The sequence below is a fragment of the Atractosteus spatula genome, chromosome 25 (assembly GCF_055471065.1).
Source record: "Atractosteus spatula isolate fAtrSpa1 chromosome 25, fAtrSpa1.hap1, whole genome shotgun sequence".
NCBI classification, from domain to species: Eukaryota; Metazoa; Chordata; class Actinopteri; order Semionotiformes; family Lepisosteidae; genus Atractosteus; species Atractosteus spatula.
In genome coordinates this window covers 6955679-7025278 of record NC_142730.1, presented here as the reverse complement: position 1 = coordinate 7025278, position 69600 = coordinate 6955679, and the positions used below count along the sequence as shown (strand labels likewise).

The 69600-nt window shown below is 51.0% G+C and overlaps 3 protein-coding genes across 3 annotated transcripts; all 3 read left to right on the top strand.

Annotated features, from left to right (window-relative positions):
- Positions 1 to 9547: 9547 nt before the first annotated feature.
- Positions 9548 to 23865, top strand: shc1 (SHC (Src homology 2 domain containing) transforming protein 1). The gene is made up of 12 exons (XM_088905294.1): positions 9548 to 10231; positions 10529 to 10599; positions 12890 to 12953; positions 13241 to 13360; positions 13572 to 13625; positions 13846 to 13897; positions 14581 to 14707; positions 14840 to 14996; positions 18207 to 18264; positions 18354 to 18491; positions 18621 to 18850; positions 19651 to 23865. Exons 1-12 carry the CDS (start codon positions 9698 to 9700, stop codon positions 19777 to 19779), a joined length of 1734 nt encoding a protein of 577 aa, XP_088761420.1. The 5' UTR covers positions 9548 to 9697; the 3' UTR covers positions 19780 to 23865.
- Positions 23866 to 24887: 1022 nt separating this feature from the next.
- On the top strand, positions 24888 to 25102 carry lenep (lens epithelial protein). Its single transcript, XM_088905891.1, has one exon. It carries the CDS (start codon positions 24911 to 24913, stop codon positions 25100 to 25102), a length of 192 nt encoding a protein of 63 aa, XP_088762017.1. The 5' UTR covers positions 24888 to 24910.
- A 2624-nt stretch (positions 25103 to 27726) lies between these two features.
- LOC148815257 (cingulin-like) lies at positions 27727 to 51050 on the top strand. The gene is made up of 21 exons (XM_088905844.1): positions 27727 to 27918; positions 36054 to 37213; positions 37355 to 37458; positions 37595 to 37664; positions 37786 to 37887; positions 38085 to 38209; positions 39058 to 39190; positions 39282 to 39494; positions 39599 to 39747; positions 41327 to 41468; positions 41562 to 41774; positions 42805 to 42978; positions 43328 to 43585; positions 44545 to 44715; positions 45559 to 45720; positions 46117 to 46206; positions 46527 to 46610; positions 46771 to 46889; positions 47468 to 47576; positions 47845 to 48008; positions 48388 to 51050. Exons 2-21 carry the CDS (start codon positions 36059 to 36061, stop codon positions 48518 to 48520), a joined length of 3870 nt encoding a protein of 1289 aa, XP_088761970.1. The 5' UTR covers positions 27727 to 27918; positions 36054 to 36058; the 3' UTR covers positions 48521 to 51050.
- The last annotated feature ends 18550 nt before the right edge of the window (positions 51051 to 69600 follow it).

Here is a 69600-nt window from a genome sequence, read left to right as displayed (position 1 = left end):
ATAGACTCTCTTAGCAAACAGGCTGTCTGTTCTTGTCTGTCATGCCCTGTACAGATAGAGGCATGTCTGTCTCACCTATCCGGCGGGGGCTGGACTGTTCTGCCTGTGAGCCTGCAGTGCAGTGTGTGGTCAGTGCAGACAGAGGCCTGTCTGTCTCGATGATTAAGCTGTGGCAGTCATGCACTGTCTCCGTTATGCTCAGTGCGGACAGAGGCCTGTCCCAGCCTGCTTGCTGAGATAGACCGACATGTTCTGCCTGTGAGCCTGCTATGCGTTATGTGTTCAGAGCAGGCAGAAGCCTGTGTCTCTCAGAGACCGGGCTGGTGTAGGTCAGGCCTGTCTCCCTTAGAGACCAGGCTGGTATAGGGCTGGCCCGTCTCTCAGTGAGCACAGGCTGGTGTAGGGCTGGCCCGTCTCTCTCGGTGAGCACAGGCTGGTGTAGGGCTGGCCCGTCTCTCTCGGTGAGCACGGGCTGGTGTAGGGCTGGCCCGTCTCTCTCGGTGAGCACGGGCTGGTGTAGGGCTGGCCCATCTCTCTCGGTGAGCACAGCCTGGTATAGGGCTGGCCCATCTCTCTCAGTGAGCACAGGCTGGTGTAGGGCTGGCCCGTCTCTCTCAGTGAGCACAGGCTGGTGTAGGGCTGGCCCGTCTCTCTCGGTGAGCACAGGCTGGTGTAGGGCTGGCCCGTCTCTCTCGGTGAGCACAGGCTGGTGTAGGGCTGGCCCATCTCTCTCGGTGAGCACAGGCTGGTGTAGGGCTGGCCCATCTCTCTCGGTGAGCACAGGCTGGTGTAGGGCTGGCCCATCTCTCTCGGTGAGCACAGGCTGGTGTAGGGCTGGCCCGTCTCTCTCGGTGAGCACAGGCTGGTGTAGGGCTGGCCCGTCTCTCTCGGTGAGCACAGGCTGGTGTAGGGCTGGCCCGTCTCTCTCGGTGAGCACAGGCTGGTGTAGGGCTGGCCCGTCTCTCTCGGTGAGCACAGGCTGGTGTAGGGCTGGCCTGTCTCTCTCGGTGAGCACAGTCTCTTTCTGCAGGGCAATTCCACACATACCTCCCCCTTGCCTGGACAGGCCTGATGACAGGCACTGCTCAAGCACATGTGACTTTCTCTTTAGTTTTCCTTGTGTTCTTCTGTGTACCTGTCAGTCTACGTGAGTCAACAGAGTAGAGTCTGATCTGCCCATTTTCAGTGCTGGAAGTTTTCAGCAGCCCCTGAACACACCTGCAGGCTCTGTTTGTCCCTCAGTCTCTCGCCTGTCCCAGGGAGAGATCTGTTTGTCCCTCAGCCTCTCGCCTGTACCAGGGAGAGATCTGTTCGTCCCTCAGCTTGTTCCTTTTTTTCTATTTTGAAGAAATCTGATCACGGCTACAGGGATTGTGATGGCCCAGAGGTCACCTGTCCATAGCAGTTACAGTAGACAGCAGTGTCCAGTCCTGGTTCTTGGATGGGGCTGGTGCGTCTGTGGGCTCTTCTCGGTCCCTCTAACGCAGTATCGTCTGAGGCTGTTGAACTGGTCTCAGGCCAGCAAGGGGCTGATGGGGCTGGTTAAGAGCGGGGCTGGGAGAAGACCCTCCAGCACCGCGATGGGACGCGCCGGGTCTGCAGCGCTCGGCTTCTCCGTCTTGCTGGTTTCGCGTTGCCGTCTCTCCCCCAACGGACCCAGCCAGCCCCCGTTCAACCGGGACGGGGCGCGGCGCGGTGTCCCGGTCTGACGGCGCTGTGGTTGTTTTTGGTGGCCGCAGGTCTCGGCTGCCAGGGCCTGGGGACGGCGCGGCCGGATGGACTATGTGGTAAGAGCTCTGGTGCACCTGGTGGAGGTCGGGCACGGGCTGAAGGTGGAGGGGCGCTGTCCGCTGTGGGGGTGGTGGAGCCCGTCGTCTCTCTGAGCTCTTCTGTCCCTCTGTTCACTTACGCCAGGGGTCTCGGGCTCGGCTCCTGGAGGGCTGGATCTCTGCTCCCACCCGGGGGGGGGGCAGATAGAGATCTTATCGCATACATGTCTGGGGTCGCAGCTGATCTCTCAAAACGTTCGCTTCCTTAAGGGCACAGTCACCTGTGGAGCGTCTCGGTACTAACAGTTATTCAACTAATAGCTGGAACAGCAGCCAGGAGACCCTGGACCTCCGGGATTTGGGTTTGAGACCCGGTGATTACCCAGAGCCGTGCCGTGTTGAGACGGATGGCACAACCCAAAGCACAACGAGGAGCAGGCACCAACACGGCATTGTATAGCTGTAGCCCAGGGCTCCTTCAAGTCCACTCCGGCTGGGTTTGTGGTCCTCTTAGGTCATCCACAGCTGCTGAGTTCTTTAAGTTGGTGGGAGGGGGGAGCAGTTAAATTGATGAATGAGGCCTTAAGAAGGCTCATTTAGACCATTTGGTCAGTTGCTGTTGTCTTGTGGCCGACAGCCTGGCGCAGTGGTCTGAGGCTCTGGACACCTGGCCGTAGGGTCGAGTCGGCTGCCGTGCCCTCAAGCAAAGGTCCAGCACCCGGAAGTGGCTCTCGATTTATATCTCTACAGACGTCATTGCCATTCTGTGTGAAAGCATCTGAAGAATGAGCCACCTTATTTTGAGGATTTAGGAGGCTTTTTGGACTGTTGCCCTTAAGGAGTGGATTGGGGATTCCCTGGAGAGCTCTCTGTCGTCATGGGGTTACCTGCTCCAGAGACCTTGGAATCACAGCCGTTACTTCAATGAAATGTGGCTGTAAGGGTATATTATATGTTGAGAGGAGACGGGTTCCTCTTTCAAATACAGGCCCGTGGATGGGAATGAGCTTCATTCATTCGGTAGTCCAGAACTATTCAACCTGCGGCCCCTCCAGTCCGCTCCATCTCCATTTCACAGCTTAGCTGCTGCCAGCCCCTCGGCTCTGCAGCATCGATATAAGAACGAAAGAGCCGGTTATATCGAAGTCGTGGAGCGGAGCGAATTGGAGGGTTTGGTGGCCCTGGCCCAGTCGTTGTCGTTAAATAATTGTTATTGAGCTACTCGGGTGGAAGCAAAGAGACCAGGCCCTCCAGGAACTGAGCCCTATTGTAAATGCTAGTTTGCAGAACTAGTGAGAAGATTAATTCTCTTTTCCCTTGAACTAAACTTCTCCTGCACTACTTCATCTGCCTCAGGTGAGGGATCTTGTGAATCGGCAGTACTACGCACTCCTGTACTATATTAGTATAGTCATTCCCTGCTCCTCGGTTTTTAGTTTGATTCCTTTGCGCACATTTGTGCTTTACGTCCCTGGCTTCTCCACAGAACATGCCAAAGCAGTGTGTGCTTGTCTGCTCCTAACATTGCGTACTAACACTCCTGCTGCTGCTCCTACTACACCTTGTACTAATCAGAACGGCAGTCAGGGTGCGGAAAATGTGATTTGGAATATGTTCACCCCTTGAGAAATGCCTGATTGCAGTTGGTTTCCAAGCACTTCAGCAGCCGATTGTGTTGCTAAAATGATTCGGAACCGAATCCAGCTTCTCAGAAGCTCCCTATCCCGTGTGCGTCGCTGCGCAGGGCCTGACGTGGGCGAGCACGGACGCCGACTGTTCCTGAAAGTGTCGTGACCCCCATTAACAAGCCAGGAAGTTCCTCCTCCCCACCCTGGCCCCCATAAATTGAGGGGTCTCCAAACCCCAGCAGGGCACCTTGAATCTTCTGGTTTTTTTTTTTACAGCTTCTCAAGCTATAAAAACAGCTTTTTATTTAGACTTCCCACGTTATTCTTCAATTAAGCAAGTAATGTGTTCAGCTAAGGGAGCTCCTGCCCCTGAGGGTGTAAGGTCTTCAAATTTGAGCTACAAAGGGTCCCTAGATCACTTAGCCCAGCACCTGCTGAACTGATCGCGATTGAAACTGCTCCGGGGCTGCAGAAGTGGGTGGCGTAGTTATTTATAAACCCTACTGGACGGGAGCTGTCTGTGGCCAGGGCTGGAGACCCCTGCTGCAGACGATCAGGACTCTGACCGGACAGACTCCCGACAGGAGAGCAAGCCGAGTTTCCAAGGATCCTGTCCGTGGAGCAGCGAGGAGCAGAAACCCGTCAGGAAGGAGGACTTTGGACTCGGGAGAGAAGGAGGGGCGCTTGATCTGTGTCTCGCTGGCACTCCCTGTCTAGGGCCAGCCCGTCGTCTGCCTGATTTCCTTTGCTCTCTGCCCCGCACTTCGCCCATTGCTGTATATACGATGCCCCCCTCTCTCTCTCGGTGCAGTGTTAATGTACTGGAGTGTCCAGTCAGTCAGTGTGTCTGTATTAACCCCTCTCTCTCTCAGTGCAGTGTTAATGTACTGGAGTGTCCAGTCAGTGTGTCTGTATGAACCCCTCTCTCACTCTCTGTCAGGCAGGAGTGGGCAGTCATTTTATGTGCATTAGACCCTCTCAGGTCTCTCTAACGGCTCGCTGTTAATGTAGGAAGTGTTGTGTGCAGCTGGTCAGCCAGTCAATGTCTGTTTATTACCCCTCCCATCTGGGACAGAGTGGAAGTGTAGTCAGGTTACAGGGGAGGAGTGGATGGCGATGGGGGTGGGGCGAGCTCGCTGTGTTTCCCTGTCTCTTTTCAAACACGTGCTCCCTCCCACCCTCCTTCCTGTGTGTGTCTGTGCACGCCTGTGCTTTCAAGACGGGCAGCGGGGAGAGAGAGAGAGGGAGCGTCCGTGTCCCTGTGTGTGTGCGTGCCTCTCCGAGAGGACACGCCTCCAGGACGGCGAGGAGGAGACGGAGGGGGAGAGACCCGCTCCTCACCGGAGACAGAAGGACTCGTTTCTATAAGGAGCAGTTTCCATCTCCGTGCCCGGCTCGCGTTTGCTGTTTGCTCGTCTCTTTTTTCCCCCTCTCCGTTGACGGCTTTGTGTTCTGTCAGCATCGATCTGGCCGGCTGAGCCTGGCTGTGCTGAAGAGAAGAGGGGGTGGGGGTGCCTTGGGGGGAGGAGGCCCCAAAAACCAGGGAGCAGGGGGGAAAAACCGCATATAGACGCCCGGGAAAATCGAGGGCCCGGTGATGTAGCATCAAGAGCTGGAGCCGGTTGGGAAAGAGGAGGTGGAAGGTTTGTCCGGCTGCCCTGTTATCCGGTCTGACTTCAGGAAGAGGATAAAAGGAATAAAGGGGGAAGGATTTCGGAAGTGCGGGAAGAGGAATAGTTCACTGTCCGGGGAATCTTGCCTTGTGTCTCCTCCGCCTGTTTTTCCACACGGCCGGCTTCCAGGAGGAAGCCCGCTTTGGAAGCAACTCCAGGAGTTTTCACGGGAGCTCACGTTTTCCTGGACGGAAGGGGAGGATACTGGGATTTGCTCCCTGTCCGCACCTGCCAGCGGACAAGAAGGAGAGAAGACGGAAGAAAGGGGAATAAAAGAAAAACCGTGGATTGCCAGTCGGAATTTGAAAGGAAAATTTAATCTGCAGCTAAGCTGAGAATCTCCCATCTGCTTGAGCAGGCCAGGGGGTGAAAACTGGGAGAGAGCTGCACTCCCATCAGCGTGCTGGGAATTTTGCAGAGTTTTTTTGGTAGCAATGGTGGTAAAGGAGTTGTTGGATGTTCATTGTGATTGAGCGTTATGAATCCTTAATGTTGGGAATCTGTGATTGCTGTTCTACTAGCTGTTATTTCCTGAATAGCATTATTGGGATTTGTAGGAATGGCTTCTCCTCTGCTCCTAGGGGTTTGAATCCCACTGTTTGTTTCGTGTCCGCAGCTGTCCTGTTCTGGAAAATCCGGAGGGAGCTGGTTTTTAATTGCACAGGCCCGGCCGCATATCCTGACAGTAATCAGCCGTGTCATTAATATTAATTAGCTGTAATGTTGCCTGTTGTAAAAAGGCGCAGCGGTGTGGAGCCGATGTCTGCCTGTGGATCTGCCACTGTCAGCCTGGAAGTAGCCAGGTTGTGCTGACCGGCTCTAGGTGTTCCAGCTATAACCTGACCCTCACGGTCAGGTAGAGAGGCTGTAGGCAGGGCGGTAGACAGTGCAGCTGGCCACGAATGCATGGGTAGGTTGTGCCGTTCCTAAAACGGGACCCCTCAAGAGCCGCTCCGGTGTGCTGGCGAGTTGGGCTGCCATCGGGTAGCCCTGTGCGGTGCTGGATTGCATGGCGACGCCCCACTCGGGTCTCTCTGGAGAGTGACAGGGGCGCAGACCCACAAGGGCAAGAGCGTTCGACGGTACCATCCGCCGGCCAAGAAACACTGTCCGCGGTGACGGCGTGGGGTTGTATAGCGCCTTGCAGCGCTAAAGCACTTCCCTAACAAGCCAGCTCCCCTGTGAGCTGTCGAAATTTCTGTTTTATGTAGTGTCCCTGCCCTGTGTTGGTCCTGCCCTCCTGATAACATAGAATTGCGGCTTGTTCCCCTCACGTCTTGTCTCAGATCTTGCAGTTCTCTGACTGGCATTTGCTGGAAGGACCTTTTTTTTCGCTCCAGGGGAGGTGAAAACATTTCTTGTGAACTCCAGTCTGTCGAAATGGCCATTGCTGACTCACAGTGAAGCCCACCTTCTTAGGCATTTGCGCTGAGTCATGGCAGGCTGTCGCTCATAACGGTATTGCTAGTGTCTGTGATCATATTCCCAGATTAGTCAATACCTCTCCTATTACTTCAGGTGGTTTGTTTTGTTTCTCCACACTCACTACTGCAAGTCACACCAAAAATTTTCTGACAAAAGGCAAATTTCCAAACTGGGAACGTTCTCAACAGAGGGGTATGTGAGTTTCAGTACAGGGGAAGTTCATAAAAACTCCCTTCTTGAGCTCCACCTGATAAAGAAAAAAATGCTGTGATAATAGTCATAACAAAGAAAGTTCACTTACTCAGTGAAAGTTATTTTCTACAACTATTCTCTCTGTGTGCTCCTGAAACGTAAAACATTAAATTTTCTGTGCATAGGTGTCTGATACATGACGGAGGTTCAGAATATTGTAGATATTGGGGTCACCTTTGCTCAAGAGTAAAGGCAGCAAGGTGTCTCTGGAGAAGAGACAGCAGCAGGGTCATTCTGCACAGTATAGGGGCACATGCATCAGCACTGGAGTTCAGCGAAGGGAACAGAAAATAATTTGCATGCGTTTAGACTTTCGTCATCTGTCTTTCTGATCAATTTTAACTGTCACATGAATTGTGATGGAACACTTATTAGTTAACAAGGTGGAATAGCCCAATTGGGGGTACTGTTATCGGGGTTCAGATCAGGAATTAACCTGATCTTGGGGCCTTCTTTATTAGTCAGGTTCATCTGGAAGCTGTTGAGTTGCCGGTTCTGGACTTCAGGTTAGAGCTGGGATCAAGGTATAATCCAGACCTTGGGGGTTTGTCATCTGGAACAGTTTCTAGTGGAGCGTTCTTTATTGCGGTTGAGCAGGGAACAGTACTGGGGTTCGGTACAGGGAGAGCTAGTGTCAGATTCCGTTTCCTGGATAACATTTCGCAGTGGAGAACTTGTTTTTGGTGCTGGAGGCTGTTCGTGAAGCCTGTTCACGTCGGGGTGCACTGGGCTCCAAAGGCGCTATAAGTGGGGGGGGGTCCCGGCTCCCGGCTCCCGGCTCCCGGACGGCGGGGGAGGTGACGACCGGAGCTGCTGGAGTTAAGGTTGGAGTGGCGGAGCTGCAGGCAGGGTTTTTGGGGTACGGTCCTTGAAATTGGGATCTGCGTTTTAAGGGCTTCTTGCATAGGACTCTTGTCAGGGCTGCAAAGCAGAGTAAGGGTGGAGCCGGCAGGAAACAGCAGCAGCTACTGTCTGCCCCTCTGTCCACCTTCTCTGTTAGTTCATCCATCCTACTTTCCAGGAGTGGGACCCCGCGGGAGAAGAGAGGCCATAAAAATAGGGAGAGAGAGGAGACAGGAAAGGGGGGTGAGGAGGGTGAACATAAAGGATGCAGACCAGAAGGATTGACAGGGAAGAGAAAGAGAGTCAGGCTTGGATTTAGATTTAACTCTCGGACAGTTCCGTCTTAAATTGGCTTTTGGACACCCCGCGAGTTCTCATGTCCAACCAAGATCAGCTTCATATTTTTTGCTGTTGCCATCACACCAGTGCCTCAGTTTTGCAAGGGCAAAGGCCTTGGCATGCCAGAGTAGCAGGAGCACGTACAGTATTAGGCCACGAGGATAAGATCTGTAGCTCTGGAGAGCACAAGACAGACGCTCTCAGCTGGGTCTGGGATTCGAGCGCAGGGCCAGTTCGGAGCTCCCAGCCATCGCGGTGTTGAGAATGGCTCTGATGTCATGCAGCGGAAGCTCGTCACGGCACCGATCCTAGACTCTGAAATCCCAGCCGGGTTCCAGCGTTCCATTCATTTCCTTCGACGGGAGTCGGAAATCTTTGGAATCCGTGTTGCCATAAGGACTTCGCGCGTACCCACCATGACAGTGCCATTCCAGGCTCGCAGGCGTGCCAGAACGGGCACAGGTTTTCAAACACCGAAGCGTTTGTAGTGACTGTAGGTCGCTGCGTGGGGAGGGTTGGTCTGTCTAGCTGTTGGTCTTGTCAGTCTGTTCCTGAATCAGCTCGCCAGCCACTCTTTCCCCTTTCCCTTTTGATCCATGCGTCTTTCCATCCTGCTGTCTGTCGAACCCTCCCCCGGAGCGCGCATCTGTCCGCCCGCGTGTCCCTCCGTTCGTGCGCTTTACCTGACCCGTCGGCACCTCACCGTCAGCCCTTCGGAATAAAGACATTTCGGATTGAAAACAGCCGCCCGTATCCGGGAAGGCCTTGGGCAGAGGTGTGCTTTTGCATTGAGGGAGGGAAACGGGGACAGAGTCTGGAACCCCCACCCCCCCTCGCCCCAGCCCAGCGCAGATATCGACAGGGCCGCTGCCTCGGCTGGGACTTCATTAAGGCCTCGGGCTGCAGCTCCGCGGCTCCTCTTAAAAACCCCTCATCTGCTGCTAATAGCCTTTTTATTGAAACGCTGTCGGGGAAGAGCACTCTGCTCTTAACTGGGGCTAATTATAATCTCTCTCTCTCTCGCGCGCACAGAGGTACGCACTCAGACCAGTAAAATAAGAGAGAGGCTTGTTGTCCTGTGCATTTCGAGGGTGGGGCAGGGGTCGGGCTGGAATCGCTGCACGGTTTCTGACAGCGCAGACTTGTTTTGAGCTCTCGGCTGAGGGATGTTCGTTGACTTGCTCAGGGTGACCTGTTGTCTAATCTGCGTGCAGGGGAGAAGGGCATAGCCCAGTTTGAGGAGGCCTTGAACCAGGAACCTCCGAGTTTAAAAAGCCCTGTGCCTTGACCACTGGACCAGCTGTCCTCCTGGTGTATCAGCCCTGGGCCTCGACCACCGGACCAGCTGTCCTCCTGGTGTAACAGCCCTGTGCCTTGACCACTGGTCCAGCTGTCCTGGTAGTCTGACTGAACTTCTGAGACCCCTTTTTTTTCCCAGGACATTGTGTTATTTTTCAGAGCTGACACAACACAAGCAAAAACTCCTGTTAGCGCACTGTGGCTATTGGCATTACTTAAGGTGTGCTGACTTATTCCTGCTCTTTGGCTCACGGAAGACTGTGCTATGTTGTAATCTCTGTTTTCACCTCGCTCTGAGTAAGAGGTGGCTATGAAGAAATCGAGCAGATGGTAAAGAGACTAAAACTGGTTAAAAAAAAATGAACTGAAAAGACTAGACTGGCTTCCTTGGAATTAAAAAGAGACTTTTAGCTTTTTTTCGAAATGTCGAAGTGTTTGTGAAAGGAGGCCGGAAAGAAAGGAGAGAGACATGGACATCGTGCCAAAGACGAAGTACAGCCACTTCCGCAACGAGTCTGTCAGTTCTCCGGATGAGTCCAATTCTCCGTCCTCTCTGCCCCCCTCTGAGCCACCCACCCCGCCTGGGATGCCTCCCTCTGTATCTTCCAGCTCCCTGGCGCCCATGCTGCCACCCCCCTCCCCCCTCCCCATGGAGAACAGCCCTACCACCCTCTGCTCCTTCTTCCCGAGAATGGGGGCTCTCCGCCTGGGCGGGTCGGCCACTCCGCTCCCAGGCCTCAAGGCCTCCTCCTCTGCCCCCCCCTTTGGGGGCCTCTCGGAGCCCGCCGCCGACGCCCTGCTCCCCCTAACCGCCCTCTCCTCTCCCCCGCCCCCGCAGGACATGAGCCGGCTCGGGGGGGCGTCCAGGCGCGCGCGCGTGGAGGGCGGGCAGCTGGGGGGGGACGAATGGACCAGGCACGGCTCCTTCGTCAACAAGCCCACCCGGGGGTGGCTGCACTCGGACAGCGTGGTCAGCACCACGGGGGTCTCCTACACCGTCAGGGTAAGTGGCCGCCGGGTCCGTGGGGTCCTAAGCCGAGCCGAGGAACAGCGGGCCGGTTGCGAGCTGGGTACGCGAGTCGATCGTTAATCCCAGGAACTCCTCCTCCAGCTCTTTCTGGAAGGAAACCTGGCTTCAGCCATGTGATTGGGCTGCTTGTTCCAGACCCCCGCCAGCCTTTGTGTATTTATTTTGATATAAATGCAGATTTTCCCACCCTCTCTTCTTGCTCTGTGCTGAGGTGGTGATTTTGAGGTCGGCGTCTAAATGTCTTTCCATTCTCTTCTCTCTCTCTCTCAGTATATGGGCTGTGTGGAGGTCCTCCAGTCAATGAGAGCTCTGGACTTCAATACTCGTACTCAGGTCACACGGTGAGGCTGCCTTTGTGTTTTTCTTTTGCTCTTCGGTTTGTACCACACTCTGTCTTATCTGTGTACCTGTTCCTCACCCCATCCTTGGTGTCTCTGCCCGACTGCCTGTGCTGCTTGCCCGGTCCATCTCTGTCTCGGCGCTCCTCGCCCTGTCCTTGTCCTGTCCAGTCCATCTCTGTCTCTGCGCTCCTCGCCCTGTCCTTGTCCTGTCCAGTCCATCTCTGTCTCTGCGCTCCTCGCCCTGTCCTGTCCAGTCCAGTCCATCTCTGTCTCTGCGCTCCTCGCCCTGTCCTTGTCCTGTCCAGTCCATCTCTGTCTCTGCGCTCCTCGCCCTGTCCTTGTCCTGTCCAGTCCATCTCTGTCTCCGCGCTCCTTGCCCTGTCCAGTCCATCTCTGTCTCCGTGCTCCTCGCCCTGTCTCAGCCTGTGCACCTCATTCTGGAAAGACCAGATGGAGAGAGGGATAGAGAGATAGAGAGAGCAGGGGAAGAGCTCGTGAAAGACGGAGGAGAGAAACAAGCAGCGAGAGATAAAAGAGAAGGGTGAGTGAGAGAGGAAGGGAGATGATAGATCTAGAGAGAAACTAGATGCAGGAAATGACCCAGCCTCCCAGGGGAGAGCTGAGGCTGGGACTGAAGGCATGAAATGGGAACGGCACCCTCTCCTCCCTTTGGGAGCGAGTTGATCTTGTTGACCTCTTACTGCACCACGTGCCTCTTGTGTGCACAGTGCACCTGGGCTCCTGTGCATGTCCTGCCCCTCGCTCTTGTGAAAGAGCTCGCTCATCTCGATTCCCAGCAGCCGAAATGAGAAGTGGGTCAGTAAACCTCAGGGGGCATTGCTGACGCGTGTGCAGCTTCACGGAACGACACTTCCTGAGGTTTTCAATAAATGATGGCTTGAGCTCGTTTCAGACTCTGAGCCAGGCTATCTCTCTCTCTCGCCTCGGCGTGCTGTAGCGGTGATCTGCTAGATCTGTTCTGTGGTTTCTGTGTTACAGTCACTGTGCTGCTTCGCTTCTGAGAATTGACCTGTTACCGCGACACATCCACTCCCTGTTTTGTTCAGCTGTTTCCACGGTCAAGTCTCTCTTCTCTCACTCTCGCTCATCGCTTTCTGTCTCGCTGTCTCTTTGCTGATTTAGCTTTTTTTTCCCTTCTGTCGGACCCTTGGTCACCTCCCTTCCTCTCTGCCATTTTTCTCTCTCCATCTCTCCCTCTTCCGTCACAAATCCCACAGCTTTATTGACAACTTATTATTGTCAGCAAGGCAGTAGCAATTAGCAAAACATTAACACTTATAACAGAAATAATATTTGAGAGTCTCAATCTCTGTTCCTCAGGCTGGGACAGGAGATCACACACTGTATTATTATTATTGAGAGACAGGCTACTGCCTTGCTGACAATTGAGAGACAGGCTCACTGTCTGTTCCTCGGGCTGAGACAGGAGATCACACACTGTATTATTATTATTGAGAGACAGGCTCACTGTCTGTTCCTCAGGCTTGGACAGGAGATCACACACTGTATTTTTATTATTGAGAGACAGGCTCACTGTCTGTTCCTCAGGCTGGGACAGGAGATCACACACTGTATTATTATTATTGAGAGACAGGCTCACTGTCTGTTCCTCAGGCTGGGACAGGAGATCACACACTGTATTATTATTATTGAGAGACAGGCTCACTGTCTGTTCCTCAGGCTGGGACAGGAGATCACATACTGGGCTGCAGCTCTGTTGAGAGCTATATCTTATCAATGTGTCTGTTGGGTTCTCTCACTCCTATCTCTGATCGCTCTCATCTCTTATTTCTTTCACTCTGGCTCTTCTGTTTGTTTCCTGCTCTGTCTGAGGGGTGGATGGGTGAGTGTGTGTGTGTGTGAGGCCACTCTCACCCTGCTCTCCATCGTGCTGTGTGTGTGTGTCTGGTCACCCTGCTCTCCATCGTGCTGTGTGTCTGTCCCCCTCCCTTCCTTCCTGACTCACACTCTCACATGGGATCCTCCCTCTTTCTTCCTTTATTCCTGTTGCCTGATAATGCATTGTGTGTGTGTGTGGGAGGGGTGTTGTGTGATAGTGCATTGTGTGTGGGTGATTTGTTCTTGTGTGGTGTACCGCTACATGGTGTGCATGCATTGTGCAATCCAGCTTTGTTTGTGGGGGAGTGTATTGTGTAACAGATAGTGTGTGTCTAGACACTACAGCAGTACTGGGCGTTCATTGTGTGACTGCGCTATTTCTTAACTGTGGGTGTAAGTCAGTGTAACAGGGTGCATGTGTGTGTTGCAGGGAAGCCATATCCGTGGTATGTGAAGCAGTTCCTGGTGCCAAAGGAGCCCAGCGCAGGAGAAAGGTACCAAATAAATTCTGGACAGTTGACTTTAATGCACACTATGACCTCTGACCCCAGACTCCGTCCACTGTAACTGTAACATGCAGCTGTGACCTATGAGTCCAGTGTCTGCCCTTTGTGTCTGTGACCTCTGACCCTAGCGTGCAACCCCTGTAAACTGCACACTGTCGTGCTGAGTTCCTCTTCTCTTGCCCCCCAGCCAGACACCTTTACCTTCTTGTTTGTGTCAGGATGGAAGAAGGGGACCGTCTTTCGTTTTTGCCAACAAACATAACTCTCTCTTGCAGCCCTCCTCTCGCTGTCTGTCCTCTATCCTGGGGAAGAGCAACCTGCAGTTCGCAGGCATGACCATCAACCTCACCGTCTCCACCAGCAGCCTCAACCTGCTGGCCGCTGACTGCAAACAGGTGAGGGAGGGGGGGAGGAGGTGGAGGGAGGGAAGAAAACAGGGACACTTGAAGGGCCGCAGAAATCCAGATTCGCTTGTTCTTGTTGTGTTGGTCAAGTTATTGTACAAATGTTTTTGATTCGGCAAACACGTCTCGTATTTACCCTCTTCCTTTCTCCCTTCTCCCCCCCGCGCGCCCTCTCCCCCCTCCTCCTCTCCCTGTCTTACAGATTATCGCCAATCATCACATGCAGTCCATCTCATTCGCCTCCGGAGGAGACCCAGTGAGTCACTCCCCTGCCCGCCTCTCTCTCGGTGCATCTCTCATCCCTCGCTCCTCCTCTCCTCCCCTCTCTCTGTTTCTCCCTTGTTCGGGGTGTCGATTTTTAATGTTTTTCTTTTGTCCTGATTTAATGAGAGAGTTATTTTTCTCCGTTTCACTCTCTCTGTCTCTCCCTGTCTTTCTCACTCGTTCTGTTGTTCCTCTCTCTGCCCCCTCGACAGGACACGGCGGAGTACGTCGCGTATGTAGCCAAAGATCCCGTCAATCAGAGAGGTACGTCCCCTACGGGCATCAGGATGTCCCCCACCCACCACCGCCACCACCCTGCCAACTCCTCCCTCCTTTGTAAAAAATCCCTCTCTCTCGTCTCTTACAATGAGCACCCCCCTCTTTGTTGTAAAACACTCCTCTCCCTCCTTTCCTGTTATAATAAACACCCCTCCACCAGTCCCTCTATTCTAAAACACATCTCTCTCCTTTCCTCAGTTACAATGAACGACCCCCCATTCTCAAACACACCTCCTCCTTTTTTCCTGTTATGATAAACACCCCACCTTCAGTCCCTCTATTCTAAAACACAACCCACACCCCTCCCTCCTTTCCTCTCTTATAACAAACTGCCTTCCCTTTATTATGAAACACACCCCTCCATCAGTGCTTTATTAACCCTTCTCTCTGTTGTAATAAACACCACCATTAATCCCTATATTATAAACACCCCTCGTTCCCTGGATTATAATAAAAACCCAGGAGAGGTTTAATGTATAATAAACATATCTGTTCTGTATAAACACCCCTCTCTCATTAATATAATAAATACCTGTGTTACAATAAAAACCCTTCATTCCCTCTATGATGATAAATACCGCTCTTCCTTGATGAAGCCCCTCTGTCCTCCCAGCTTTACGGAACAGGATCTCCTCGATCTGTGAACTCTCTCATCCTTCTGCCCTCAGCCTGCCACATCCTGGAGTGCTCGGAGGGGCTGGCTCAGGACGTGATCAGCACGATCGGACAGGCCTTCGAGCTCCGCTTTAAACAGTACCTGAAGAACCCCCCCAAACTGGTCACGCCACACGACAGGTCTGCGTCTCCCGGGATGCCCCCTGCGGGTCCGTCTGTGTCTGTGCGCCACACTGCGGCGTCCTTGTCCGCATCCTGCGTGATCGTGCGTGGGGGTGGGGGTGGCTAAGCCTGTGCCCGTTCTCCCTGCAGGATGGCCCCCTTCGATGGCTCAGCGTGGGAGGAAGAGGAGGAGGAGGCGGCCCCCCCTGATGTGCCATACTACAACAACTTCCCTGGGAAGCAGCCGCCCCCGGGAGGGCTGGTGGACATGAGGACTCGAGTGGGTCCGAGCACAGGGGCCACACTGGTGAGAGAGGCTGTTAATGTCACTGTCGCCCCCACAGGAGCAGTGCTGCCCCTATTGTAACAGGACTGTTCTGCTGCACTGGGACTTTAGCCCCTATTGTAACAGGACTGTTCTACTGGACTGGGACTGTAGCCCCTAATGTAACAGGACTGTTCTACTGCACTAGGGACTGTAGCTCCTGTTGTAACAGGACTGTTCTACTGTACTGGGACTGTAGCTCCTGTTGTAACAGGACTGTTCTACTGGACTGGGACTGTAGCTCATGTTGTAACAGGACTGTTCTACTGTACTGGGACTGTAGCTCCTGTTGTAACAGGACTGTTCTACTGGACTGGGACTGTAGCTCCTGTTGTAACAGGACTGTTCTACTGCACTGGGACTGTAGCTCCTATTGTAACAGGACTGTTCTACTGGACTGGGACTGTAGCTCCTGTTGTAACAGGACTGTTCTACTGCACTGGGACTGTAGCTCCTATTGTAACAGGACTGTTCTACTGCACTAGGACTGTAGCTCCTGTTGTAACAGGACTGTTCTACTGGACTGGGACTGTAGCTCCTATTGTAACAGGACTGTTCTACTGGACTGGGACTGTAGCTCCTATTGTAACAGGACTGTTCTACTGCACTGGGACTGTAGCTCCTATTGTAACAGGACTGTTCTACTGGACTGGGACTGTAGCTCATGTTGTAAAAGGACTGTTCTACTGGACTGGGACTGTAGCCCCTAATGTAACAGGACTGTTCTACTTGACTGGGACTGTAGCTCATGTTGTAACAGGACTGTTCTACTGGACTGGGACTGTAGCTCATGTTGTAACAGGACTGTTCTACTGGACTGGGACTGTAGCTCCTATTGTAACAGGACTGTTCTACTGGACTGGGACTGTAGCTCCTATTGTAACAGGACTGTTCTACTGCACTGGGACTGTAGCTCCTGTTGTAACAGGACTGTTCTACTGGACTGGGACTGTAGCTCCTGTTGTAACAGGACTGTTCTACTGGACTGGGACTGTAGCTCCTATTGTAACAGGACTGTTCTACTGCACTGGGACTGTACCCCTATTGTAACAGGACTGTTCTACTGCACTGGGACTGTAGCTCCTGTTGTAACAGGACTGTTCTACTGGACTGGGACTGTAGCCCCTAATGTAACAGGACTGTTCTACTGGACTGGGACTGTAGCTCATGTTGTAACAGGACTGTTCTACTGGACTGGGACTGTAGCTCATGTTGTAACAGGACTGTTCTGCTGGACTGGGACTGTAGCTCCTGTTGTAACAGGACTGTTCTACTCTACTGGGACTGTAGCCCCTATTGTAATGGGACTGTTCTACTGCACTGGGACTGTAGCCCCTATTGTAACGGGACTGTTCTACTGGACTGGGACTGTAGCCCCTATTGTAACGGGACTGTTCTACTGGACTGGGACTGTAGCTCCTGTTGTAACAGGACTGTTCTACTGCACTGGGACTGTAGCTCCTATTGTAACGGGACTGTTCTACTGCACTGGGACTGTAGCTCCTATTGTAACAGACTGTTCTACTGGACTGGGACTGTAGCTCCTATTGTAACAGGACTGTTCTACTGGACTGGGACTGTAGCTCCTGTTGTAACAGGACTGTTCTACTGCACTGGGACTGTAGCTCCTGTTGTAACAGGACTGTTCTACTGGACTGGGACTGTAGCTCCTGTTGTAACAGGACTGTTCTACTGGACTGGGACTGTAGCTCCTGTTGTAACAGGACTGTTCTACTGGACTGGGACTGTAGCTCCTATTGTAACAGGACTGTTCTACTGCACTGGGACTGTACCCCTATTGTAACAGGACTGTTCTACTGCACTGGGACTGTAGCTCCTGTTGTAACAGGACTGTTCTACTGGACTGGGACTGTAGCCCCTAATGTAACAGGACTGTTCTACTGGACTGGGACTGTAGCTCATGTTGTAACAGGACTGTTCTACTGGACTGGGACTGTAGCTCATGTTGTAACAGGACTGTTCTGCTGGACTGGGACTGTAGCTCCTGTTGTAACAGGACTGTTCTACTCTACTGGGACTGTAGCCCCTATTGTAATGGGACTGTTCTACTGCACTGGGACTGTAGCCCCTATTGTAACGGGACTGTTCTACTGGACTGGGACTGTAGCCCCTATTGTAACGGGACTGTTCTACTGGACTGGGACTGTAGCTCCTGTTGTAACAGGACTGTTCTACTGCACTGGGACTGTAGCTCCTATTGTAACGGGACTGTTCTACTGCACTGGGACTGTAGCTCCTATTGTAACAGACTGTTCTACTGGACTGGGACTGTAGCTCCTATTGTAACAGGACTGTTCTACTGGACTGGGACTGTAGCTCCTGTTGTAACAGGACTGTTCTACTGCACTGGGACTGTAGCTCCTGTTGTAACAGGACTGTTCTACTGGACTGGGACTGTAGCTCCTATTGTAACAGGACTGTTCTACTGGACTGGGACTGTAGCTCCTGTTGTAACAGGACTGTTCTACTGGACTGGGACTGTAGCTCCTATTGTAACAGGACTGTTCTACTGGACTGGGACTGTAGCTCCTGTTGTAACAGGACTGTTCTACTGCACTGGGACTGTAGCTCCTGTTGTAACAGGACTGTTCTACTGGACTGGGACTGTAGCTCCTATTGTAACAGGACTGTTCTACTGCACTGGGACTGTAGCTCCTATTGTAACAGGACTGTTCTACTGGACTGGGACTGTAGCTCCTATTGTAACAGGACTGTTCTACTGCACTGGGACTGTAGCTCCTATTGTAACAGGACTGTTCTACTGGACTGGGACTGTAGCCCCTATTGTAACAGGACTGTTCTACTGGACTGATACTTTAGCTCCTATTGTAACAGGACTGTTCTACTGGACTGGGACTGTAGCCCCTAATGTAACAGGACTGTTCTACTGGACTGGGACTGTAGCTCCTATTGTAACAGGACTGTTCTACTGGACTGAGACTTTAGCTCCTATTGTAACAGGACTGTTCTACTGGACTGGGACTGTAGCCCCTAATGTAACAGGACTGTTCTACTGGACTGGGACTGTAGCTCCTGTTGTAACAGGACTGTTCTACTGGACTGGGACTGTAGCTCCTATTGTAACAGGACTATTCTACTGTGCTATTGCTGCTTATTTGCAAAGCTATGAAGGAACTGTCAGTCAGGCTCTGTAATACTTTGTCTCTGCAGCCCTTCGGACAGACTGGACAGACAGATGGACACAAACAGCCGTTGCCACCCCTGCCAGGTGCGTCGTTTCCGTTCCGCTCCCCCTCGAGCGCCGCCCGTTCTTCCAGAGCACACATCCACCTCTCCCTCTCTCCCTCTCTCTTTCAGTGGGCGTGAAGGACGGGGGGCGCCCTGACCTCTTTGACGACCCTTCCTACGTCAACGTGGACAAGCCCCGCGCTCCGGCCGCGGTGGCGGCGGCGGCGGCGGCCAACGGGAACGCCCACAGGGACGCCTTCGACATGAGTGAGTCCGCTCGGCCGCGCCGCCGACACTCGGTCCCGCCCCCCTCCTCCTCCGCTCCGCTCTGTGCCCCCTTCTCCCTGGCCCGTGGCCTGTGAAAGCGCGCTCCAGTCCGCCCCCTCTCTCTCGCAGAGCCCTTCGAGGATGCCCTGCGCAACCCGGCGGCGCCCTCCGTGGCCGAGCAGCTGCGCTGCGAGGTGTGGTTCCACGGGAGCCTGAGCCGGCGGGAGGCGGAGCGGCTGCTGCGCGCCGACGGGGACTTCCTGGTGCGGGAGAGCACCACCACCCCCGGGCAGTACGTCCTCACGGGGCTCCAGGCCGGGCACCCCAAGCACCTGCTGCTGGTGGACCCCGAGGGCGTGGTGAGTGAGAGCGCCGGCCTGCGCACTCAGCCGGTACCTCGTGACTGGGCTGGGCAGGCACACACGACAGACGGAGATCCCGGTCCAGGCTCAGCCTAAAAGAATAGGGGTTCTGGCCAAATTCTCCCCCTGGCCTTCACCAGTCATGGCCTCCCCATGACTCCCCCTCTATGAACTGGCCTCATCACTCTGCTCTCCTCCCCACTGAGAGCTGGTGTGTGGGGAGAGGACTGGTGCATCATCCAGGTGGGGCCACACACTGGTGGTGGTGGAGTGTCCAGAAAAGCGCTATATATTTATAAGGAATTATTATTGTTATTTTTATGTGGCTCTGCCAGTAAAACATAACAGGTAGGTCATATTATAACCCTACTACAGGCCAGAGATCGCTGGTCCGGTCTGGGCCGGGTCACACTGTAACCCTACAGTCCAGAGATCGCTGGTCCAGTCTTGGCCGGGTCACACTGTAACCCTACAGTCCAGAGATCGCTGGTCCAGTCTGGGCCGGGTCACGCTATAACCCTACAGTCCAGAGATCGCTGGTCCAGTCTGGGTCACACTGTAACCCTACAGTCCAGAGATCGCTGGTCCAGTCTGGGCCGGGACACACTGTAACCCTACAGTCCAGAGATCGCTGGTCCAGTCTGGGCCGGGTCACGCTATAACCCTACAGTCCAGAGATCGCTGGTCCAGTCTGGGTCACACTGTAACCCTACAGTCCAGAGATCGCTGGTCCAGTCTGGGCCGGGACACACTGTAGCCCTCCAGTCAAAGCCTCAGTTCTGTCTCTCCATCCTCAGGTGCGCACCAAGGACCACCGGTTCGAGAGCGTCAGTCACCTGATCAGCTATCACATGGACAATCGCCTGCCCATTGTGTCGGCGGGGAGCGAGGTGTGCCTTCAGCAGCCCGTGGAGCGTCGGCCTTAAGCGCCCGAGGGAGTCAACGCGGGTCGCAGCACAGAAGCCAAAAATTTGCCCCGTCTCCTCCTGCCTGCCTTGTGCTGGGGGTCCACGTCGCCTTAAAGAAACTCATTATCACGAAATCAGCTCCAAAACACTACTGCTTCCCAGAAAAGAACCTTAAAAGCCAAAGCCATTGACACCCCAAAAATGGGCACTCCTGATCCCCCTTCTCCACACTGATCCCTTGTATTCACACAGCAGGCAGGAGGGGGTTCAAAACACCCCAGAGAACATCCCAGGGGCACCCCACCGTGCATTTCGGCAGTGAATGAACCCCAGTCCCCACTTCCTGCTGGGGTAGGTGTCAGCGCAGTGAGGGAGGGGATGACCGCCCTAAAAACAGTTTGGGGTGCGTTGTAAAAGAAGTGCAGCTGCAACCAGCGCAGGAACTATTCCGTTTCAAAGTGCTCCTCAAAGTGATCACAAAGTGATCAAAGTGATCACAGCATGTCCCACGCCAGCCCGCGTCTCTGGACTTGCCTTAGTCTTTGGACACCCCAACAGAGCCTTACTGAAAGAATCTGGGGTTCATAGACCCCCCTACCTCTGCTCGGTGACTTCCCACGGCGTGTCTCAGCAGGCCTGGCTCCCTGGCGGTGGGGGTGGAATGAGCTCTGCGCTATGTGGACTATATGAATTAAGCAAAGAGGGCACTCCTCCTGCTCTCCCGCTGTGTGTACCCCGTCGTTTTATAGGGGTGCAGTAATGGAGCACGCGTCCAGCAGCGTGAAGGTTTGAGATCTCCATCAGTAATCCTGGGACACCGCAGCTTCTGCAGATCCTTGGAAACGCTGGACGCAAAACCTCCTTGTGCTCCTGGAAAAAGTCATCGACTGAGGGGGGAAATAGAGATGCAGACCATCAGCCGCTGGAGCGACTGGGTTTGTTCCAGTACCGGTGGCTGGAGCCACTGGGTCTCGCCTGTTAACCTGGGAGGAGTGAGGGCGTCGGAATGCAGGCTCGGTTGAAGCAGGAAACGTTCCGGAGTGAATATGTTGGAAATCATCCAGGGGTGTTATCCTGGCATAATAAATACTGGGGGGGTGGAGAGGGTGCTACAGCAGTGTCTGTACCCCTCTCAGTTTGTCTTCAGATTCCAGCTCCGCTGGCAGGCGTATCCCTGATGGGCCAGAGGGTCCGGGTACAGTCCCTCCTGCCAGCAGTCTTCCCACAGACATCGTATCAGAGTCGTGTGTGTTCGAAATCAAATACACAGCTGCACTGGGATTAAAGAGTCAGGGATCATCCCCCCCCCGTCAAGCAGGTCACTGGGCAGCCCCCAGTGAACCCCCAATAATCCATATCGGCAACCCCAAGAGGAGAATTTCTGGGGGGTCCACAGCACCTTAGGGAGTGGTGTCTATACCCAAAGACACGGGTTCTTGCCAAGCCGCCCTGTGCGTGACGAAGCAGAGGGGGCGCTAGAGGATTCTGAGCCCTCAGGACAGCTCCGTAATTCTTCCAACCTGAAACAGAGAGACTCGTTCTGCGCACTGGCCTCCTATACCGCCCGTAGAACTCGCTGCAGCTTCTGAGCACAGCTGGGTAGCAGCCCTCCGCATGAGGACAGTGGAAGGGAGGGGTGGAGGAATTGGAGGGCGTGCTCGGTACTCGAACCTGTCTTTGTTAGGGGTGGGTGGGGAGGTTTATTAGTGAGATTCTTCCTGGGAAGGGCATGGTCTGTCTTTTGAGAGCCTTGTGGGTGACGAGAAGAAATGGGGTTGTCAGGTGGCAGGGTCTTCGGTGAGGTTGACAGCTCAACAAAGGTGCTGCACTGTGCCAGTAGTCTTAGTGCATTCTGGGAATTGCGGTTTAGTGGTTGTTTTTTTTCCTGTCCCTATCCTGATCGGTTTTCCCCTGGCCTCTCCCACTATGGAACCTTACCATGAATCTGGGTGTTCCCTTATGGATTCATCTGCCAGAACATCCTGCAGTGGCTTCAGCTTGGCTCCAGACTGTGGCTGCCTCTTCAGCCCATGATTTGGACTGTTGCCATCTCTCCCTTAATGGACTACGCCACCCATAAGCTTTTGGTTGGGCTGCCCCAATGCACGATGGGAGCTGTAGTCCACTCCAGCTCTGGGAATCAAGTCTTTGAAGTGGTCTAAAACTAACACACCTGAAGGACACCTTCTCATGAGAGATGCAGGTGGTCTGTGGGTCAGACGTGTATGGTTGGGGCCACATGACACTGCCTGGCTTCTGAGCGATCAAAGAAAACCCATCAATCGAGACAATCAGTAATTAAAATAATCATGAACAATCCTTTATAAACCCTTGTGCAAACATATCATAGGGAGATATGCATAGAGTATAATATAAATGATACAGTTTCAGTTTTGTGGTGTACATGCAGTTTCTTAGAAACTGAGAGGAGAGAGGGATGACAGAAACCACAGGACTTGACTCCTCTTCTCAGATTTTGAATTTTTCTTTTCTCTTAATGTGCCTTTTGGGCCAGTAATTTTTTATGGCCCAACCCACCTCATATGCAAATTATTTTAACCTTAACAAAATATATATACACGATCTAGACAAATGTTACAGCATTGCGGGAGCTTCTTTTTAATGGCTATTGAGCTGCTGGGCGAGTGCCAGGAGGAAAAGGGGGAGGAGTCTGGAACACAGCTGGTGGCTCTTGGCCAATCATGCTGCTCTATCCCACAGCTGGAGCCACCTCCCACTTCCTGTGTGGGCGGAACTTGATTGGCGATGCTCAAACCAGCCTTTACAACAAAGAACGGTTTTAGCACCAGACACACTAGGTCCAGTCCTCAGTCTGGTTCGCCAGTTTACTCAAACTTAATTCAGCAGCCCCTGCATCTTTTCCAAATGATCGAGCGCGATACGTTGCATTATGCTCCCACTCTCCCATCCCTCAATAGCAGGTTTCTTGGCAGTCGTGCTTGTGCAGAGTTGAATGTGTGTGTTTTTTTTTAGAATATTGTCAGCTGTGTTATGAAAAAGTGGGGACTGCTTCAGTCGCAACAGAATGGAAGGTGGGCAGCACCCAGCTGCGGGGGGGGTGATGGGATTGAACATAGATACTTTATTGATCCCGTGAGGGAAATTGCAGTGCAACAGCAGCTTAACACAGCAACAGTGTAACGAATGATACAATAATAATAATACAGTACAATCAGTACAGTGAGAAGTGCACTACGGAGAGTTACTCACAGTCCAGAACACACAAAGAACAGAACAGTACACAAAGAAGTCGAAGGAAGGGGGAGGGGCGCTGGCGGGGGGGACCAGAAGTATGTGACCACGAGCTCCTCGGCCACCGTTGTCCCGACTCGCCTCGCGAGTGCTCTCTGCGGCCCTCAGCGGCTCCTGCAGGCTCCCCTTGGGATCCGGGAGCCAAAATGTGTGTTTGGAAAAATCTTTTTTTGATTTTGTTTATTTTTTCCCCCCCCCACTAGTTTATAAATTCCCTAAAGCAGCACAGCCAGCGGGGTCTTTTCGAAGATCAGCACAGATGTTTGGGCGTTATGCATAGTAGTAATACTCCGGCGGTTTGGGCAGCTCCCATGTCTGTCCGATTTTGGACAAAGTGAGACACTGAACTGGTGGCAGAGGGGTTTGTTTGTGTGCTAATGTTATATTTTTAGTCCTATTCTGCACAGGCACAATATCAGGGCATTTAGGGGGGGGTCCTCCAATCAGTATTGGTGCAGCCCCTGAGAGAGTGAGCGAGGATCATTCCACCTTCGAACCCGGCCCCCTCGTTCCCAGTCCTCGAAACTCCCTCATCTCCGGCCATTGTGTTTCAGAGAACCTGCGCACAGAGGCAGACTCCTCTCCCCTGTTCCTCTGCGTCTCTCTTTGCACCTGTACGATTAATCCTGCTTGTTTCAGATTATCTGTATTATTGTTATAAACCAAAGCTCAGTCACTGATGTTTTTTTTTGTACACTTTCTGTTAATGTTGGGGGATAAACGTTTACATCTATATCTATATATATTATATATATATGCATTATACATATGTCTTTTACCTTTATTGGTGGATTTGGTTTTAAATATAATTTCTTGTATTTCCTGCTTTGATCACTGTCTCAAGGTGTGGTATGTTGACTCTGTGCCTGTGTGGTTAAGAACTGACTGCTGGGGCCAGGCCAGGGAGAGAGGTGGGTGAGGGTTAGTAGAGCTGGGTTAAGGGAGACAGGTGAGTGAGGGTTAAGAGAGGTGGGTTAAGGGAGACAGGTGAGTGAGGGTTAAGAGAGGTGGGTTAAGGGAGACAGGTGGGTAAGGATTAAGAGAGGTGGGTTAAGGGAGACAGGTGGGTAAGGATTAAGAGAGGTGGGTTAAGGGAGACAGGTGGGTAAGGGTTAAGAGAGGTGGGTTAAGGGAGACAGGTGGGTAAGGATTAAGAGAGGTGGGTTAAGGGAGACAGGTGGGTAAGGGTTAAGAGAGGTGGGTGGGAGTCCACGGAGGAAGAGGGGTGACTACCTTAAGGGGGGGGGGGGGGCAGGTGGTGAAGAACAGGGGAGTGGGAGAGAAAGCATTGTTGAGAAGGTGTGGTCCACAGAAAACCGGGGAAGTCAGGAGAGCCTGCTGGAGAGAGAGGGACAGGGCTGCTGGTTCAGGGAAGGGAGGGGGGAGTGTGCACTCGGTTGTGCCCAGCCTGCCAGAGAAACGGAGCGAGCAGGATTTGTGTTTGTAAAGAGAGACGGCGGGGCCTGACACGCCACGTGTGCGGGTCAGCAGCGCCGCTTCACACAGCGAGAGCGATGTGGACGAGCCGGGACCCTTCCAGAGGGACGAGCACAAAGAGCTGGAGGCGTAGAAAACGATGAGCTCAGCAGGGGGAAGGGGTGTGCACTGGGGTCCCCGCACAGGGGAGGGCCAGGGAGACATAAACAGGCACTGAGCGCCGGGCACGCCAGCGATTTCCACTTGGTCCTGAGAGAGAGAGAGAGAGGCTGGGAGACAGCAGGAAGAGTACGAAACCGGGCCGGATCAATAAAAACCACGGGAGGTAAGCCGGGTCGAGAAGGAGGAAGAAAAATAAACTTCCCTGCGAGCGAAGGGAGAGAAAGCGCCAGGAGCTACAGAGCCCTCTGCTCCCGCCCGGCCTCCACAGCGCTGCCCCATGCAGCCCCAGCGCCCTGTCCCCCAGGCCGTGCCCTCCTCCGTGGGCCACACCCTCCGCGACATGGCCCTGGGCTTCGGCCGCAACAAGAACCTGCTGGGGGCCAACTTCGCCTACGGGCTGCTCCAGTCGCTCAAGGAGTGCCTGTACTTCCTGCTGTGCTGCTGGTGCATCAAGGAGATCCTGGACTGACGGCGGCGGGCCGGGCCGGGCCGGTTCCGATTCTGGCGCGCCGCCTGCTCTGACACAGGTAGGGCCTCCAGCCTGGGACACCAAGGTGTTTCCTCGACTTCGGGACGTCTGAAAACACTGGCTGTGATGGAAGACTGGAGAAGAACGGCTCAGTGAGAAATTGATGAAGTACAGTAAAAAGCCCAGTAAATTAAGCTAAAGGTACAGTGAGATCAGGGTAAAAGCACAGTACAGTGCAGTAAGGCCCAGTAAGATCAGGGTAAAAGCACAGTACAGTGCAGTACAGCCCAGTGAGATCAGGGTAAAAGCACAGTACAGTGCAGTGCAGCCCAGTGAGATCAGGGTAAAAGCAGTACACTGCAGTGCAGCCCAGTGAGATCAGGGTAAAAGCACAGTACAGTGCAGTACAGCCCAGTGAGATCAAGGTAAAAGCACAGTACAGTGCAGTACAGCCCAGTGAGATCAGGGTAAAAGCACAGTACAGTGCAGTGCAGCCAAGTGAGATCAGGGTAAAAGCGCAGTACAGTGCAGTAAAGCCCAGTGAGATCAGGGTAAAAGCACAGTACAGAGCAGTAAAGCCCAGTGAGATCAGGATAAAAGCACAGTACAGTGCAGTACAGCCCAGTGAGATCAAGGTAAAAGCACAGTACAGTGCAGTAAAGCCCAGTAAAATCCAAGTAAAGCACAAGTGTAAAGAAGGTTTTCGACCAATTCTGAGAATATCATATGTAATTCGTGTTGTTTTGTCATTTCTTTTCGTGCAGCAATCTTTATTTTTAACGCGGGCTGAAATGAAGGAGAATGAAGTAGTCTTCGGCAGCTGAGCTTTGGAAGTGTGCGCGATGCTGGGGAGCGGTGCGGGACTCGACCACCCCCTCTCCCCCTCCCCCTCCCGAGACTGGGGCTTTTTCTTGACAAGTCACGGTCTCGCCCTGGTCCGCAGCCCTTCGTGAAACAGAAGAACTAATTCCTAGAAGCGTATCTTAGTCTCGCTGAGGAAGTGAGCACTTTGCGAGGAGAGAGGGGGGGTTGTGAGCCCGGTGACGTGGAATTCCTGACGGGGGCGCTGCAGGCCGACTCTCCAAACGCGAAAGGAGGGTTTTCTTGGACGAGCCGGCAGTGAGCTGCCGTTCGCTCGTCTGAGAAATTTGCGTTTCTGGAATTTCTCTTCAGTAAAACAGTGGGGAGCAGCATAATTTACTAACAGAGCTACAGATGAACCAGCGAGCACGATCCCAGGAGCAGTGTCCCTCAAAAGCAGAAGAGAAAAGAGAAAAGGCGAGTGCGTAATGAAAGTACACAATTCCCGGTCTCGGACTGACTTCACGTTGTTTTTCCAAGCTAAACAGCGCCACCTCGTGGAATTGCCGAGCTCGGCACCCTCTTTATTCTGTCCGCGGAGTTCTGAACTGACGGCTGATCTCTTTTTACACGCTTTGAAAATGCGCCGTTGCTTTTGCATCTTCGGCCTGCTAGAGCATTTACGTGGTTGCCTCTTTCAATCATGTTTTTGTTCAATAAAAAATACACGAGTTCCTTATGTTTCCCATCTGCTGTTTGTGTGTGTGAGGGCACTATTCCAGCCACAAGCAAGGCACGACATATACACTTCACTCAGCAGGGCAGGTGCCTGCAACCACTGTATTGCACAGGTCCAGTCCAGCGGGTTATCTCTCCATTTTATGATGATTCTTCCTCCACACTACAGGACCGAGAGGGACCCAGAGTCTGTCATGGCAAGGAAAGGGTGCAGGGCAGGTTACACCCTGGACAGGACGCCAGTCCATCACAGGGCAGACACACACACTCACAGCAGGGCCGATTTTCCCAGGAGCCACTATCCCCACACACCAGCTCTCAGTGGGGAAGAGAGCAGAGGGATGAAGCCAGTTCAGAGACGGGGATTATTAGGAGGCCATGATTGGAGGCCATGATGGTAAAGGCCAGGGGGAAATTTGGCCAGAACATCGGGGGTAACACCCCTACTCTTCTGGAGAAACGCCCTGGGATTTTAAACGATCACAGAGAGTCAGGACCTCGGTTATACATCTCATCCAAAGGAAGGCACCTTTTTTTCAGTATAGTGTCCCCGTCACTATACTGGGACCCACACAGACCACAGGGTGAGCGCCCCCTACTGGCCCATCTAACACCTCTTCCAGCAGCAGCAGTCTCCCATCCAGGTACTGGCCAGGCTCACACCTGCTGAGCTTCAGTGTGCTGCCAGTTAGGAGCTGCAAGGTGATGTAGCTACTGACATTACACTACATACAAAATAAATACATACAAAAAGCTCTGACACAGAGTCACACGGTGAATACTGACTTTACGCTGAAAAGAGAAGTTGTGAAACTTTGTTCTGCTGCGTTAACGATAACAAAGCCTTTCGACCAATCACTTTCGGTCGGGGGCGTGGTTAATAGTTAACAGACGGCCCATGAATCCAATTGGACCTCAGATGTTACAGGCAGCAAAGGAGATTGACAGCGCATTCTATCCAATAACATTAATGAAATAACTTAGGATTCCGCCTCTTTGTCCGGCAAACAGCCAATCATTCAGCGCCTACAGAGAAGTGGTGGGTGGGACTCATCCCTAAGAAAAGGTATCAGTCGCGGAGGGTAACAGGTTGAATGACGGAGCTGTGTCGCCGAGGGCTTGTTTTTATTTATTTTTTAATGAAACTTGAAAACAACGACAAGAGAGAAAAGGTACCGCAAGAAAAACGCAAAGGGCGTCGCTTATAGCAAGGGACCCGCCGTAAAAGACATCTCTTCTCTTCGAAGGAGGAGCGGATCGGTGACTTCGATCGGCAGGTGAGTGAACCCCGGGTCGGGCTGCCCGCTGGGTCGGACCCGGGCTCAAGACTCGGTCCGGTCTTCCCCGGAGTCGAGGGAAGACGAGAAAGACGAGCCAATGGGGAATAAGTAAGGCTTTTGGGCGGTTTGGCCACAGTTGCTAGCTCACACGCAGGTGCGTCGTTCCGGGAGCGAGTCTACCTGTGCGCTCCAGGCGGCGGCGGAGGGGTGAACAGGGATCACACACACAATACACACACTCTCTCACACACACAATACACACACACCCCACTGCAGCGAGTCCCTGCCGTTTAACACCACATCGCCGAGCTCTGCTGCGCTCTTAACCCTGTTCAAACACGAATTAGGTTTGTTTCTTCTCATTCCGCCTGCCCGAGACCCCCCCCCAAAGACCCAGGCTCGGCCGCACTTCCACACACACAGGTACCCGTGTGTGTGTGTGTGTGTGGGGGGGGGGGGGTAAATGTCTCCTGTCCAGGTGGGCTGGCGAGAACCGACCGTCCCCCGCGCGTCTCAGCGCGCCCGTCCTGCTCTCCGCTCGGAACTCCGCCGCGGGTGGAGATGTCGCCTGTCCGAAGGCTTTTCCAAGTCCTTTCCCCGGCGCCCCCGCCGCCTGTTCGCCGGGAGGGACGGCTTTTCTGGAGAAACAGTCGGGTTTCGGGTGAAGGCGACCGCCGGTTTCTGTTGCGCAAGCGGGGTGGCCCGGCGAGGCGCGCCCGGGGGGGGGAGGCAGCAGCAGCAGCAGCAGCAGCAGCCGGCCCGCTGGAGGCGCTGCACGGCCGCCGCTCGGGTCTCCGATGTTGGTCGTGGGGCTGCCGGCTCGTCTTAAGGGCACTTTGCCTGTCGTGGCGTGGCAGGCGCGGAGGGCTGTGCCCACGGCTGCCCTGCGCGCTGGGGTCGCGCCGTGGGGCGGTCGGGTAGAGGGATTGTGTTTGTGGGATGCGTGCCTAGGAGAGGGTCGTCTTAGCCTTGGAAACCGGGAAAAAATCATCCGTGTGTGTGTTTTGTGGTGTTGCCAGTCTTGTGGTTTCTGGTCTCCTTTAGGGGTTTTGGTAAAAAGGAAAAAAATAATAATTTAGAGGGCATGGCACTTGGATTCTAATTGCGCAGCAGTCTGATCCACTCCGGGGTTTTCCAGTGCTGACAATAGGATTTCTCAGACCGCAACACGCTGATGTGCTCCAGGTTGCATGGTGTTGTTACTGACTCATAGTGTAGCAGCCTGGTCTGCTCTTCTTATGGTTTAGTGGTGGTGACAGTCAGTGACTCCAGCTGCACAGCAGTCTGATCCAGTCTGGGTTTTTACGGTGTCGCCGGTCTCTGACTCCAGGTGCACAGCAGTCTGATCTGATCTGCCAGTTTTACCGGCAGGAGGGTTTTTGTGTTGAATCCGACGCCAGCGGCTGGGGCTCTTCAGAATGGAAGTTTGCTTTGCTGGGTCTTGCAAGAGCTCTGGCTGTTGAGTGAGCGTCCAGCGACGCCTCCTGTCCTGTGCAGCCGTTGGCCTGTGTCCTGAAAGGCCGCTGGTCAGTGATCACGCGCTGCGTTGGCCTTGAAACCACAGGGCCTGAGGAAAGCTGGATCAGGCGGCTGTGGGCTGGGTTCACCCTCACTGGGGTCCCCAGCCCAGTCCCCTCGGGGCCAGAGATGTCCCTTAACAGGCCAGCGGTCTTCCTGGAAACCAACAGGCTTGTTTGGGGCTCTTCATTTCCAGTGATTCAGGTCTCCTGCTTTCGTCAAGTTGTTTCAGGAATTTGAGAAACTGAGGATTTCGGGGTGACCTGCAAGGTCTGCTAGACTGGGATTCCCCAGGGACCCCTGGGTGACAGACTGGTGATTTCAGCGTGACCCGTGGGACCTGCTGGACTGGATCCGTGGGTGGCCCAGGTGATCCCTGCAGGCAGTCCCTGCAGCTAGCCCAGGGGGGGGAAGTCCCAGCTTCTGCACAGGCTCCCAGCAGGGGTGTGAGGAGCCTGTCCACCTGCTGCTGGTCTCTTCATACCTGCTGCTGTTGTTGGACAAAAACCGGCCCGGGGACAGGGGCTGGAATCGTTCCTCTCTGGTCTTGTTTGGAGAACCTGGGCCCTGGAGTGTGTGCCTTCCTGCTCATGATCATGATGCTGCAGTGCTGTATCTGTGGAAGAGGTGGGTGTAGTACGCCTGTATGCCTGCACGAGGAGAGACTGCCCTGGGGCAAGCACTGTGCATCCCACCCACATGGTTGCGGTGATGACCTGCTGCAGCCCACAGCGATTCCCAGGAGCCCCTCAGCTATAGGGGTTAAAGGGTGGCACCCCCCCTCCCAGGCTGCTCAGATGGGCATTGCAGGCTGATGCCCAGCGGGGTGCAGGGAAAGAGGGGCTCGGGCAGCCGGTGGACAGGCTCCTCGCACCCCTGCTGGGAGCCTGTGCAGAAGCCGGCACTTCCCCTCCCTCGGCTAGCTGCAGGGACTGCCCAGATCACGAATCTCTGTCATCCCACTTCCCTCTTCCCACATCACCCAACAGCTGCCACCAGCTTCCCCCCCCCCCGGGAATCGCTCCCTGACCCTAGAATTGGGGACGCCTGCTAGCTGTGTCTTCCAGTCCCACAGATGAGCTGCCACTTGAAAACGGGCCAGCCCGCCCGGTGAGGTCGTTCAGGAAAGCACACCCTGTGTGTCTCGCTAATTACACGTTCACTAGCGCTTCGCTAGCCGTGGTTCGCTCATACAGCTCCAGAAAATCCCTCCGCTGGGCCCCAGGATGTGTCGCTACCAGTCGCTCAGGGTAATAACAGTTCCCAGCTCGGGATAGAAGTCATCGCGTTGCTAGAGGTAGGGAGTGTTATTTGTGCTCTAAGGCAGTGGTTTCCGAATCTGGTCCTCATGAAGCACGGCCTGCTGGTTTTCAATCCGGCTGAGCTCTGCGTCTCCCAGCGCCGATTGATGACTTTAATCGATCTGTTGTCTCCTTTAGCCTTCCGTTTACTCCTCTCTTGGGTCAGTCCTGAGTGTCAGTCACCCCCCACCTCGAGCAAGCTGTTTCCAGCGGCTGCAGCACACGGAGCCCTGTGCAGCCGCCTCTCTTCTACCTGCTGGCCCTTATTCCTGACTGAACAGCTCTGGCCAGTTGCATGGGGTACAGTGTTCCTCCAGGATCAGGGTTGGGAACTGTGTCCTCTGTAAATGTCCAATGAATATTGATGAAATATACATTAATAAATCTAGAGTCATATAAACAACTCCTGTGCAGTTTGACATGAATGTAAGTGTAGCGCGCATTGGAACTGGAAACTTACCCAGATGACTTGTGAAAAGTGCATTTCTGTGTTAAAGCTGAGACGGTGTTTTGTGCTCGCAATGCATTGTGGTGTCTGATCGCTATTGGCCACCAAAACTGCCTGAAAGAAAAATTTTCCTTCCTCTGCCTGGAGGGTTCGGTCCAGGAGAGTTTTGCTGGGGTGCCGATCTCCCTCTCTCCCCTTGCGCCCTAGTTCTCTGTCTCCTTGCGCCACGACCGGGCGTGATTCAGTCCTCATAATCCCTTTGCGAGTGGCTTTCATCTTCAGCACCACGGCACGACTGTCAGGAGGCACTGAGCTGACAGGTCAGCAAACACTTCGGGGAGCTCTGGGGAGCTGTATCCAGTGTGGCTACTGGAAAACGGAACTCGGCACCGCAGCCCTGAGCTGAGTTGGAATCTTGTTGACGTTTGGAGCCACGTCTCCCTGGGAGGGATGGGGAGTTTGGAATGGGATAGAGAGAAAAGGTGGTTGTAAGGGGAGAGACTGGAAAGATCGGCAAGCCACTGTGGCACGTGTCCACATGATTAGCTCCAGGACAGGAGCGCAGTCTGATAGGGTCATTGATCCGAAAATCAGATCCTCACTCAGGATTGAGGAGGAGACGGGGCTTAGCTCGCTGACTTGACTGTGACCGATCGGGCCCTACTGTCGGCTGAGTTGCGGATCGCTGAGCTTGTAGCGTAGTCTGAGCTGCTTCACTGTCAGCCTGGTTTGTTATTAACTGCGCCGTTAACAAATCACTCTTCCTGAGCTGGGAGAGAGGTCAGCAGTGCAGCGGCTCAGTTAGTCACTGAAATTCCGCATTCTTTCCAAGCGCGGATTGCGTCTGTCCAAAACTCCCGTCTGGATTGTAAGGTCCTAACCTCAACAGGATCGGGCTCCTCTGTTACAGCGAGATCGGTCTGGGCCCCTCTGGGGCGGCCTACCTGCAGTGCTCCTGGAATAAGGGGGTACAGGGTGTCGCCCACTGGTGCTGTTCGGCCAAAAATATGTTCCCTGCTTCTGTTGCACCATGCTTATCTGTTCAAATTCTTTTCCCATGATGTCACTCCAGCACCTTTGCACTGCAGGAACAGCACTAAGCACTCAAATATTTACAGTCTCTCTGGGTCAAGGTGACTTGAGGCCAGGAAGCCTTAGTGCAGTGACTAATGTGAGCGTCTCTCCCTGTCGGTTGTCTGGAATAAGATTAACTCTTCAGTTCCCGAGCTAATCAGTGTTTAAACTGTGTCCCTCTCCTCTCACACTGCCCCTGAATTCACACACTGACACCCCCCTGACTGGACTGGAGACACTGCTGTCCCTCTCCTCTCACACTGCCCCTGAATTCACACACTGACACACCCCTGACTGGACTGGAGACACTGCTGTCCCTCTCCTCTCACACTGCCCCTGAATTCACACACTGACACCCCCCTGACTGGACTGGAGACACTGCTGTCCCTCTCCTCTCACACTGCCCCTGAATTCACACACTGACACCCCCCTGACTGGACTGGAGACACTGCTGTCCCTCTCCTCTCACACTGCCCCTGAATTCACACACTGACACACCCCTGACTGGACTGGAGACACTGCTGTCCCTCTCTTCTCACACTGCCCCTGAATTCACACACTAACACACCCCTGACTGGACTGGAGACACTGCTGTCCCTCTCCTCTCACACTCCCCCTGAATTCACACACTGACACACCCCTGACTGGACTGGAGACACTGCTGTCCCTCTCTTTTCACACTGCTCCTGAATTCACACACTGACACACCCCTGACTGGACTGGAGACACTGCTGTCCCTCTCCTCTCACACTCCCCCTGAATTCACACACTGACACACCCCTGACTGGACTGGAGACACTGCTGTCCCTCTCCTCTTGTAGTATGGGAGTATGTCAGAAGAAACTGATTGTTATTGCTTTGGCAATGCTCTGGTTCACCAGTTATGCCGATAAAGCTACTTACATTTCTCTTCTCCACTCCTTCCCTCTCCCAGTCCAGAGTGTCCTGTCTTATCAGAACTCTGAGTTTCCAGGCAGTGATAACAGAGCTCTGCTGGCATTCCTCCTCCTGCCTGTGAGTCTCCCCTCTCCCCCTCCCTCTGCCCAGCTCTTTCTTCTCCTTCCCTTTACTCCCTACATTCCCAGTGGCGTCTCCTCTTGGATAAAACAGCGTAGGTGGCAACCAGTGGCCTTTCCAAACAGCAGTTTGGTCGGTTTGTGAAACCCTCAGGACGGTGTGCATACGCCCACGTTGCAGCAAGCTGAAATGGAGGGTTTTATGAGGCCAGTCCACAGCTGTGAACAGGGTGATGTGGACCAGTCCGGCCTGGTGCAGGGTGGTACTCTGGGCTCCCGAGGGGTTCAAGTCCCCAGTAGGGAGACGGCTGTACCTTGATGGGGGCTCTTCACAGATGTGGAAGTGGACTCCAGTTAGTAGCCAGTAACATCCAGCCATTCCAACCCCTGTAAGTCCTGTTTACCAGCCTTTGCCAAGTTGATACCAGTGAAGCTGTCTAATCGGTAAGACAGTTGGGATCGTGATCTGCGTTGGCGGAAGGAGACCAAGTCGCGTTGAGTTGTGGCGGCTCTGTTTGTTCCCCGTCCCCCCTCCTCCCTCTGGTCAGGAGCGGCCGCTCCAGTGCCCCCCCGCGGGTCGGAGGTGTGTGTGTGTGTGTGTGTGGGGGAGCTCCATTGTGTGCATGTGGAGCAGAAAATCGCCCCTGCGATGCGAGGAATGCGGCGCCTCTCGGCTGGCGGGGGGCCCCTGCGGCCGACGGGCAGATCGCTTCAGGATTCATTCTTCGAGCGCTTGGCTTCGCCCGGCTTCTCCCCTCGTTTCCTGTCGCTTAATTCCTCTTTCTCCGCGTCGGGAGTCCAGCCCCCCCCCCCACCCCTGATTTCCGTTCTCTCTCGTGTCCTGGGGGCGCCCTGGCCTCGCCTGCCCTTTGACCCGTCCTCGCGGGGTGCAGCGCGGGGGGGGGTCGGAGCCAGCCCAGAGCCCGGTTCTGTTCTTCGGTTCCTTTACAGCCATTTTCATGGCCGGCCTTGAAAAGCCAAGCCTGCTTACAAGGATGTGCAGTTTGTTGACCTGTGTCCTGCTGACCAGGAAGACCCTCAGCATGCTGGGGAGGGAGAGAGAGAGAGAGAGAGAGACACAGTGGAAGTGAAAGAGTTAAAGAGCGACAGCATTGGCAACAGTGATGGGGAGACCGGTGGACACGTGGGGGGGGGGAAAGCGAGGGTGGTGTCCCTGTGGCTTGACTGGAGATCACCAGCCTTACCACATTTTCCAGGTGTGCTCACGTGTGGTATCACAGTGTGGTTTGGTAGCAGCTCGTCTGAGCAAAAGGCGTCACAGGGGGTGATCAGGTCAGCCCAGTCCATCATTGGGGTACAGCTCCCCTCTATTGCGGACATGTTTACGACTCGCTGTCTCAGGAAGGCTGGAAGTATCGCTAAGGATATCAATCATACTGGTTTCTCATTTTTCTCCCCCCTTCCCTCTGGTAAGTGTTATAGGAGCATAATGGCGCAAACATCCAGATTCAGAGACGGTTTCCTCCCACAAGCTGTCAGATTACTGAACTCTACCCCCGCCGCTGGCTCACACAGATGTTTTTTTTTTCCTGAAATGTATGTTATTTAACGTTGTTGTTGTTGTTGTTGTTGCTGCCACTATCCTGTGTTTATGTTGTAGGTGTTTCCTTAATGTCTTTGTGTTGGAGCACACATGCAAATAAGCCTTCCATGGCACTTGTGCGTATGACAGTGCGGGAGAGAAGCCGTGCCCAGGCCAGTGCTGACGTGTGCCTGGCGTGCGTAGGCAGGAAACGCAGGGGGATACGGGTCCAGACTCCCGCTGCGCTGCAGTGTGATCCGGTCCAGGTTTTGCTCCGAGCTTGCTGTGGGTGAGGTGGGCGTCGGTTGCAGTTGGTCTTCAGAGTGGGGGGACGGGAGCCGTCAGTGCCCGTGTTCGAGGATACAACAGTACAGACCTCATTTTCTGTTTGGCGGCCGGTTCATCTTCGATGGGCTGAAGCTGGGTTTCTTCCTGTGTGTTGTGGCCAGGATTCCCTAGCTGGCTGGGTAGCTGTGCAGGTTGTTATGGAAGGGTAACAGTGCCACCCTGTGGTCTGCCAGGATGCCTTCAAGCTTGCAGTGTTTTGCAGAGAGAGGTACACAGTTCTGAGGGGGGCTTGTGACCGTGGCACAGCTGCCTTAAAACGGCTTCAACTCGGCTTGGAATATCTATATCCTCTTAATCCATTTCACCCTTCAGGGCCCTTCAGGGAGTTTTGACTCGAGGTGTGCAGAAACCACACTATGCCATTGAACCTCGGCTCTTAAAGAGGTAACTGAGCTAGAATGGTCATTCGTTGGCACTGGTTCAGCTCGTGTCCCAGGGGGATGGGTAAAACCAGCTGGGCCAAGGCCACAGGGTCCCTCCTGTGAAGAGGGGCTGCTGTATCCCAGGCGTTCTAGATGCGGATCGCACAGGGAGGCTGAGGGATCGGGCTTTGCTGCCGCCTACAGGTAACGTGTTGTCAATACAGCACTGAGCAGAGCAGACCCGTGCATCTGCGCTTGCACATCTACATCTCTCTGTCGGTGCGGCGTGTGATCAAGGCACAGGGCTCGGGGCTCTGCATTGCTCCTGCCTTCCTTCCTCACAAACCTGTTCGTCTCGATCCTCCTGATTTCCCAGAATCCTTCCGGAGCGGCGGCTGAACCAGATCTTCAGGTCGCCCCACAGGCCTGCCCTTGTTACGTGTGCAGCCTTGTTAATGCCCGGTTCTCTCTCTTTCTCCCCTTCTTCACATCCTCCTCCTCTTCTTCCTGGCCGACGCGCAGACGGGATGAGCGGCAGAACCGATCCCGCGGACCGGAAGGCGCCGGTGGATCACGGGGTCCAGATCCGCTTCATCAACGACCTGCACGAGCCCGGAGGCGTGGTCGCGGGCCGGCGGCGGAGCGGCGGGAGAGGAGGCTCCTCCTCTTCCTCGTATGGCGTCGCGGTGCGCGTGCAGGGCATCGCGGGGCAGCCCTACGTGGTGCTGAAGGAGGGCGAGAAAGGGGACTCCTACGGGGTGCAGCTGAAAAGCGGGGCGCCCCAGCCCTCCCTCCCGGCCCAGCCCTTGTACCACAGCCTGCCCAGGAAGAAGAGCGAGGAGAGGTTCCCCGATAACCCCTACTCTGAGGTGGCGGCAGGGCACCCCAGTTCTCAGGCCGGCCTCCGGAGGGTGCACTCCCAGGGGTCCCTGCTGGACCGAGAGGACGATTTCGACGCGGGGCTCTACACCCCCCATCGGCCCCCCGGGGACGGCCGGTCGGGGAGCTCCGGGGCCCTGGATGGGGGGACGGGAGGCGGGGGGCCCGGTCGGGACTGGCCGCGAGACGGGGAGAGGGGGAGCGGCGGGGTCGTCGCGCCGGCGGCCGAGCCCGAGCCCGAGAGCCGGGCCGAGCCGTGGAGCCGCGGGGGCAGAAGCCTCGCCAACGGAGCGGGCCGGAGCCGGGGCTGGGGGTCCGGGCAGCCCGGCGGGGGAGAGCGGGAGCCCGGCGAGTCGTTCCCGGAGCCCCCGCCTCCCGTCGCGCCGCTGGAGCGCGCCCCCTCCCCCGTGGACACCAAGTCGCTGGCTCCCATCAACAGCCTGATCAGCAGGTTCGACGGCGGAGGGGGTGGGGGTGGGGGGGGGGGTTGGCAGGCCAGGGGGCGGCCGGGGGGTCGCAGGCCCCTGCTGTCGGAGGACCACAAGCGTTCCCAAAGCCTGGACGGCTATCTCGACGAGCACGCCCTGGGGTTCCCTGCCCCGCCCTCCCCCAAAGTCCCGGCGACGGCCCTTCCTCCTCCCAGTGCTCCCCACAGCGCCGGCAGCCTGGGCCGGGGCTCAGGCTCCGTCGCCAAGGTGACCGCCCTCACCACCTCTGCCCCCGCCTCCACCGCAGCTCCCGATTGGTCAGCAAGGCGGGCGGTTTCCAAGGAGACGCTGGCTAAGACTCAGACGGACTCCCAGGTGAGTGAGTGAGTGATGGGGTGGGGGGTTAGCCCCAGGACGTCCAGTAAGGGGGAAACCGGGACTAAAATCCCTGCAGGATTTCTCCGCTGTAACGAGAATTTCAGCAGCACCAAGGGATGATGTTTCCGTCTCGCTCAGATGAAGGCGACGCCGGACCTCCTGAAAGACCAGGGTCAGAGGTCGGAGGGCACCAGCGAGGAAGAGCACACCAGACAGACCATTTACAGCATCCTGAGGGAGGGGTGAGTGTAGCTGGGGCACGCGTAGGCGCACGCACAAGCACATGCGTGAGACCCGTACACACACGTACGCCACGCCAGCACGCGCCGCCCTGCAGCGTTCTAACCAAGTGGGTGTCTGTTCCGCCACGTGTCTTAGGAGCCACGAGAGTGAGATGACGACCAAGCGCAAGGTCAGCCTCGTCTTTGAGAAGATCCAGGGGTTGAAGGTGAGGGATGCAGTTTCTGTGAAGAATTGCGAGCTCTGGGTGGGGGGGTGAGTTCTGCGTGCGATTGAGGTTTTATTTCGGGGCGATGAATCACCGTCAAGTTCTTCGTCTCTGCGTGCAGAGCAGTGCCCCGCACAGCGAAGTGCAGTCCCTCCTGAGTGAGAAGAGAGACCTGGAGAGGAGGGTGCAGGACCTGCAAAATGCTCTGAACCAGGAGAGGAAGGTCAGTGCACGGGGCAGGGGGGCACAGCCTGGAGGTCCCCGGGTTTGAATCCAGACCGCAGGAGCTCTAGGAGGCCTGCAGCTGGGATGGGGTGGGGGGTGGGGGGTGGGGGGGGGGTAACTTCAGGTCTGGGTGCTGTCAGTAGAAGCTGCCCGCCTGTCCGTCTCCCCGCTGAGCGCGGTGCTCGTTCCCTCCAGAGGCCGCAGACCGACAGCAGCGACCAGGCGCTGAAGGCGGAGCTGGAGGACTGCCTGGACGAAAACCTGCAGCTGCAGGAGCAGCTGGACCGCAAGAACAACGAGCTGCACCAGACCCAGGCCGAGTAAGAGAGGGAGGGAGGGATCGTGCGCTGGAGGAGAGGGGTTAGGGGCAGGGAGAGAGGGCAGGCTGGATACAGGCAGAAAGAAGACGGAGGGAGTGGGGGGAAGAGCTGGCCGGTGGGGTGGGGAAAGAGATGGAGAAAGCAAGAGGTCCAAGTCACCTTGAAAGACAAACGAGCCGTTTGGGTTGTTAGGAGTTTCCTGGGGGTGTGCTTGAAATAACAGAAAAGTCACAATTGACAAAACGTTGCTGCATTACAGTGAAGGTAGACTCTGCAAATCTACCAATAAGCCCTTCAATTAAAGACTTTTATAACTGCGTGGAGCTGAGAGAGCGATCGGCCTCAGGATCGGCGCTCCGTTCTGGGCCGGACGCATCTCGGAGCTCCAGCGGAAGACGCTGGGCGGCAGCACCGATAATCCTCGGCGTTTTCCTCCGTTTGAACGCGTCGCGAATGTGGGAGCAGCGGAGGGTCAGTCACAGTTGGTTTAGAGGCAGCTTGGACCGCTCTGTCCAGCCATTTCCTCTCCCAGGAGGCAGGGCTCCCAGACCAGACCGGCACAGATAAAGAGCCCTGTAGCGATGGGCCATGGCTTCCTGAGACACCCTGGACTTTCTGAGCGGCCTGAGAAACCGAGACTCTCTTCACTCTCCGACGAGGCCTTCAGGCTGATCGGTGGCTGGTTGAATGTTGATCGAGAAGGCAGGTTGCGGCCCCAGTGGTGTGGCCGGCTCGATTATCGCGTAGTGCGTTGATCGTAGTGAGCGGCGATGTGGCATCCTCCTGTCTCGGAACGACGGGTGCATGCTGTGCCCAGCCGCCCTCTCCTGAAAAACCGGCTTTTCCAGGCTCACCCAGTTGCGGATGGACCGGGAGGCGGCGGAGGCCCGGGTCCGAGACCTGGAGGACCAGCTGGCGGGTCTGCAGGAGGAGCTGCGCAGGGAGGCGGACTCCGGCGCCGAGAGGGACGCGCTAGCAACGGTACGCACACGCGCGGGCATCTGACGCATCTGCACGCAATGTCCCGTTGACGCCGCGGAGCTCAGGGGGCTCTCTCCCTCCCGGCACACAGGAGCTGGTGTCTCTGCGCGCCGAGATGGCCGAGGCCGGGGTGGTGAGGCAGAGGCAGGAGGAGGCCCTGAGGCAGCGGGAGAGGGAGCTGACCGCCCTGAAGGGGGCGCTGAAGGAGGAGGTGTCCTCCCACGACCGGGAGATCGACCAGCTCCGGCAGCAGTACCAGGCTGACATAGACAAACTGAGGAGCAACGTGGAGCAGGTTTCAAAGGTACGCCAGTGCCGCCAGCCCACCAGGCCGCCGCTCTCGGTGGGGGGGGGGGGGTGGAGACGGGGCTTCCTGAGTTGCTAGGGCGTCTCTCCCTCTCTCTTCAGTCCCAGCAGAGCGTCGAGGCCGAGCGACAGAAGGTCAACACCGCGGTCAAGTCTTTGCAGAAGCAGCTGGAGGAGAGCAATGACGAGACCAGCCACTGGAGGGAGCAGTGCAACAGGCTCAAGGAGGAGCTGCGCGCCACCAAGCAAGAGTGAGGAGCCCGCCACCGCCGTCGCCGGTGCTGCTGCTGCACCTGCTGCTGCACTTCATAGCACTCTTGTGCTCTGCTTCTTCTGATATTGTTGCCGTTACTGCTGCTGCACCTGCTGCTTGAGTAATTCTTTCTGCTTCCATGCTTCCATCCACTTTCTGACTGCTTCTTCGAATCCAGGCTCGCGGGAATTAATGATAATGATAATGTTTCTTTATTAGCCCTATACAATTTCTTGCATTAGGAATTCGTCTTTTCGCAGACCCCAGCTCGCTCTCCATGAGACACACAGACACACAGACAGGGAGAGAAGCTGGGGGTCAGAGCGCAGGGTCAGCCATTGTATGGCACCCCTGGAGCAGTTGGGGGTGAAGGGCCTTGCTCAGGGGCCCAACAGAGTAGGATTCCTCTGCCGGCCGCGGGATTTGAACCGGCAACCTTCCAGCCACAGGCGCAGATCCTGAGCCACCGCTCCACCCAAAGTTTCTTTGGAGAATGCGGGCGTCGATCCCGCTACCTCTTGCATGCTAAGCGAGCGCTCTACCATTTGAGCTAATTCCCCGACATTAACAGGGTGCAAGATGGGGGGCGCACCCTGGACGGGACGCCGGTCCATCACAGGGCACGCACACACAGACACAATCATGCACGCGCACCAGGGCCCGTTTTCCCCAGAGAGCCAGTTAACCCACCAGCATCTCCGTCTCTGGACTGTGGGAGGAAACCGGAGCGCCAGGGGAAAACTTCCAAACTCCGCACAGGCAGCACCCTAGGAATTGAACCCAGGGCCCCAGCGCTGTGAGGCAGCAGTGCTGACGACTGGGCCACCATGCCTTCTGCTGCTCTGTTGTTACCGCTGTTCCTGCTGCCTCTACTAGCACTACTAATGCAAGCGCTGCTGCTGCTTCTCTTCATGAGTAATACTGCTGTAATGGCATATTCTCGCATGACCTGTGACAAACTACCCCACACTCACTGGGAGCAAAGATCTCCACCGTCCAAGTGGTGTTGCAGTGGGAAAAGGCTTGTATATACTTGTGAAAATCACTAGGCTTTTTTTATACCGTTGCTCACAGCAGAAGCTGCAGGAGCGCCTGCTTAGTAGTTGCAGGGCCGTGTCCTAACTGGGCAAACGTGCCTCTGTCTCTCCCCTGGGTAACACCTGCTGTTCCTCGGCTTGGCGTTGGCACTCTCAACCGCTGCTGCTGGCAGACACACAGCAAAGCCTCTGTCCACTTAAATCTTCTCGGGAATCGGTCCGGAGGAGGGCGGGCGGGTGGATTCTGGGATAGAAGTAATGTGCCTGTACTGACAGGCTGAAGAAACTGATGGTTCTTGTCTTGAGCAGAAAAGACTACCCTACCCAGTGGTGGTCTTCAGCGTTCTTTTAAAACTGAGAAGGGGAGGCGCACTTGGGGCAGGGGGGCCGGTTCCAGGCATGGAGTCGAAGCCGGGACCCTGGCTTCTTTCAGTGACCTGGACGAGAGGAGATTCTGGTGTCTTTGCAACCTTTCTTGAACTGGCGGGAGGGGGTGGGGAGGAAGAGCTGTGGTCACCGTGAGTCTTGTCTGTGGTTCAGGCTGCTGCAGGCACGCCTGGAGAAGGAGGAGTTTGAGGAGGAGCTGGGGGAGCTGCAGGAGAGGCTGTCCTCCATGAGCTCCCAGCTGGATCAGCTACAGAGCAGCAGCCCGGACCCGGCTCAGACGGAGCGCCTGACGCAGGTACGGACACCAGGGACAGGGAGACGGCCGGACAGATGGACCAACGTGCCGGTGGACCAGCTGCCTGACTCTCTCTGTTTCGATGGCTTTCAGGAGCTGCAGCGTTGCCGTGACGACCTCCTCCACGCCCAATCAGAGCTCAGTGATAGGGAGGGGGAGATAGCCAGGAAGAGGGCGGAGCTGCTGTCCCTGAAGAGGACCTATCAGGAGCAGGAGGCGGGGCATAACCGGGAGATTGACAGACTGACAGGCCAACACCAGCGAGAGAAGGAAGACTTGTTGAGGTCATTGGAGCAGGCGAAGCAGGTGCAGTAGAATGGCTGACAGGATGATGATATCCCCAGAAAACATCACATTCAGTCTGGGAGGCCAGTTCTTAAAATGGGTGGTGGAGGCAAACTGTTACAGAGCGCACCTGAAATGGTTTGAGGTGAACAGATACCTATGAGGAATCAAGTCATAGTTGAAGAGATAGTGTATTAACTGCCTGCCTGTTATGGGATGTACAGTTATGAACCATGACCGTCTAAAGCAGTGATAATTAATCATAATAACAATGAAAATAACGCTTACACATACATTGCACTTTTGTGGACACACCAATCAAAGCACTCTACAGGTAAAGGGGATCCCCTCCACCACCACCAGTGTGTGGCCCCACCTGCGTCAAGTCCGCCCCCCACACACCAGCTCTCAGTGGGGAGGAGAGCAGAGTGATGAAGCCAGTTCATAGATGGGGGTTATTAGGAGGCCATGACTGGTAAAGGCCAGGGGGACTTTTGGCCAGGACACCGGGGCAACACCCCTACTCTTTCCGAGAAACACCCTGGGGTTTTTAATCTGCAGGAGGCCCATGGAGAGTCAGGACCTCATTTTTATTGCAGTGTCCCCATCATACATTGCACAGACTGCAGTCTGAGCGCCCTCTACTGATTAATATGAAATTGTATCTTTATCTCTCAATGCTGTAACTCTGAAAGGCTCCATATTAAGCCTATTACACTGGCCAAAGCTGTAGAGTCGGTGGCTCTCTGCGGCTGCTTCTCATGACCACTGCAGAGCAGAATTAGATATCGGTCTAGACAGGTGAGCTCTCTGTGGTCCAGCAGCGGCCTCTAGTTAATATTCACGTGTCTCATAATTCATCTTGATAGTGCCCCCCACCGCTCTGATACTGTAATTTCCCTCAGTATGTAGTCATCCCCCCGCCAACACACACACACCTCCCCACCAGCACAAATGTGCTTCATTAAATCTGCCTGAGTGCAGGTCATCGGTCAGTGTCGCTGATCTGTACGGCTCGAGACGTCTCACGTTGGGTCTCCTCCCCCCCCAGTCCCTCGGGCGCGGCGAGGCGGCGGCGGCGGACCTGCGGGCGGCGCAGGAGGAGGCAGCGTCCCTGCGGGAGAGGGTCGCGGCTCTGGAGCAGCGGGCGGCCGAGGACAAGGACGCCGCCGGCCAGCTGGAGGACTCCAACGCGCGGCTGTCTGACAAGGTCTCCCGGCTGGAGGTGAGCTGGCTACGGGGGGCCGCCCGGCTGTTGATGAAGAAGGCGGATTGTGTGGCCCAGGGGCTCGGCCGGCTCGATGGCTGGTGATCGACTCGGTCGCTGGTGTAGCGCGGGCCGGGTGGAGTCGGTGACCCAGTTCGGCGAACGGGGAGGAGGTACCGGTTACGGCACGAGTAAGAAGCGTAGCTCTGGTTGGACTGGCACACGTCTACAAAAGTATCTCTAGGAAAGTCGTCTCGTGTCTTTTGTATGAAAAAAGCTTTGCCGAAATGAAATAGGGCAGTCGCCTCCGCAACCCGACGCACTGAGGCGCGAGAGTCTCCCTAACCGCCCCCCCTCCCTCCGACAGGCGGAGCGCGGGCGCCTGCAGGCCGCCCTGGGCGAGGCGGCGGAGGCGGAGCAGGCCCTGGCCGCGGAGAAGCGGGCCCTGGAGGCGCGGCTGCAGGAGGCCCAGCGCGGGGCGGTGCGGCTCGGCCAGGAGAGGGAGCAGCTGAGCCAGCGGCTGGAGGAGGAGGGCCGGCAGCGGGAGCAGCTGCGCCGCGGGAAGGGCGAGCTGGAGGAGCAGAGGAGGCTGCTGGACCGCGCCCTGGAGAAGCTCCACAAGGAGGTGGGTGGGCGCGGCGCTGCCTTCTGTCCGAGCTGCGGGTTCACAGTCTGGGCTGTGTGTGACGGAGAAGGAGCTGATGTACTCCACAGTATGCTCGCCTCATCTGCAGTCGCCGGTGTTAAAGGCTCAGCGTTTGGGGGGGGGGGAAAACTAGAAGTATAATTTCCATAATGCACAGGTGAATGCAGAAACCTGAACAGGTTGGGCGCAGGTGAGCGCCGGATCCCGGGCGCCGGTTGGGCGCAGGTGAGCGCCGGATCCCGGGCGCCGGTTGGACGCAGGTGAGCGCCGGATCCCGGACGCAGGTGAGCGCCGGATCCCGGGCGCCGGTTGGGCGCAGGTGAGCGCCGGATCCCGGGCGCAGGTGAGCGCCGGATCCCGGGCGCCGGTTGGGCGCAGGTGAGCGCCGGATCCCGGGCGCAGGTGAGCGCCGGATCCCGGGCGCCGGTTGGGCGCAGGTGAGCGCCGGTTGGGCACAGGTGAGCGCCGGATCCCGGGCGCCGGTTGGGTGCAGGTGAGTGCCGGTTGGGCGCAGGTGAGCGCCGGATCCCGGGCGCCGGTTGGGCGCAGGTGAGCGCCGGATCCCGGGCGCCGGTTGGGCGCAGGTGAGCGCCGGATCCCGGGCGCCGGTTGGGTGCAGGTGAGCGCCGGTTGGGTGCAGGTGAGCGCCGGATCCCGAGCTCCAGCTCCAGCTCCCTGCAGCGCGCCCGCCTGTCGGCGCCGCGGCGTACTCGAGAGCGTCGTGTCTTTACTGCCGGCGCGGTCAGCCCTCAGACTGCGGGCGATGGGGGGTGATCCAGCTCAGACTGGGAGTCTTTCCCCTTGCCCCGTGGCGCCACCAGCGCGCGATGGGCCTCGAGCCAGCGCGTTGTCGTGAAGACCGTGCGCTCCTGCTGTTCCCTTCCTGGCCGTTCCTGTCCTGCCGTGACGGTGACGAACGCTGTCGTTGCCCCCGGCAGATGGACCAGATGGCGTCGGAGTCGCACGGCGCGGTGGCGGCGCTCCAGGCCCAGCTGGACGAGTATCGGGAGAAATCCCGGCGGGAGGTGCAGGAGGCGCAGCGGCAGAGCAAGGACAAGCTGGGAGAGCTGGAGAAGCTGCATGGCGCCATGAGGACCCTGCAGGAGGAGGTGCGCGCCCGCCGCCCCGCCCCGCCCCCTCTGCCTGCTTGCATGTGGCTCATTCCCCATCAGATCACACCCCTGACACCCCCCGTCTCCCACTGCTCTGAAATGGTTTTTATTCTTGCTCGTGACAACTCCGCTTGTGACCTTTTCTTTCCTCCAAAGCGTCTTCTATTGCCATAAGAAACGTAGTCCTGAGCAAAAGTTGAGATCTCGAGTCTCTTGACAGTAAAGCTTTGAAGATGTTGAGGACATTTTTTTGGGTCTATTTTTCTCACCAGCGATACCTGGTGCTCAGAAATTGGTCTTTTTCGCGGTTACTGTGTGACATTACACAAAAAATGTCTCCTGCGCTGTAGAAAAAGGTCACCGCTGTTTTCTCAGGGAATATGTTCGAAAGGTTGAAGAAACCTTCTCTGTCCATCCCAGAGAACTGATGTTGCCTGCTGTGTATTGGGGTGGACTAAGGGTGCGGTTCGACCGTTTAATTGGATTCCTCATGTCCAATTAACAAATTATCCATCCAAATGGGATGTTGGAAACTCTTTACTTACAGAATCATTTGTGAATCCTACCTGAGCAGAGGGTCCATTTTGACTGCTATCAATTAGCTTCATTTTTCAGACCAAACTATATTTTTACACAATAACGTTACAGGAGCTGCTTATCGTTGTGCTCTCTCTAACTATACAAGTCATTTCGGCACAATCTGAGACGGGGGGCGCAGAAATCCGCTTTTGTACGTGGTTTGAGACGGGATGACCCCCCCCCCCTGTCCGAGCTGGAGAGTGTTCAGAGCGTGCTGTGCTCTCGCTGCGTGTGTTTGAGGTCCAGCTGTCTTGTGTCCAGGGGGCCCGTCTAAAGAAGGAGCTGCAGCTGGCCTCCGAGGAGAGGGACAATGCCGTCCTGGACAAGGAGCTGCTGACCAACAAGCTGAAAAGCCTGGAGGCCGAGCTGGAGGCCAAGAAGAGCTCCCACACGGACCGCTCGCGAGAGATCCGCGCCCTGGAGGTGAGAGCATCGCGTGTTTACTGGCAGCGCCATCGGCCTTCGGCCTGCGGGTGGTGGGGAGTGATCCCGCTCAGACTGCTGCAGGCTGGCCATTTTCCCAGCGTGGGGCAGTCGTTAGGCTTGTGGGGGCATGACTGTGGGCCTTAGGGTCAGGGGTTAAAGGTCAGGAGTCGGGGACTTGGGTCATGTACATCTGAGGTTGGCAGTAATGGGGAACAGACTCGGGGTGCTGGCCTTTGAGCCAGAGTGGGTGGAGGGGGCGCCCTCCAGGGAGTTGGGGTTCAATCCGCTTCAGCAGCGCTCCCTGGTGTTTTAAGCCGGAGCAGAGCCAGCAGGAGGCCCACGTGTGTCTGTGCAGAACTGTGACGCCACACTGTCCCCCTGTCTCTCTGCCAGGACAAGGCCAAGCGTCTAGAGATGGAGCTGGAAGAGGAGAGGACGAGCGCAGAGCTGCTGACGGAGCGCATCAGCCGCAGCCGAGACCAGGTACTGCCTGCGCACTGACCTCACGCGCTGACCATGTATACTGACCACACACCCCGTACCACCAATATACTGACCATGTGTACTGAGGCACACCCAGTACCTTCTGTATACTGACCACACAGCCGGTACAACCAGTATACTGACCATGTGTACTGAGGCACACCCAGTACCTTCTGTATACTGACCACACACCCGGTACCGCCTGCCTGCCGACCACGTGTTTCTGACCACACACCCGGTTTGGCCTGTATTTTTACCACACACTGTGCGCTGATTTTCTCTCTGCACGTCTGCTGTCCCTCCTCTCTCTCTCTCGTTAGATTGACCAGCTGCGCGCTGAACTGATGCAGGAGCGATCGTCCAAGCAGGACCTCGAGCTGGACAAGGCCTCCATGGAGAGACAGGTGTCTCATTAGCGCATTACAGCATCGCCTCCCCCTCCTCCCCAGCCTGTGACCTCCGTGTCAACTCCCTGCTTGTGTCCATCTGTTTCTCTGTCACTTCCTAATGGCTGCCGGCCCCCTGTCCCTGACCCCGGTCTGTCTGGCCCTGTGTTTGCTGCAGCTGAAGGAGCTGCGAGGACGGCTGTCGGACCTGGAGGGGCACCAGAGGCCCTCGGCCAACCTGGCCCAGCTGGAGTCTCGGATTCAGGAGCTGGAGGACCGTCTGCAGAGTGAGGAGAGGTCAGTCAGGCAGGCAGGCGGGCTAGCCGGCCCGTCGTGCTGCTGTCACACAATTCTGTGCCCCTGGGGGCCGGGCTGATGGTGCGGTGGCTGTGATCCAGCCTGGGTCAGGGGCTGCCCGGGCAGTGGCTCAGACCTACCAGGGATAGGGATGGGGACCCGTTCTGGGTTCCACGAGCCGGCCCCCGTCTGTAGCCCAGACCGGGACCGAACCCCGAGACGGCAGGGCAGGACGTCCGTTGGAACTGAAGTCGTTTTCATTTGACATGCAAACTCCACACAGACGGGCACAGCCCGGGGGCCTGACTCGAACCCGGGACCCCTGCAGCTGTGAGGCTGCAGCGCAAGCCTTCACTTTTTGGCCGTTCTTGCAATGTTTCACTAACAGCCTAACCGCTTGACGTTGGCGCAGGGAGCTGCGTCGGCGTGTGTAAGCTGCAACAGAGCAGGTAAGGGTACCTTTCAGCATGGAGAGAACCTTTCACCTGTTCCTTAGCATGATCACACCATAAGCCTCGTGCGAAAGTGATCCCAATGTAACGGGGAAGCTGACGCTGATCCTCTTCATGCGTGTCCAGGGAGAAGAGCAGCCTGCAGTCCAGCCAGCGGCGGCTGGAGAGGAAGGTGAAGGAGCTGACCATCCAGCTGGACGAGGAGAGGACGCACTTCAATGACCAGAAGGACCAGGTACGCGGTCGCGCGTTCATCCAGTGTGTCGGGAACGCCGTCGTGCACCCGTGCACCCGTGCCATGGGCTTGCACGGCTCGGTGCATAACCGTGCGTTGCACGCTGTGCCGCTGTGCCCCGCGTGACGGAAGGGGTCCGCGCTCCGCCCGCCCGGCCCGGGCACGCCCTTCCTCCGCGGCTGCGACAGCCTGCAGCTCTGGTGGAGAGCGACGTGCTGCGGTGCTCGCGCTCACGCCCGCCGTCCTCTTCCCCTGTGTGCTTCTGCAGCTGGCCCTGAGGGTCAAGGCCCTGAAGCGGCAGGTGGACGAGGGCGAGGGCGAGGTCGAGCGGCTGGAGGCGGCGCGCAGGAAGGCCCTGCGGGAGCTGGAGGAGCAGCAGGAGCGCCGGGAGCAGCTGGAGGGCAAGGTCACGGCGCTGGAGAAAGAGCTCTGGTGCAGTATTGCTCCCTCTCTCGCTCTGTATCGCTCTCTCTTTTACTCTGTATCACTCTCAGCTGGAGGGCAAGGTCACGGCGCTGGAGAAAGAGCTCTGGTGCAGTATCACTCTCCCTCTCTCGCTCTTTATCACTCTCTCTTTTACTCTGTATCACTCTCAGCTGGAGGGCAAGGTCACGGTGCTGGAGAAAGAGCTCTGGTGCTGCATCACTCTCCCTCTCTCGCTCTGTATCACTCCCTCTCAGCTGGAGGGCAACGTCACCACACTGGAGAAGAAGCTCTATGCAGTATCACTCTCTCTCACTCTGTATCACTCCTTGTGTCGCTGTGCGGCGCTCTGGCCTGTGTCGCTCATGGTCTCTCCCCGTGTCTGCAGGAGGAAGTCCCAGTCGCAGCGCTCCGTCCTGGACTCCACGGCGCTCAGCTCCGACGAAGAGGAGGGCTCGTACGGCCCGTCCAGTATCACCTCCATCCTGACCGAAGGCAACCTGCAGACCAGCTCTTGCTAGCGGCCTCCTGTCCCTCTGACCTCTCACCTCTGACCTCTGCACTGGTCTCCCTCTTCTTTCTGCTCAGCCTTTCCATGCTGGACAACTTGGATACCAACCTCTCAGAGGTGCTGTGGTTTTTAAACTGGGGCGCTACGTATCCCTTGTACAAACCACGCAGTGCTACAGAAAAAGGCACTATACGGCCGCTAATTCGTTTTTAAATTATTTGTAGTCAATCCTTTGGCTTTTTAATGTGTTCACCCCGGGGAGCTGTCGACACTGGCGTTGCCCCAGGCAGCTTCCCCTCCGGACCTCCTCCTCCTCCCCCCTCAGCCCCTTTTCAGCTTCGAAACAAGTCCTTGTTTTAGCTGGCGTTGCGCACGACCATGGTCAGTGGCTTCTTGTTCAATAGCAGGTTGGTACGTAGAGGTCAAAGGGCTTTGCCTGTAGGCCCTGAGGTCAGGAGGTACTCATAGACTGGTCAGTTATGTTCTGGCAATGATGCACATTATCTAACTTGAATTTTATTAGAAGATTTTTGGTGGTGGAATCACGGCTATATATATATACGGAATATGTACACGGTGTCACATTACAGAACACCCGTGTTTGAAGCGAGATTGCTCACTGATTTATGAAGGGTAATAAGTGTTGTGAATAATTGTTCATGTCCTGATTGGCCTTTCTGTGTCTCCTCTGTTTTCCTGAGCTGTTGCTTGAGTCCTTGCAGGTAGCAGGACTAGGTGGGGGGTGAGACCCCTCTCTGTGGCCACAAGCGTACACGCACCCTCTTCCCCCTTCTGCTCCGCACACCTGCTCGCGTCTGGGGACCCCCACGCCTTTCACTGCTTGGCAAGCTAAACAAACCGCTCGTTCGGTCCGCTGGCGTTGGCGTTTCCTGCGTCGTAACCGTCTCGCTGCGCTGTCTCTCGCGCGCGGCGTGCCGTTCTCCGCCGGCCCCCGCCCGCTCACCCCAGCTGTGCATGGGCAGTGCCCCCCGTCGAGTGTCGGTACAGGCAGGCTGGCTGCAGCTGTGCCCACCGTGCACGAGCCTCTGGGGGCCACACTGAGACGCGCCGCTGTGCACAGGACCACAGGTGCACACGGGGGGTGTCTTGTCTGTGCTTGGCTGTGGAGACCGGGGTGCGAAGCCGCCATCTGTGGGGATTGTGACCGAACGCCTCCACGTCAGAAGCCTCCCTTATAGGTGTGCCGGAGGAGAGACGGGCACAAGGCGAAAATAAGTTACTTGCGCCTGTGCCCGAGCTCCCAGTCTCCCTCTTCGGGCCGGGCCGGGCCTGGGAGCCGGTGCCTTGCTCTGTCCCGCTGCGTTTTCTCCCTCCCCGATGTCAGATTGGCGCCTCTCCTGCCCCGTATCCGCTGGGAAGAGTACCGATCGGTGACCCCGGAGCTCTTCCTACCGCATAGTTCCAGATCACGCGTGCTCGCTCGCTCCCCGCATCGCGTCTGGAGTGAACCCCGCTGCCTCGTGGCAGCAGAGAGAGTAGGTTGTGTTGGAGGGCGGCAGCTAGCCGGCGTTTCCGGTGGATAATCAGATCCGCAGGGCTCGACAGGTGGGAGGTTTTCATTGACTGAAGACCCAGCTCGTAAGTGATGCTCCACAAAGTGCTGCTGACACCGCCTCTGTCGCTCTGAGCCCTCTGGTGCCGGCGCCCGGAGCGCTGGGGTTTACTCACACGGGCCTGTTCCAGCAGTAGCTCACCCTATGGTGGCTGGAGGAGGGGTGGGGGGGGGTGATGAGGACATCCTCTGAAACTCTGCAGGTTGAGGCAGGATTTCACTTTTTATTTAAAAAAAAAAAGCCGATTAAAGCTTTAAAAGGAGACCGATTTTACATTTTTTAAAAAATCATTTTTTATTTTTCTTACAAATGCAAGTTTTGGGCTCGCATTTGGACTTTTTGGAAACATTGCAGGAACAAAACTGTGACAGAGTGAGCTTGAGGGCAACCTCAACGCAGCTCCCGTCTGTCGCCGTGTGGGATACGCCTTCGAGCAACGCATGTGGGGCGCCCCCTAGTGTAACGCCAGGCCCTGCACAGGGTCACAGCCCCCACAAATAAAAACACCTTCGTTTTCAAGGTGCTGAAATGGCACAGTTCCACAGGAAAGAAGTTTTTCTGGCTTTTAATGAAAGCTGTAAACCGCTTTGTAAAATATTTTTACTCTCCTCTCGAGACACGGCACACAGGTGTGTCGATGCTCCAGGACCTGTGCTCTGCAAAATCCTGAACTGAGCAGCATGAAAAACACTAGGCTTTTTAATCCCTGTGGAAATCAGTCTGGTCACTGGGATTGCACTGGATTCTCCCAGAAACTGGTATCCAGCTGTTTTATTTCTCCTGCTATTTCTGGGATGTTCCAGCATTCAGCGTTGAGCCTGGCTTGCAGAAGCTTAATCAGGTCACGCACTCTGCTCTTCTGTGTATTCCTGAAGCAGGATCGAACTGTACATTCTTTTCACTCAAATGCCTTACTGTCATTATCCTCAATGTATTTTTTTTATTTTAAATAAAAATGATTACTGGTCCTCGTTTTGGGAATTGAAATGTCTTTCCATCTTTGTGAGTGTGCACTGAAGATTTCCACTGTGGGCTTGTGAAACTTCTTTTTTTTTTTTAAATGTGGTGTGAAAGCTTTGATCGAGCTTGGTGTTGTACAACATGTATAAGCGGTGCCTTGTCTTGTTTTTTTCTCCTGGGCGGCTGGGTTTCTGGTGCCATGAAGGAACAGGATTTACGGTTCATTTAGCCCGTGGGGTTTGGAAGGGAGGGGGGGGCGGAAGGCGTTGGAATATGAGGCATGGTGATAAGATGACGGAGCTCCAATCCAATTCTTTATACAGGCCGCCCCAGGTCACCTGCTGTTGAGCATTTGCGCCACTTGTTTAAGCAACGGACTGATTAAGCAAGTAGTGTTTCAGTGAAGGAAACACTGAGCCTTACTGAGCTTTTTTTTTTTTTTTTTTTCTCCCCGGACTGATCTAAAATACATCCCCTGTTTAACTGGGCATGATTGCTTTGGTCCAGGGCTGCAGAAACGGATGATTTACAGGAGACTAATGAAACGGGCGGGACAGGAGCTGTTAAGAACTGGCAATGGAGAGAGAGAGAGACCCAGCTAGGAAAGACGTACGCCTTGATAGTCCACTGACTCTGCGGACACTCAGCTGAAACGGCTCCCCTGGTGCGGCAGGTCAGCTGCACTCCCTCATCCTGCCACTAGGGCTTGTCACAAGCTTCTTTCTGTAGAGCTTTGAATTACTCATGTGCAATGAGGGGAGAGCCCTGCGGTGCGCTGGTTGGCATTGCTTCCTTGCAGCTCTGAAGCTCCGAGTTCTGGCCTCTGTGTGTGTTCCTCGTGTTGGGGAGGCTTGTGTCTGGGTGCTTCGGTTTCCTCCCAGAGAGTTGCTGGTGGGTTAACTGGCTCTGGTGTGAGCATGTCTGCCCTGTGATGGGCTGCTGTCCTGGCCAGGGTGTACCCCGTTTTGTGCCCGTTGCTGGCGGGTCACGGATTTCTCCATGACCATTAATCTGATGAATTGCTTAGAAAATGGATGTGCAGTTTTAAAAAAATAAGATGTGTACGCCAGGAATGCAAATTAAAATGACAACATCATAAAATGAAGTGGGGGGTGCAGATGTGTTTCTAAAGATGGTGCCTGAAAACCCAGCCAAGCGTCTTGTTGTCTGACCAGAATGGGTGGGAAAGGGCTGAGCGTATAGAGAGAACTGTGTGTTTGTATTTGCCAGCACATGCTTTTGTTGTCTTTTCTGTCTGATGGTTTATTATCTTTTGCCACAGTTAGGGCTGTCAAGATCGAAATCAGCTTCTCGAGAATCCTGTTGCATTCCCCGCGGATCTCCCAGATCTCCTATCGCATTCCCAGATCACCCCCCCCCCCCCACCACCACCACACACACAGTCCTCCATCCTCTTGCCAGCTGTGGAATCGCGTACTGGGAGCCTCTAGTACCCATGACCTGGCCCCACTTCCTTTGAAGGGCACCCTGGGGAGGTTCAGCTGCAGGGATCGCATCACCTTGTAGGATACGGGACCATCTCGTCCTTATAGAAATCTAAAAAACTGTTTTCTACAAGGTCCTTCTCTTCTGGACCATGAAAGTATTGATGTGTGCAAGTGATAAAGCTGCACCAGGCTTTACACCAGGAGGACAGCCGGTCCGGCGGTCAAGGCCCGGGGCTGTCACGCCAGGAGGACAGCCGGTCCGGCGGTCGAGGCCCGGGGCTGTCACGCCAGGAGGACAGCTGGTCCAGTGGTTCAGGCCCAGGGTGTGTTGAATAGAATTATTGACCTGAGCTGTTGCTGCAATGTTGCCCTCCTGCACCTGCGGTTTAGCTGCGTCTGTTCCTTGTTTCTTAATTGCACCTGGCTTGATTATCTGTACTTACCTGTCCAAGCTGTATTTGATCTCCACAAGTTCTTGCCGTCGGGTGCATAGCCCATCTGCTTTCTGATTATTTTATTTTGGCTAGGGAACAGATAAAGCTACTGTACATGCAAATTCTGTGCCTTTGACAAAACCATGCTTCCTGCAAAACATTACCTAACCAGGAATTGTGCCAGCAATTATGAACAAAGGAGCTGCCTGAGGCACAAGAGAACAATTATGATGACTTCTGATATATGTAGGTATGCTACAATGTTGGACTTGTTTTACAGCAATGTATTCTTAAATGTCACCTGTTTAATGCTAAGAATGACTGTTTTTCATAAGCTACTACCCAAGAACTGTTTAATGGTAATTTTGAGGCCAGTCAGTCCAGAGATCGACAGTCCAGTCTGGACCGGGTCACACTGTAACCCTACAGTCCAGAGATCACTGGTCCAGTCTGGGTCACACTGTAACCCTACAGTCCAGAGATCACCGGTCCAGTCTGGGTCACACTGTAACCCTACAGTCCAGAGATCACTGGTCCAGTCTGGGTCACACTGTAACCCTACAGTCCAGAGATTAGGAGTAAGCCCGGATATACCCTTCCCTTAATGGTATATACTGTACTGCATTGCCCTAAATGGAGATGTTGTCTAAATCCCCGAAAAGCAAAAGATTGAAAGAAAGTGTTTAAATGTCTCAATCTGTTGCAGTTGGCATTGAATGCACTGGCATTTTAACAGGTGTAGCTAAAATTTATTGGGTTTTCTAGACTCTTAACCCATTTAACGCTGATGCCATACTCATGGAGAGTACGATTCCACACAAAATTTGCAATAACAGAATACTTGTCAAAAAATGAAATTGTTTCACAGTTGATACATTTTGTTAGTTCTGGCAAGGCTGCTAAGGCCTTTCAGACTATTATTTTGATGCCCTGGGTTATATTTTCTGCTTAAATGAGAGTTAGGTTGCATTGAAGAAAATCTGAACCCTAACCCTAACTGCCCAAACCCTTAGCTAGGGTTAGGGTTAGCATTATTAGAAAACATAGAGGATGTTTGATGGCATGGCTGTGTTTTAGGACAGAAGTGAAATGTAGGAAAAGTGTTATTTTAATGTTCTCTGCACATTTTTTTTCTTGCATATATGGCTCTATATACTGCATTGCCCTAAATGGGGATATTGTCTAAATCCCCGAAAAGCAAAAGATTGAAAGAAAGTGTTTAAATGTCTTATTCTGTTGCATTTGGCATTGAATGCAGTGGCATTTTAATAGGTGTAGCTAAAATTTATTGAGTTTACCAGACTCTTAAGCTATTTAACGCTGATACCATGCTCATGGAGAGCACCATTCCACACAAAATTTGCAATAACAGAATACTTGTCAAAAAAGGAAATTGTATCACAGTTGATATATTTTGTTAGTTGTGGAAAGGCTGCTAAGTCATTCCAGACTAATACTTTGATGCCCTGGGTTTTATTTTCTGCTTAAATGAGAGTTAGGTTGCATTGAGGAAAATCTGAGCCCTAACCCTAACTGCCCAAACCCTTAGCTAGGGTTAGGGTTAGCATTATTAGAAAACATAGAGGATGTTTGATGGCATGGCTGTGTTTTAGGACAGAAGTGAAATGTAGGAAAAGTGTTATTTTAATGTTCTCTGCACATTTTTTTTTCTTGCATATATGGCTCTATATACTGCATTGCCCTAAATGGGGATATTGTCTAAATCCCCGAAAAGCAAAAGATTGAAAGAAAGTGTTTAAATGTCTTATTCTGTTGCATTTGGCATTGAATGCAGTGGCATTTTAATAGGTGTAGCTAAAATTTATTGAGTTTTCCAGACTCTTAAGCTATTTAACGCTGATACCATGCTCATGGAGAGCACCATTCCACACAAAATTTGCAATAACAGAATACTTGTCAAAAAATGAATTTGTTTCACAGTTGATATATTTTGTTAGTTGTGGCAAGGCTGCTAAGTCATTCCAGACTAATACTTTGATGCCCTGGGTTATATTTTCTGCTTAAATGAGAGTTAGGTTGCATTGAGGAAAATCTGAGCCCTAACCCTAACTGCCCAAACCCTTAGCTAGGGTTAGGGTTAGCATTATTAGAAAACATAGGATGTTTGATGGCATGGCTGTGTTTTAGGACAGAAGTGAAATGTAGGAAAAGTGTTATTTTAATGTTCTCTGCACATTTTTTTTCTTGCATATATGGCTCTATATACTGCATTGCCCTAAATGGGGATATTGTCTAAATCCCCGAAAAGCAAAAGATTGAAAGAAAGTGTTTAAATGTCTTATTCTGTTGCATTTGGCATTGAATGTAGTGGCATTTTAATAGGTGTAGCTAAAATTTATTGAGTTTTCCAGACTCTTAAGCTGTTTAACGCTGATACCATGCTCATGGAGAGCACCATTCCACACAAAATTTGCAATAACAGAATACTTGTCAAAAAAGGAAATTGTATCACAGTTGATACATTTTGTTAGTTGTGGCAAGGCTGCTAAGTCATTCCAGACTAATACTTTGATGCTCTGGGTTTTATTTTCTGCTAAAGTGAGAGTTAGGTTGCATTAAACAAAATCGGAGCCCTAACCCTAACTGCCCAAACCCTAAGCTAGGGTTAGGGTTAGCATTATTAGAAAACATAGAGGATGTTTGATGGCATGGCTGTGTTTTAGGACAGAAGAGAAATGTGGGAAAAGTGTTATTTTAATGTTCTCTGCACATTTTTTTTTCTTGCATATATGGCTCTATATACTGCATTGCCCTAAATGGGGATATTGTCTCAATCCCCGAAAAGCAAAAGATTGAAAGAAAGTGTTTAAATGTCTCATTCTGTTGCATTTGGCATTAAGTGCAGTGGCATTTTAATAGGTGTAGCAAAAATTCATTGAGTTTTCCAGACTCTTAAGCTATTTAACGCTGATACCATGCTCATGGAGAGCGCCATTCCACACAAAATTTGCAATAACAGAATACTTGTCAAAAAGTGAAATTGTACCACAGTTGATATATTTTGTTAGTTGTGGCAAGGCTGCTAAGTCATTCCAGACTAATACTTTGATGCCCTGGGTTATATTTTCTGCTTAAATGAGAGTTAGGTTGCATTGAAGAAAATCTGAGCCCTAACCCTAACTGCCCAAACCCTTAGCTAGGGTTAGGGTTAGCATTATTAGAAAATATAGAGGATGTTTGATGGCATGGCTGTGTTTTAGGACAGAAGTGAAATGTAGGAAAAGTGTTATTTTAATGTTCTCTGCAGATTTTTTTTTCTTGCATATATGGCTCTATATACAGTACTGCATTGCCCTAAATGGGGATATTGTCTAAATCCCTGAAAAGCAAAAGATTGAAAGAAAGTGTTTAAATGTCTCATTCTGTTGCATTTGGCATTGAATGCAGTGGCATTTTAATAGGTGTAGCTAAAATTCAGTGAGTTTTCCAGACTCTTAAGCTATTTAACGCTGATACCATGCTCATGGAGAGCACAATTCCACACAAAATTTGCAATAACAGAATACTTGTCAAAAAATGAATTTGTTTCACAGTTGATATATTTTGTTAGTTGTGGCAAGGCTGCTAAGTCATTCCAGACTAATACTTTGATGCCCTGGGTTATATTTTCTGCTTAAATGAGAGTTAGGTTGCATTGAGGAAAATCTGAGCCCTAACCCTAACTGCCCAAACCCTTAGCTAGGGTTAGGGTTAGCATTATTAGAAAACATAGAGGATGTTTGATGGCATGGCTGTGTTTTAGGACAGAAGTGAAATGTAGGAAAAGTGTTATTTTAATGTTCTCTGCACATTTTTTTTTCTTGCATATATGGCTCTATATACTGCATTGCCCTAAATGGGGATATTGTCTCAATCCCCGAAAAGCAAAAGATTGAAAGAAAGTGTTTAAATGTCTTATTCTGTTGCATTTGGCATTGAATGCAGTGGCATTTTAATAGGTGTAGCTAAAATTCATTGAGTTTTCCAGACTCTTAAGCTATTTAATGCTGATACCATGCTCATGGAGAGCACCATTCCACACAAAATTTGCAATAACAGAATACTTGTCAAAAAATGAGTTTGTTTCACAGTTGATATATTTTGTTAGTTGTGGCAAGGCTGCTAAGTCATTCCAGACTAATAGTTTGATGCCCTGGGTTATATTTTCTGCCTAAATGAGAGTTAGGTTGCATTGAGGAAAATCTGAGCCCTAACCCTAACTGCCCAAACCCTTAGCTAGGGTTAGGGTTAGCATTATTAGAAAACATAGAGGATGTTTGATGGCATGGCTGTGTTTAAGGACAGAAGTGAAATGTAGGAAAAGTGTTACTTTAATGTTCTCTGCACATTTTTTTTTCTTGCATATATGGCTCTATATACTGCATTGCCCTAAATGGGGATATTGTCTAAATCCCCGAAAAGCAAAAGATTGAAAGAAAGTGTTTAAATGTCTTATTCTGTTGCATTTGGCATTGAATGCAGTGGCATTTTAATAGGTGTAGCTAAAATTCAGTGAGTTTTCCAGACTCTTAAGCTATTTAACACTGATACCATGCTCATGGAGAGCACAATTCCACACAAAATTTGCAATAACAGAATACTTGTGAAAAAAGGAAATTGTATCACAGTTGATATATTTTGTTAGTTGTGGCAAGGCTGCTAAGTCATTCCAGACTAATACTTTGATGCCCTGGGTTATATTTTCTCCTTAAATGAGAGTTAGGTTGCATTGAGGAAAATCTGAGCCCTAACCCTAACTGCCCAAACCCTTAGCTAGGGTTAGGGTTAGCATTATTAGAAAACATAGAGGATGTTTGATGGCATGGCTGTGTTTTAGGACAGGAGTGAAATGCAGGAAAAGTGTTATTTTAATGTTCTCTGCACATTTTTTTTTCTTGCATATATGGCTCTATATACTGCATTGCCCTAAATGGGGATATTGTCTAAATCCCCGAAAAGCAAAAGATTGAAAGAAAGTGTTTAAATGTCTTATTCTGTTGCATTTGGCATTGAATGCAGTGGCATTTTAATAGGTGTAGCTAAAATTCATTGAGTTTTCCAGACTCTTAATCTATTTAACGCTGATACCATGCTCATGGAGAGCACCATTCCACACAAAATTTGCAATAACAGAATACTTGTCAAAAAATGAAATTGTATCACAGTTCATACATTTTGATTGTTGTGGCAAGGCTGCTAAGTCATTCCAGACTAATACTTTGATGCCCTGGGTTATATTTTCTGCTTAAATGAGAGTTAGGTTGCATTGAGGAAAATCTGAGCCCTAACCCTAACTTCCCAAACCCTTAGCTAGGGTTAGGGTTAGCATTATTAGAAAACATAGAGGATGTTTGATGGCATGGCTGTGTTTTAGGACAGAAGTGAAATGTAGGAAAAGTGTTATTTTAATGTTCTCTGCACATTTTTTTTTCTTGCATATATGGCTCTATATACTGCATTGCCCTAAATGGGGATATTGTCTAAATCCCCGAAAAGCAAAAGATTGAAAGAAAGTGTTTAAATGTCTTATTCTGTTGCATTTGGCATTGAATGCAGTGGCATTTTAATAGGTGTAGCTAAAATTCATTGAGTTTTCCAGACTCTTAAGCTATTTAATGCTGATACCATGCTCATGGAGAGCACCATTCCACACAAAATTTGCAATAACAGAATACTTGTCAAAAAATGAGTTTGTTTCACAGTTGATATATTTTGTTAGTTGTGGCAAGGCTGCTAAGTCATTCCAGACTAATAGTTTGATGCCCTGGGTTATATTTTCTGCCTAAATGAGAGTTAGGTTGCATTGAGGAAAATCTGAGCCCTAACCCTAACTGCCCAAACCCTTAGCTAGGGTTAGGGTTAGCATTATTAGAAAACATAGAGGATGTTTGATGGCATGGCTGTGTTTAAGGACAGAAGTGAAATGTAGGAAAAGTGTTACTTTAATGTTCTCTGCACATTTTTTTTTCTTGCATATATGGCTCTATATACTGCATTGCCCTAAATGGGGATATTGTCTAAATCCCCGAAAAGCAAAAGATTGAAAGAAAGTGTTTAAATGTCTTATTCTGTTGCATTTGGCATTGAATGCAGTGGCATTTTAATAGGTGTAGCTAAAATTCATTGAGTTTTCCAGACTCTTAAGCTATTTAACGCTGATACCATGCTCATGGAGAGCACCATTCCACACAGAATTTGCAATAACAGAATACTTGTGAAAAAAGGAAATTGTATCACAGTTGATATATTTTGTTAGTTGTGGCAAGGCTGCTAAGTCATTCCAGACTAATACTTTGAGGCCCTGGGTTATATTTTCTCCTTAAATGAGAGTTAGGTTGCATTGAGGAAAATCTGAGCCCTAACCCTAACTGCCCAAACCCTTAGCTAGGGTTAGGGTTAGCATTATTAGAAAACATAGAGGATGTTTGATGGCATGGCTGTGTTTTAGGACAGGAGTGAAATGCAGGAAAAGTGTTATTTTAATGTTCTCTGCACATTTTTTTTTCTTGCATATATGGCTCTATATACTGCATTGCCCTAAATGGGGATATTGTCTAAATCCCCGAAAAGCAAAAGATTGAAAGAAAGTGTTTAAATGTCTTATTCTGTTGCATTTGGCATTGAATGCAGTGGCATTTTAATAGGTGTAGCTAAAATTCATTGAGTTTTCCAGACTCTTAATCTATTTAACGCTGATACCATGCTCATGGAGAGCACCATTCCACACAAAATTTGCAATAACAGAATACTTGTCAAAAAATGAAATTGTATCACAGTTCATACATTTTGATTGTTGTGGCAAGGCTGCTAAGTCATTCCAGACTATTATTTTGATGCCCTGGGTTATATTTTCTGCTTAAATGAGAGTTAGGTTGCATTGAAGAAAATCTGAGCCCTAACCCTAACTGCCCAAACCCTTAGCTAGGGTTAGGGTTAGCATTATTAGAAAACATAGAGGATGTTTGATGGCATGGCTGTGTTTTAGGACAGAAGTGAAATGTAGGAAAAGTGTTATTTTAATGTTCTCTGCAGATTTTTTTTCTTGTATATATGGCTCTATATACAGTACTGCATTGCCCTAAATGGGGATATTGTCTAAATCCCTGAAAAGCAAAAGATTGAAAGAAAGTGTTTAAATGTCTCATTCTGTTGCATTTGGCATTGAATGCAGTGGCATTTTAATAGGTGTAGCTAAAATTCAGTGAGTTTTCCAGACTCTTAAGCTATTTAACACTGATACCATGCTCATGGAGAGCACAATTCCACACAAAATTTGCAATAACAGAATACTTGTCAAAAAATGAATTTGTTTCACAGTTGATATATTTTGTTAGTTGTGGCAAGGCTGCTAAGTCATTCCAGACTAATAGTTTGATGCCCTGGGTTATATTTTCTGCTTAAATGAGAGTTAGGTTGCATTGAGGAAAATCTGAGCCCTAACCCTAACTGCCCAAACCCTTAGCTAGGGTTAGGGTTAGCATTATTAGAAAACATAGAGGATGTTTGATGGCATGGCTGTGTTTTAGGACAGAAGTGAAATGTAGGAAAAGTGTTATTTTAATGTTCTCTGCTCATTTTTTTTTCTTGCATATATGGCTCTATATACTGCATTGCCCTAAATGGGGATATTGTCTAAATCCCCGAAAAGCATAAGATTGAAAGAAAGTGTTTAAATGTCTCATTCTGTTGCATTTGGCATTGAATGCAGTGGCATTTTAATAGGTGTAGCTAAAATTCATTGAGTTTTCCAGACTCTTAAGCTATTTAACGCTGATACCATGCTCATGGAGAGCACCATTCCACTCAAAATTTGCAATAACAGAATACTTGTCAAAAAATGAATTTGTTTCACAGTTGATATATTTTGTTAGTTGTGGCAAGGCTGCTAAGTCATTCCAGACTAATAGTTTGATGCCCTGGGTTATATTTTCTGCTTAAATGAGAGTTAGGTTGCATTGAGGAAAATCTGAGCCCTAACCCTAACTGCCCAAACCCTTAGCTAGGGTTAGGGTTAGCATTATTAGAAAACATAGAGGATGTTTGATGGCATGGCTGTGTTTTAGGACAGAAGTGAAATGTAGGAAAAGTGTTATTTTAATTTTCTCTGCACATTTTTTTTTCTTGCATATATGGCTCTATATACTGCATTGCCCTAAATGGGGATATTGTCTCAATCCCCGAAAAGCAAAAGATTGAAAGAAAGTGTTTAAATGTCTCATTCTGTTGCATTTGGCATTAAGTGCAGTGGCATTTTAATAGGTGTAGCAAAAATTCATTGAGTTTTCCAGACTCTTAAGCTATTTAACGCTGATACCATGCTCATGGAGAGCGCCATTCCACACAAAATTTGCAATAACAGAATACTTGTCAAAAAGTGAAATTGTACCACAGTTGATACATTTTGTTAGTTGTGGCAAGGCTGCTAAGTCATTCCAGACTAATACTTTGATGCCCTGGGTTATATTTTCTGCTTAAATGAGAGTTAGGTTGCATTGAGGAAAATCTGAGCCCTAACCCTAACTGCCCAAACCCTTAGCTAGGGTTAGGGTTAGCATTATTAGAAAACATAGAGGATGTTTGATGGCATGGCTGTGTTTTAGGACAGAAGTGAAATGTAGGAAAAGTGTTATTTTAATGTTCTCTGCACATTTTTTTTCTTGCATATATGGCTCTATATACTGCATTGCCCTAAATGAGGATATTGTCTCAATCCCCGAAAAGCAAAAGATTGAAAGAAAGTGTTTAAATGTCTCATTCTGTTGCATTTGGCATTGAATGCAGTGGCATTTTAATAGGTGTAGCTAAAATTCATTGAGTTTTCCAGACTCTTAAGCTATTTAACGCTGATACCATGCTCATGGAGAGCACCATTCCACACAGAATTTGCAATAACAGAATACTTGTGAAAAAAGGAAATTGTATCACAGTTGATATATTTTGTTAGTTGTGGCAAGGCTGCTAAGTCATTCCAGACTAATACTTTGATGCCCTGGGTTATATTTTCTCCTTAAATGAGAGTTAGGTTGCATTGAGGAAAATCTGAGCCCTAACCCTAACTGCCCAAACCCTTAGCTAGGGTTAGGGTTAGCATTATTAGAAAACATAGAGGATGTTTGATGGCATGGCTGTGTTTTAGGACAGGAGTGAAATGCAGGAAAAGTGTTATTTTAATGTTCTCTGCACATTTTTTTTCTTGCATATATGGCTCTATATACTGCATTGCCCTAAATGGGGATATTGTCTAAATCCCCGAAAAGCAAAAGATTGAAAGAAAGTGTTTAAATGTCTTATTCTGTTGCATTTGGCATTGAATGCAGTGGCATTTTAATAGGTGTAGCTAAAATTCATTGAGTTTTCCAGACTCTTAATCTATTTAACGCTGATACCATGCTCATGGAGAGCGCCATTCCACACAAAATTTGCAATAACAGAATACTTGTCAAAAAATGAAATTGTATCACAGTTCATACATTTTGATTGTTGTGGCAAGGCTGCTAAGTCATTCCAGACTATTATTTTGATGCCCTGGGTTATATTTTCTGCTTAAATGAGAGTTAGGTTGCATTGAAGGAAATCTGAGCCCTAACCCTAACTGCCCAAACCCTTAGCTAGGGTTAGGGTTAGCATTATTAGAAAATATAGAGGATGTTTGATGGCATGGCTGTGTTATAGGACAGAAGTGAAATGTAGGAAAAGTGTTATTTTAATGTTCTCTGCAGATTTTTTTTTCTTGTATATATGGCTCTATATACAGTACTGCATTGCCCTAAATGGGGATATTGTCTAAATCCCTGAAAAGCAAAAGATTGAAAGAAAGTGTTTAAATGTCTCATTCTGTTGCATTTGGCATTGAATGCAGTGGCATTTTAATAGGTGTAGCTAAAATTCAGTGAGTTTTCCAGACTCTTAAGCTATTTAACGCTGATACCATGCTCATGGAGAGCACAATTCCACACAAAATTTGCAATAACAGAATACTTGTCAAAAAATGAATTTGTTTCACAGTTGATATATTTTGTTAGTTGTGGCAAGGCTGCTAAGTCATTCCAGACTAATACTTTGATGCCCTGGGTTATATTTTCTGCTTAAATGAGAGTTAGGTTGCATTGAGGAAAATCTGAGCCCTAACCCTAACTTCCCAAACCCTTAGCTAGGGTTAGGGTTAGCATGATAAGAAAACATAGAGGATGTTTGATGGCATGGCTGTGTTTTAGGACAGAAGTGAAATGTAGGAAAAGTGTTATTTTAATGTTCTCTGCACATTTTTTTTTCTTGCATATATGGCTCTATATACTGCATTGCCCTAAATGGGGATATTGTCTAAATCCCCGAAAAGCAAAAGATTGAAAGAAAGTGTTTAAATGTCTTATTCTGTTGCATTTGGCATTGAATGCAGTGGCATTTTAATAGGTGTAGCTAAAATTCATTGAGTTTTCCAGACTCTTAAGCTATTTAATGCTGATACCATGCTCATGGAGAGCACCATTCCACACAAAATTTGCAATAACAGAATACTTGTCAAAAAATGAGTTTGTTTCACAGTTGATATATTTTGTTAGTTGTGGCAAGGCTGCTAAGTCATTCCAGACTAATAGTTTGATGCCCTGGGTTATATTTTCTGCCTAAATGAGAGTTAGGTTGCATTGAGGAAAATCTGAGCCCTAACCCTAACTGCCCAAACCCTTAGCTAGGGTTAGGGTTAGCATTATTAGAAAACATAGAGGATGTTTGATGGCATGGCTGTGTTTAAGGACAGAAGTGAAATGTAGGAAAAGTGTTACTTTAATGTTCTCTGCACATTTTTTTTTCTTGCATATATGGCTCTATATACTGCATTGCCCTAAATGGGGATATTGTCTAAATCCCCGAAAAGGAAAAGATTGAAAGAAAGTGTTTAAATGTCTTATTCTGTTGCATTTGGCATTGAATGCAGTGGCATTTTAATAGGTGTAGCTAAAATTCATTGAGTTTTCCAGACTCTTAAGCTATTTAACGCTGATACCATGCTCATGGAGAGCACCATTCCACACAGAATTTGCAATAACAGAATACTTGTGAAAAAAGGAAATTGTATCACAGTTGATATATTTTGTTAGTTGTGGCAAGGCTGCTAAGTCATTCCAGACTAATACTTTGATGCCCTGGGTTATATTTTCTCCTTAAATGAGAGTTAGGTTGCATTGAGGAAAATCTGAGCCCTAACCCTAACTGCCCAAACCCTTAGCTAGGGTTAGGGTTAGCATTATTAGAAAACATAGAGGATGTTTGATGGCATGGCTGTGTTTTAGGACAGAAGTGAAATGTAGGAAAAGTGTTATTTTAATGTTCTCTGCACATTTTTTTTTCTTGCATATATGGCTCTATATACTGCATTGCCCTAAATGGGGATATTGTCTAAATCCCCGAAAAGCAAAAGATTGAAAGAAAGTGTTTAAATGTCTTATTCTGTTGCATTTGGCATTGAATGCAGTGGCATTTTAATAGGTGTAGCTAAAATTCATTGAGTTTTCCAGACTCTTAATCTATTTAACGCTGATACCATGCTCATGGAGAGCACCATTCCACACAAAATTTGCAATAACAGAATACTTGTCAAAAAATGAAATTGTATCACAGTTCATACATTTTGATTGTTGTGGCAAGGCTGCTAAGTCATTCCAGACTATTATTTTGATGCCCTGGGTTATATTTTCTGCTTAAATGAGAGTTAGGTTGCATTGAAGAAAATCTGAGCCCTAACCCTAACTGCCCAAACCCTTAGCTAGGGTTAGGGTTAGCATTATTAGAAAACATAGAGGATGTTTGATGGCATGGCTGTGTTTTAGGACAGAAGTGAAATGTAGGAAAAGTGTTATTTTAATGTTCTCTGCACATTTTTTTTTCTTGTATATATGGCTCTATATACAGTACTGCATTGCCCTAAATGGGGATATTGTCTAAATCCCTGAAAAGCAAAAGATTGAAAGAAAGTGTTTAAATGTCTCATTCTGTTGCATTTGGCATTGAATGCAGTGGCATTTTAATAGGTGTAGCTAAAATTCAGTGAGTTTTCCAGACTCTTAAGCTATTTAACACTGATACCATGCTCATGGAGAGCACAATTCCACACAAAATTTGCAATAACAGAATACTTGTCAAAAAATGAATTTGTTTCACAGTTGATATATTTTGTTAGTTGTGGCAAGGCTGCTAAGTCATTCCAGACTAATAGTTTGATGCCCTGGGTTATATTTTCTGCTTAAATGAGAGTTAGGTTGCATTGAGGAAAATCTGAGCCCTAACCCTAACTGCCCAAACCCTTAGCTAGGGTTAGGGTTAGCATTATTAGAAAACATAGAGGATGTTTGATGGCATGGCTGTGTTTTAGGACAGAAGTGAAATGTAGGAAAAGTGTTATTTTAATGTTCTCTGCTCATTTTTTTTTCTTGCATATATGGCTCTATATACTGCATTTCCCTAAATGAGGGTATTGTCTAAATCCCCGAAAAGCAAAAGATTGCAAGAAAGTGTTTAAATGTCTCATTCTGTTGCATTTGGCATTGAATGCAGTGGCATTTTAATAGGTGTAGCTAAAATTCATTGAGTTTTCCAGACTCTTAAGCTATTTAACGCTGATACCATGCTCATGGAGAGCACCATTCCACACAAAATTTGCAATAACAGAATACTTGTCAAAAAATGAATTTGTTTCACAGTTGATATATTTTGTTAGTTGTGGCAAGGCTGCTAAGTCATTCCAGACTAATACTTTGATGCCCTGGGTTATATTTTCTGCTTAAATGAGAGTTAGGTTGCATTGAGGAAAATCTGAGCCCTAACCCTAACTGCCCAAACCCTTAGCTAGGGTTAGGGTTAGCATTATTAGAAAACATAGAGGATGTTTGATGGCATGGCTGTGTTTTAGGACAGGAGTGAAATGCAGGAAAAGTGTTATTTTAATGTTCTCTGCACATTTTTTTTCTTGCATATATGGCTCTATATACTGCATTGCCCTAAATGGGGATATTGTCTAAATCCCCGAAAAGCAAAAGATTGAAAGAAAGTGTTTAAATGTCTTATTCTGTTGCATTTGGCATTGAATGCAGTGGCATTTTAATAGGTGTAGCTAAAATTCATTGAGTTTTCCAGACTCTTAATCTATTTAACGCTGATACCATGCTCATGGAGAGCGCCATTCCACACAAAATTTGCAATAACAGAATACTTGTCAAAAAATGAAATTGTATCACAGTTCATACATTTTGATTGTTGTGGCAAGGCTGCTAAGTCATTCCAGACTATTATTTTGATGCCCTGGGTTATATTTTCTGCTTAAATGAGAGTTAGGTTGCATTGAAGGAAATCTGAGCCCTAACCCTAACTGCCCAAACCCTTAGCTAGGGTTAGGGTTAGCATTATTAGAAAATATAGAGGATGTTTGATGGCATGGCTGTGTTTTAGGACAGAAGTGAAATGTAGGAAAAGTGTTATTTTAATGTTCTCTGCAGATTTTTTTTTCTTGTATATATGGCTCTATATACAGTACTGCATTGCCCTAAATGGGGATATTGTCTAAATCCCTGAAAAGCAAAAGATTGAAAGAAAGTGTTTAAATGTCTCATTCTGTTGCATTTGGCATTGAATGCAGTGGCATTTTAATAGGTGTAGCTAAAATTCAGTGAGTTTTCCAGACTCTTAAGCTATTTAACGCTGATACCATGCTCATGGAGAGCACAATTCCACACAAAATTTGCAATAACAGAATACTTGTCAAAAAATGAATTTGTTTCACAGTTGATATATTTTGTTAGTTGTGGCAAGGCTGCTAAGTCATTCCAGACTAATACTTTGATGCCCTGGGTTATATTTTCTGCTTAAATGAGAGTTAGGTTGCATTGAGGAAAATCTGAGCCCTAACCCTAACTTCCCAAACCCTTAGCTAGGGTTAGGGTTAGCATGATAAGAAAACATAGAGGATGTTTGATGGCATGGCTGTGTTTTAGGACAGAAGTGAAATGTAGGAAAAGTGTTATTTTAATGTTCTCTGCACATTTTTTTTTCTTGCATATATGGCTCTATATACTGCATTGCCCTAAATGGGGATATTGTCTAAATCCCCGAAAAGCAAAAGATTGAAAGAAAGTGTTTAAATGTCTTATTCTGTTGCATTTGGCATTGAATGCAGTGGCATTTTAATAGGTGTAGCTAAAATTCATTGAGTTTTCCAGACTCTTAAGCTATTTAATGCTGATACCATGCTCATGGAGAGCACCATTCCACACAAAATTTGCAATAACAGAATACTTGTCAAAAAATGAGTTTGTTTCACAGTTGATATATTTTGTTAGTTGTGGCAAGGCTGCTAAGTCATTCCAGACTAATAGTTTGATGCCCTGGGTTATATTTTCTGCCTAAATGAGAGTTAGGTTGCATTGAGGAAAATCTGAGCCCTAACCCTAACTGCCCAAACCCTTAGCTAGGGTTAGGGTTAGCATTATTAGAAAACATAGAGGATGTTTGATGGCATGGCTGTGTTTAAGGACAGAAGTGAAATGTAGGAAAAGTGTTACTTTAATGTTCTCTGCACATTTTTTTTTCTTGCATATATGGCTCTATATACTGCATTGCCCTAAATGGGGATATTGTCTAAATCCCCGAAAAGGAAAAGATTGAAAGAAAGTGTTTAAATGTCTTATTCTGTTGCATTTGGCATTGAATGCAGTGGCATTTTAATAGGTGTAGCTAAAATTCATTGAGTTTTCCAGACTCTTAAGCTATTTAACGCTGATACCATGCTCATGGAGAGCACCATTCCACACAGAATTTGCAATAACAGAATACTTGTGAAAAAAGGAAATTGTATCACAGTTGATATATTTTGTTAGTTGTGGCAAGGCTGCTAAGTCATTCCAGACTAATACTTTGATGCCCTGGGTTATATTTTCTCCTTAAATGAGAGTTAGGTTGCATTGAGGAAAATCTGAGCCCTAACCCTAACTGCCCAAACCCTTAGCTAGGGTTAGGGTTAGCATTATTAGAAAACATAGAGGATGTTTGATGGCATGGCTGTGTTTTAGGACAGAAGTGAAATGTAGGAAAAGTGTTATTTTAATGTTCTCTGCACATTTTTTTTTCTTGCATATATGGCTCTATATACTGCATTGCCCTAAATGGGGATATTGTCTAAATCCCCGAAAAGCAAAAGATTGAAAGAAAGTGTTTAAATGTCTTATTCTGTTGCATTTGGCATTGAATGCAGTGGCATTTTAATAGGTGTAGCTAAAATTCATTGAGTTTTCCAGACTCTTAATCTATTTAACGCTGATACCATGCTCATGGAGAGCACCATTCCACACAAAATTTGCAATAACAGAATACTTGTCAAAAAATGAAATTGTATCACAGTTCATACATTTTGATTGTTGTGGCAAGGCTGCTAAGTCATTCCAGACTATTATTTTGATGCCCTGGGTTATATTTTCTGCTTAAATGAGAGTTAGGTTGCATTGAAGAAAATCTGAGCCCTAACCCTAACTGCCCAAACCCTTAGCTAGGGTTAGGGTTAGCATTATTAGAAAACATAGAGGATGTTTGATGGCATGGCTGTGTTTTAGGACAGAAGTGAAATGTAGGAAAAGTGTTATTTTAATGTTCTCTGCACATTTTTTTTTCTTGTATATATGGCTCTATATACAGTACTGCATTGCCCTAAATGGGGATATTGTCTAAATCCCTGAAAAGCAAAAGATTGAAAGAAAGTGTTTAAATGTCTCATTCTGTTGCATTTGGCATTGAATGCAGTGGCATTTTAATAGGTGTAGCTAAAATTCAGTGAGTTTTCCAGACTCTTAAGCTATTTAACACTGATACCATGCTCATGGAGAGCACAATTCCACACAAAATTTGCAATAACAGAATACTTGTCAAAAAATGAATTTGTTTCACAGTTGATATATTTTGTTAGTTGTGGCAAGGCTGCTAAGTCATTCCAGACTAATAGTTTGATGCCCTGGGTTATATTTTCTGCTTAAATGAGAGTTAGGTTGCATTGAGGAAAATCTGAGCCCTAACCCTAACTGCCCAAACCCTTAGCTAGGGTTAGGGTTAGCATTATTAGAAAACATAGAGGATGTTTGATGGCATGGCTGTGTTTTAGGACAGAAGTGAAATGTAGGAAAAGTGTTATTTTAATGTTCTCTGCTCATTTTTTTTTCTTGCATATATGGCTCTATATACTGCATTTCCCTAAATGAGGGTATTGTCTAAATCCCCGAAAAGCAAAAGATTGCAAGAAAGTGTTTAAATGTCTCATTCTGTTGCATTTGGCATTGAATGCAGTGGCATTTTAATAGGTGTAGCTAAAATTCATTGAGTTTTCCAGACTCTTAAGCTATTTAACGCTGATACCATGCTCATGGAGAGCACCATTCCACACAAAATTTGCAATAACAGAATACTTGTCAAAAAATGAATTTGTTTCACAGTTGATATATTTTGTTAGTTGTGGCAAGGCTGCTAAGTCATTCCAGACTAATACTTTGATGCCCTGGGTTATATTTTCTGCTTAAATGAGAGTTAGGTTGCATTGAGGAAAATCTGAGCCCTAACCCTAACTGCCCAAACCCTTAGCTAGGGTTAGGGTTAGCATTATTAGAAAACATAGAGGATGTTTGATGGCATGGCTGTGTTTTAGGA

Coding starts and splice junctions, on each gene's coding strand:
- shc1 (XM_088905294.1), top strand. CDS start 9,698: ATGGACATCGTGCCAAAGACGAAGTACAGCCACTTCCGCAACGAGTCT. Junction 14,708..14,839: donor CTGGTCACGCCACACGACAG/GTCTGCGTCTCC, acceptor TTCTCCCTGCAG/GATGGCCCCCTTCGATGGCT. Junction 18,851..19,650: donor TGGTGGACCCCGAGGGCGTG/GTGAGTGAGAGC, acceptor CTCCATCCTCAG/GTGCGCACCAAGGACCACCG.
- LOC148815257 (XM_088905844.1), top strand. CDS start 36,059: ATGAGCGGCAGAACCGATCCCGCGGACCGGAAGGCGCCGGTGGATCAC. Junction 44,716..45,558: donor TGAGGACCCTGCAGGAGGAG/GTGCGCGCCCGC, acceptor TCTTGTGTCCAG/GGGGCCCGTCTAAAGAAGGA. Junction 46,890..47,467: donor CGTCTGCAGAGTGAGGAGAG/GTCAGTCAGGCA, acceptor ATGCGTGTCCAG/GGAGAAGAGCAGCCTGCAGT.
- lenep (XM_088905891.1), top strand. CDS start 24,911: ATGCAGCCCCAGCGCCCTGTCCCCCAGGCCGTGCCCTCCTCCGTGGGC.